The sequence below is a fragment of the Cololabis saira genome, chromosome 24, assembly GCF_033807715.1.
Source record: "Cololabis saira isolate AMF1-May2022 chromosome 24, fColSai1.1, whole genome shotgun sequence".
Taxonomy (NCBI): Eukaryota; Metazoa; Chordata; class Actinopteri; order Beloniformes; family Belonidae; genus Cololabis; species Cololabis saira.
The window spans coordinates 2337318-2409406 of record NC_084610.1 but is presented as its reverse complement, the minus strand read 5'-3'; the positions used below and the strand labels follow the sequence as shown (position 1 = coordinate 2409406).

General features: G+C 41.9%; 2 protein-coding genes across 3 annotated transcripts in view; both read left to right on the top strand.

Moving 5' to 3' along the window:
* Nucleotides 1-5946, top strand: part of LOC133424909 (plakophilin-4-like) — a 105134-nt gene extending 99188 nt beyond the window's left edge. For both annotated transcript variants that reach the window (XM_061715491.1, XM_061715489.1), the window contains exons 19-22: nt 909-1026; nt 1123-1251; nt 1354-1427; nt 3590-5946. In XM_061715491.1, coding sequence (XP_061571475.1) covers nt 909-1026; nt 1123-1251; nt 1354-1427; nt 3590-3847 — 579 coding nt within the window. In that variant the 3' untranslated portion in view covers nt 3848-5946. The remainder of the gene's footprint in view (nt 1-908; nt 1027-1122; nt 1252-1353; nt 1428-3589) is intronic.
* An 11933-nt stretch (nt 5947-17879) lies between these two features.
* Nucleotides 17880-41472, top strand: kynu (kynureninase). Its single transcript, XM_061715956.1, has 14 exons — nt 17880-18047; nt 21477-21671; nt 23118-23238; nt 24951-25033; nt 27653-27714; nt 28753-28824; nt 29468-29542; nt 30639-30785; nt 32289-32387; nt 32474-32547; nt 33048-33100; nt 34704-34789; nt 36887-37117; nt 41153-41472. The coding sequence occupies exons 2-14, from the start codon at nt 21503-21505 to the stop codon at nt 41270-41272; spliced, it is 1392 nt and encodes a 463-aa protein (XP_061571940.1). The 5' UTR covers nt 17880-18047; nt 21477-21502; the 3' UTR covers nt 41273-41472.
* The last annotated feature ends 30617 nt before the right edge of the window (nt 41473-72089 follow it).

Here is a 72089-nt window from a genome sequence, read left to right as displayed (position 1 = left end):
TACTTCCAGTACTCGAGTTGTATAAAAAAATCAGGGGGGATGGTCCATTTTATCATAGACCAAAACACCTGCAGAAATACTGCAGGAATGACATAGCAGCAGTTAAATGCAGCCTTCTGTAAGCTTTAAATATCCACTGGGCTTACATCAAATACATCAAAACACAACAATAAAAAACACTTTTCTGAACTTATCAATATGACTCTGTCCTTCACAGGATAAGTAAAATGGATCACTGCAAAAGCTCACAATCTTAACAAGAATATTTGTCTTATTTCTAGTTAAAATGTCTCATTTTAGTAAAAAAAAAATCTCATTACACTTAAAACAAGACTCATCACTGGAAAAAACAACAATTTTCACCTGTTTCAAGTAGATTTTCACTTGAAATAAGTAGAAAAATCTGCCAGTGGAACAAGATTTTTTTGTTTGTAATGAGAAGATAAATCTTGTCCCACTGGCAGATTTTTCTACTTATTTCAAGTGAAAATGTACTTGAAACAGGTGAAAATTGTCAAATAAGTTATTTTTCTGGTGTTATTTTTCTGGTGATGACTCTAAATGTTGAAATAGCAGTAAAACCACATTCATTGATGAAATGACATAAGGGATGGAAAGGAGGGATGGCAGTTTTACAGGGGGGATGATTTGGACCGTTTTTATTTCAGGGGGGATGATTTGGACCGTTTTTATTTCAGGGGGGGATGATTTGGACTGTTTTTATTTCAGGGGGGGATGATTTGGACCGTTTTTATTTCAGGGGGGATGATTTGGACCGTTTTTATTTCAGGGGGGGATGATTTGGACCGTTTTTATTTCAGGCGGGATGCCACCCCCCTCATCCCCCTCAACTCCAGTACTGTGTACTTCTAAACTGAAGTGAATCCTTCCTGTCCCCCTGTGAGCAGGACGGCTGGAACTACACCCACTTCGTCACGCCCGTGTCCACCCTGGAGCGAGACCGCTACCGCTCTCAGCCCACACTGCCCACCAGCCCGCTGCGGATGTCGCCCGTCATCCAGTCAGGTGTGAGCTCCGTCTTCTGAGGTCCCAGTGACGCTCGTGCACCTCTCAAACCCGGATTGTTTTCAGTAAAAGTGTTTTATTTGTTTTAATCCCCAGGCGGCAGCGCGACGTCCTCCCCTGCGATGCTCGGGATCAGAAGACACAGCTCCAACTATCAGAGGGCGCAGTCATCTATGCAACTTGACTCGTATTATGGAGACAGTATACACAAACGGCAATACACAGGTTTGGACTGCGGCGTCCCTCAGGGATCTATAGTTGAGCCCCCGATGATTCAGTCACAGAACTGACTCAGCATCTTCATCTGTGTTGAATTTCCCTCACCAGGGTCCGAGAGGAAAACCCCATACTTCATTGGGACTTACTCCTCCCAGTCAGGGGACGATTTGAGAAGATTACAAGTAAGAGAAATGGACTGCCTTTCATGTTCTTTAACTTTTACTGTCTTTTTCCAATTTCCCATTTTAAAGCCAACTACAAGGCCAATAAAACCATATTTCTCTTTCTCTTAAAATGACAGAATATATCTACTTTCAGCCATTCACAAAGTCTACCATTTACACAGCATCTCATGAATGCACAGGAAAAACGTTGGTACACAGACGGCACAGGCACAACCGAGCAGCACTGCACACACACACAATCACAGCCTGTCACACACACTCTTCAGCAGTACTTCAGACACACACAATCACAGCCTGTCACACACACTCTTCAAAAATTACATGTATTTTCACAAAGTCCTATTCCCTATCTTTAAATGCTCACCATCTATGTTTCTTAGGCTCATGTCAACATGGATCTTAGTATTGTATCTTCACGGCCACACCCTCACCCTTTAAGTTTCCTGGGCAATTTAAAACCTCTACTCCTAGGCTCAACACAGTGATTTTGGGGTGTCTCAATTCCCGGGCCCCTTTACCCAGCTCTATTCGTACACCCGTCGATGTCACGGTGGAGTCGCCACACTCGAGACTCTGGAATGCCTACGGTAACAGGGCCTCAAACCCTGCACCTCAAAAGGGCTTCAAACCCCGACACCCCGGGCCTCTAACCCTCTCTATGGGCCTCAAACCCACTTTCTGGGCCTCAAACCCACTTTGTGTACACTTCCTCTTAATTTATATTCCAGCCTTTGTCTTTTTTTTTGTCATTAAATTTAACAGTTGTCGTTAAATTTAGCAGTTGTTATAAAATTCAGCAATTGTTCTTAAATTTAGCAGTTATTAAATTTAGCAGTTGTCATTAAATTTAGCAATTGTTCTTAAATGTAGCAGTTATTAAATTTAGCAGTTGTCATTTCTTAAATTTAGCAGTTATTAAATTCAGCAGTTGTCATTCCTTAAATTTAGCAGTTATTAAATTCAGCAGTTGGGTATTTACTAAGACTTCTGGACACGTTTCCTTTTAGTGGTGTCCAAAACAGATGAAAGGGTCGGCTTACCCTGTTTGTGCCGCTGCCCGTGTCCTTGGTCTGTTCGTACCCAGCTGTTTTGTCCTAATTACCTCTTTTCCTCTTGCTCAATCCCGGACGAGCCCCCAAATTGTTGTGATCGAACCTGATCACCCCGGATCTGTTGATCGAGCTGGAAAAGTTAAAAAAAGGACAGAAGACTGGGACAGAATTCAATAGTCTTCTGCAGAAGGAGAAATCAGCCTGCTCCGCTGAGTTCTGAGTTCTGTGAGACTAGGTTTTATTGCTGGGGAGGATGACCCCAGGTTTTATTGCTTGGTGACCCCTCTTATCTCATGCCTGGTACAAAATGCTCCTTTCAGTGAGAAGTCAAAGTAACTCACACTAAGCTCAGCACATACACACATTCAGTTAATCAGCACATGCAGTTTACATATTCAGTGTGGTTATGAATTATTTTATTCAACACAATATAACTTATCATTTGTCTGAGTCGGGCATCTCCAGGGTGCTTCCATCTCACAGTGACTGCGTTTCCATGCATCAATAACCCTTTTAAAACCCGAATATTGGCAATAACCCGAATTTGCACGGCCATGTAAACACCAATAACCCTTTTGGATAACCAGAATTTGCTCATATTGGGGTTTTTAAAAACCTGAATATGAGCCCTGGGTTACTCCTTCTAAAACCTGAATATTGGGTCATGTAAACACCAAATGGAATATCCCCATCAAACGGAACAGGAATTAGTTTTCTGCACATGCTCTGTTCACAAGGAATCCTGGTCTTTTGAGTCCAGGAAGTTCTTATAAACACGGAGAAACAAGACCAGGAGGAGACTAATCACTTCATAAATGTAGTGAAGGATATGAACATTTCTGCATTTGTAGACGGTAGAAAGTACCGGGATAGCGAGATATAAAAGAAGGTGAGCGAAAAGTTGCATGAAGCAGCATTTGTTTTGAATTTGGATACAGGAAGAAAAAGCGGAAATGACATTCTCCGCGCGTCGCTGGTTTGATCCAGATATCCCAAATGATTAATCACCATGTAAACGGAATATTCTGAATGTTTCAGTAACCGGAATATTAGCAATGACCTGAATTTTGACTGCATGTAAACGTAGTCATTATGGTTCCTCCGCAGCCCCCGGAGCCGTTCTACGACGAGCCCGACAGGAAGAACTACAACAGCTACAGAATGTACCTGTCGTCCCCACAAGGCTACGGCGAGGAGCCTTACGAGGACGAACCGGTCCACCTGACGCCGTCCTCGCCCGACGGCTACGCCACCCAGTCCCTGCGGTTCAAAGCCAACACCAACTACGTAGACTTCTACTCCACCACGAGGAGGCCTTCAAACCGGGCCAACAAGTTCACCGGCTCCCCCGACTCCTGGGTGTAGACGCAAACCACAACCTCACTGTGTACTTCTGTGTACGTGTGTGTGTGGGGTGTGTTTGCTGAGAGAGGCTGTGGATGCATCTCCTCTGAATCTGTGCAGATCCACCGGCCTCCGTCTGCTATCATACAGAACTATTCTGTTATTTTTGAATCTGAATATCACTGACAGCAGATGACAAAAAGGTGTTTTGTTTGTTTAACGGCAGGACCTCCCACAGGATTCTTCTTGCATTCAACGATGGCTTCATTTGGCAGATCTGAAGTAAGGACGCTGTTTCTTTGGGCTCAAATGGAAGTAATTCAGTTTACAGATGATTCTTGATGAGTTTTTAGCTTTAAACTAAACACGTCCACCCTGTGACCACAGACTCCGCTCAACCCTGGTCAGTCCAAACATGGTAGCATCATAGGTTAGCATAAGCTAAGCTAAAACTTCTAGACAGTAAAAAAAAAAACAATGGACGAAGCATGAGATTACTGACCCCATGGATTTTGAAGAGCAGTTTTGAAGCATGTTTTCCTTCGTCACGTTGCTCTGGAAGCCGATGGGAACACGCCCACCGCATGTCAATCAAAGTTAGCTTTCCTCCCAGTTCCTTCAGAAGATCTGACATATCTGTAAACGGTTGCGTTTAGCGGGGTTCATACCAACGGGTTCACACGAACGGGAGGTTGCTTCCATAAGCGCGCTAGCATGACGACTATGGACGAGGAAGTGATTAAGGATAGCCATTGGCTGAGCTGACCGTCAATCATATTAACAAATATTCCTGAAAGAACTTCCACATGAGCCCCAACCAGGAAGTTCCTGTAGCACCGGGTGGTTACTGAGGGAAAGCGGGCGTGTTTCCACCCATTTGCCCATTTTTTAAGAAACCTCCAGGACAAACCAGAGTTGCTTGTAGCCATCGGTTTGTACTAACGCTAAAGTCCCTTTTTAAAATGTATAACTTTTAAAGCAACACAAAACAACCTCCAAAAGGTTTCCCTGATGATATTGTAATATACTTATATGGATTATGTTGACGAGTGTTATGAAGGCAACGCTGGTTATTGACAAGTGTGAGAACTGTCTCTATGGCAAGCCATGAGGGACATAAAGCAGTGGTTAATGTTGCAATATGGCAAGCCATGAGGGACATAAAGCAGTGGTTAATGTTGCAATATGGCAAGCCATGAGGGACATAAAGCAGTGGTTAATGTTGCTATATGGCAAGCCATGAGGGGCATAAAGCAGTGGTTAATGTTGCTATATGGCAAGCCATGAGGGACATAAAGCAGTGGTTAATGTTGCAGGTGTTGAAACAAGTTGATGATTTTACCTTTACTTCCTGTGACTTCACTTGTCTCCGTGTTGTGGTCCGGACGGAGTCACGTGACTCCAAACGCGGCGCCAGCAGGGGAAACGCACACAGTTGGAGTGGTGACACCGGGAGAAATCCCCCAATAACCGCCATGAGCGAGATTATTGTCCACGTCTGTTCCAACAGCGGGATACCTATGAAAATACATAATTAAAATGTTGTAAGTTAAGATACACTCAGCCAAAAGGTGCTTTAAAATAAGTGTTTCTTCACATGGTGTGAATTCTGCAGTAAATCCCTAAATATCTTCCACCATCCCGAATGCAAGCTGAGGATCCTGTACAGAGAACTGACCTGGGTTAGGACACTTTTAAAAGAAAAAAGAAAAGACTCTAAAGGACCCAGGTCTGGAGACGAGTGTCCTCGCTCTTCCGAACCTTTAAAGACTCAGACCTCGAGTTACAACTGTGACTCTCTGCTTCCTGTAATGTCGGCCAAAAGTGCAGTATATCATAAAGTACGTGAAATATGTGGAAAAACTAACACATGTGAATCTATTTGTACAGATACGAAGGTTCAGCTGTCCTGTAATATTGTTGTATTCAATATGTAGAACTTTATATGTGATTGTGTGAAGATTTTTCTATTATTTATTGATTGTTTTTATCATTTTACTTGTGACTTGACCAAAATACACCATCGGTCTGTTCTGTCCACAACTGATGATGATGATGATGATGTGCAATGTTACAGAGGGGAAATATATGTATAGGAATAAAAGATTATATCATGACGAGACACATGGAACGCATCCTGTACCTCGTATTTATTTTGTTTTAACCTTTAACAGTCCAAAAAAAATGTTTCCTCCTATTTTTAGCCAAGCTGCAGATTAATTGATCATAATTACTTTACCGGCTAGGGATGGGCAGTATGGACTAAAAAATTATCAGATAATTTCTGGCATTTATCCCGATAACGAGAAAAAATACCAATACAAAAACGTCCTCAACGGGAATTTATCCTTCTTTCTTTCTTTCTTTCTTTCTTTCTTTCTTTCTTTCTTTCTTTCTTTCTTTCTTTCTTTCTTTCTTTCTTTCTTTCTTTCTTTCTTTCTTTCTTTCTTTCTTTCTTTCTTTCTTTCTTTCTTTCTTTCTTTCTTTCTTTCTGGCTCATTTCCTTCCTTCCTTCCTTCCTTCCTTCCTTCCTTCCTTCCTTCCTTCCTTCCTTCCTTCCTTCCTTCCTTCCTTCCTTCCTTCCTTCCTTCCTTCCTTCCTTCACGTACGTTGTGCGTGCATTTAACACAGAACCATAAATCATTTTTACACAAAAACGTCATCAACGGGGATTTATCATTTTTACCGTGAGATGACAAATTCTTACTGTGAACGGTAAAATATCGTCCATTCCTACTACCAATCCCTTAATGCCACTTGTGTCGTACTTGATATATGAATTTCTGAGACCTGTCTACCACCCCAATAATCACATAAAATGCAATATAACTAATGTCTTTGTAATGGTACAAAAATTAAGGGGTTAAATCCTGATTTATTATGAGAACCGTATTTTGCGGAGCATTAGGCCCAATATCAATGAGCAGCTCTATTTTCATACAGAAGGAGCACCGGGTTTTAAGGCGCATGATAAAAATATAAAGCAAAACAAAACAGTCTGGTCAGTTGAATCCGTTCACAATAACTAAAGAATATCGTTCAGTTGTAACTAATTCAGAAAAATGACTCACATTTTAAATCATTCTTCTCCACGAACCCACCAATAAAAAGTGGAGGAGGGAAGAGTTGGACTAGGTTCTGTTCTCTGATTGGCTCATCGTTGCCAGCGATACCTAAAGTTAGTCTGAGGTTGGAACAACGTTGTATTCCAACATTTGATTATAACTGGATTATGACACAGACTGTGTTCATATTCAGGTTTTTAAAAACCCCAATATGAGCCCTGGGTTACTCCTTTTAAAACCTGAATATTGGGTCATGTAAACACCAAACGGAATATCCCCATCAAACGGAACAGGAATTTGTTTTCTGCACATGCTCTGTTCACAAGGAATCCTGGTCTTTTGAGTCCAGGAAGTTCTTATAAACACGGAGAAACCAAGACCAGGAGGAGACTAATCACTTCATAAATGTAATGAAGGATATGAACATTTCTGCATTTGTAGACGGTAGAAAGTACCGGGATAGAAGATTTACAAGAAGGAGAGAGAAAAGTTGCTGAAGCAGCATTTGTTTTGAATTTGGATACAGGAAGAAGAAGCAGAAATGACGGGAATTGTGTCATGATGTTCTCCGTGGGTCGCTGGTTTGATCCAGATATCCTGAATGATTAATTACCATGTAAACGGAATATTCCCAATGTTTCAGTAACCGGAATATTAGCAATAACCCGAATTTTGACTGCATGGAAACATAGTCACAGATTTGAAAATTGGGTTTACGCTAAAAACCTATTGTTGACGTCTAATTAGATTAAGGTAACGTTGACTAGATGTTGGATTATTGTCGTTGCCTGTATCCAACCCAGGACCAACTTTAACGTGTCTGAACGGTCCGACCATCAGTCAAGCGGAGCAGCTTTGTAACTTACCAAAGTCACTCATTTTGACAGATTTCTGAGCACAGGTACCACATAAAACTGGTTTTGGGTTAGTAACACAACAAGATTAGATAAGGGCCTCAGATTAGAGGGCGCACTGCAGATTCTTGAGAAAAATTAAGGATTTTAAGTGCCTTATAGTCAGTACTCGAGTTGTAATAAAAATCAGGGGGGATGGTGGATTTTATCATATGGGGACAGATAATTTGTGCTGATTACAAATAATATAATATATTACAAATAATAGCAGTGACCAAAACACCTGCAGAAATACTGCAGGAATGACATAGCAGCAGTTAAATGCAGCCTTCTGTAAGCTTTAAATATCCACTGGGCTTACATCAAATACATCAAAACACAACAATAAAAAACACTTTTCTGAACTTATCAATATGACTCTGTCCTTCACAGGATAAGTAAAATGGATCACTGCAAAAACAAAGACAAAAGAATATTTGTCTTATTTCTAGTTAAAATGTCTCATTTTAGTAAACAAAATCTCATTACACTTAAAACAAGTATCCTCACTGGAAAAACAACAATTTTCACCTGTTTCAAGTAGATTTTCACTTGAAATAAGTAGAAAAATCTGCCAGTGGAACAAGATTTTTTTGCTTGTAATGAGAAGATAAATCTTGTTCCACTGGCAGATTTTTCTACAGATTCTGCAGATTTCAAGTGAAAATTTACTTGAAACAGGTGAAAATTGTCAAATAAGTTATTTTTCTGGTGTTATTTTTCTGGTAATGACTCTAAATGTTGAAATAGCAGTAAAACCACATTCATTGATGAAATGACATAAGGGATGGAAAGGGGGGATGGCAGTTTTACAGGGGGGATGATTTGGACCGTTTTTATTTCAGGGGGGGATGATTTGGACCGTTTTTATTTCAGGGGGGGATGATTTGGACCGTTTTTATTTCAGGGGGGGATGCCATCCCCCCTCATCCCCCTCAACTCCAGTACTGGGTACAACAGATCAGGCAGTTCTCCAACCAAACCCCCTAAAACAAAAGCCAGTTCTGCTTTTCTGAAGAGTTTCCAGGTAAACGATGCAGAGATGGGAGTTTCAGTCTCATTGTGGAGGAACTGTGATGCCCCGCTCTTACGCCTTCTGAGGAACAAGTCCAGTTCAGCGGTCTGAAACAATATAAATATCTGCATTGTTTTTTTTTCCCAGCTGAAGTTCAACATTTAGAAGAAAGAAGAACAAAGGAGGATGTGACTGGTTACACCAGGGGTCTCCAACCCTGGTCCTCAAGGGCCGGTGTCCTGCATGTTTTAGAGTTTCCTCTGCTTTAACACACCTGATTCTAATTAATCATCATCACCAGCTTGTCATTGAGGTCTGCAAAATTCTCTTGACACAGTCAGGGATTGGTGACCCCTGGGTTACACGGTCAGGACAGTCAGACGTCCATTAGACTATAACCAATCATAGTCCAGCTCGTCTCTGCCTCCAAACATCCAAACTCCTGACTGATGGAGCTCTGGCTCCACCCAGTGGCAGAGTGATGCTCCTGCAGCACCTTTTTTTAATTTCTTTCTTTTTTGTTCTGTATTTTTGAATTTTGTTTGGCTGTTGGTGAAGTTGCACGTGCTGAACAAAATCTGTGGATGTGAGATTTTTGAATAAAATCTGCTTCCATACTGCCCCACCCCTCCACCAACGTTCTAGGAACCCCCACCCCCACAAATTCAGCAAAGCTTTGTCTGTCTTCAGATTGTTACCGTTGAATTAGGCCGTGCATGTGATGAGAGGAAAGATGTATTTTCTTTGTTCTTTTCACTTTTCTTTCCCTTTTCTTTCAGGAAACGTGTTCAGGTTGAATCGACCCATGAAAGTCCAGTTTTGTGTGTGTGTGTGTGTGTGTGTGTGTGTGTGTGTGTGTGTGTGTGTGTGTGTGTGTGTGTGTGTGTGTGTGTGTGTGTGTGTGTGTGTGTGTGTGTGTGTGTGTGTGTGTGTGTGTGTGTGTGTGTGTGTGTGTGTGTGTGTGTGTGTGTGTGTGTGTGTGTGTGTGTGTGTGTGTCCGCCCTGTGCAGGCGGAAGTAATCGCCCAAACAGTTACTAGTTATTTGGGATTTAGTTGTTTTAAGCGTCAAAATGTCATATGGTGTGACCGACCGACCACGATTCTTGTTTTGAAAACCTTTTTTGAAATCAATCTAAATGTATTTTAAATCAATCTTCTGCCCTATTTGGCATGATTTCCAAAGTATCTTGTAGTGTAAGATTGCAACACATTTGTATTTATATTTCCATCATAATATACAAACAAAGTTTGACTGATCATGTGGCACAACCATTAAAAAAACAACCATTTTTGTATAATACTGAAAACTTAAAACTTGAAAAAGATGTCAAGATGTTAAGGAAATTAATTTATTTTAATATGAATCACGGTTGCACCACATGACCTTTTTTAAGGTTAGAATCACTCAATTTCAAATGTTTATATGAATTTATGTGTACACAACATTCTTAATGTTTGAACTACTGCAATAGATATTCTTTTTTTTAATTATTTTAAAATTGACCTGTTGAAAATCCTTATTCATCGTTGACCCAGATGCAGAATTCACTCATACACCTGCTCTGCTGGACGAGGAGGCGGCACAGGCTTTCTAATGTCCAGAAAGTGGATTTTCACTTCCATCTGTCCCGTTGCTAAATGCTCATCACTCAAATATCATGCAGTAAAGATCTCTAAGCCCTTCACTACTTACACTTTGGTCAGATACTGCCGTCCAGGAGGGAACAGATGAGTTGATCCCTGAACTGGACATGGTTCTTCCTGATCACGGCTCTCCACTAATTGTACTGGGAGACATGAACCTTCACATGGGCAAAACACAGACAAATGAGTTTCTGGCCCTCAAACACTCATTCAATCTTACACTGCTGCAGACTCCTCCAACACACAAAGCAGAAATTATAGCTGAATATCGTCGTCAACGAACCTTTATCCCCTGAGGAAAGCGAGGCGCAACAAATAAAACGAAGAAAAAGAAAACCAGGGAACTACCGACAGCGTAGCTCAGTGTCAGAGAGGTTCCTGGGGAGTCGGAGGATACAAGTTCAATCCCTGGGAGGATCTGGCTCTGAGTGATGGAGCCACGACTTATGATGGATTCAGTTTTTAAGTCCACCGCCTGAAACCAAAGGTTAAATGCGCTACGAGAACCTGCCTCAGTGAGAAGGGGATCGGTGGTGTGGTGGGTTAGTTCACGGCTGTAAAGCACCAGGAGGACGGTGCACGCCGGTTTGAACCTGACACAGGGACCTGGAGCCTTTAAAACTGGTGTCACTGTGGTGGGGAGGATGGAGAGGGAAAGGAGAGGAGGTGAGGGGAGTCTCCTCCCTGAAATACGGGGACACAAAGGTAGGAGGTTATGGAGGAGGAAGCAGGAGCAGAGGGGGTTTTAGTGCTCAACATGAGACTATTAGAGGATAGAGTTACACAAGTAAAGCAAGGCAAATGTATTTATTTAGCACAATTCAACACAAGGTAATTCAAAGTGCTTTACATTGACATTAAAAGCGGCAAGACATAATTAGACAGTAAATAACAAATAAGATTGAAAAAATTAAGAATAAAATGATAAGAAAAGAAGTAAAATAATAAAAAGCACAAGCTGTTGAAAATAAGGGCAGTAGAGTAGGCAAGGCAAGGCAAATTTATTTATATAGCACAATTCAACACAAGGTAATTCAAAGTGCTTTACATTGACATTAAAAGTGGCAAGACATAATAACAAATAGGTAAGAATAAGAAAAGAAGTAAAATAATAAAAAGCACAAGCTGTTAAAAAAAAAAAAAATAATAATAAGGGCAGAGTAGAGCAGGTAAGTTTAATTTAAGAGTACGGTTGAGTAAACAGTAATGTTTTTAGGCCTGATTTAAAGGAGCTGACAGTTGGAGCAGACCTCAGGTCTACAGGAAGTTTGTTCCACCGGTGAGGAGCAGAATAACTGAACGCTGCCTCACCAGGATGGATATTTTTATGTATAACACATCTGGGTGCACGTTACGGTTCGGGCCGCATTAACTGCCGAAGGAATGGCAGAAATTGCGCCAAAATTACGCGATTAATTCAAAATGGCCAACTTGCTGTTCGGTTTCGGCCATGGCGCCAAGAGACTTTTCTTTAAGTTGCGACATGATACAGGTGTGTAGCGATTTTAGTGCATTTACGTCAAACCGTATTGTGGGGCTTGAGGCACAAAGTTTTCTAGGGGGCGCTGTTGAGCCATTTTGCCACACCCATTAATGCAAACCATTAAATATCAAATTTTTTGCCAGGCCTGACTTGCATGCAAAATTTGGTGACTTTTGGGGCACGTTTAGGGGGACAAAAAGGCCCTCCTTTCATTCCCGCCAGAGTTCTTCATCCAGTTGTCTTTAAGTAGAACTAAATCCACTTTTAGAGTTCAACACACAAAATGAAAAGATAAATGCACTATGAGAGATGTCTTCCCCCAAGTATACTGGTGGTGTGGAGGGTTTGCTCAGGGCTCTAAGGTGCCAATGAAAGGGTGGTGCATGCTGGTTCAAACCCGCAGTATCTGTAGAGGTAGAGGCATCAGACCTTATACCTGGACCACTTTTAAAATGACGTCCTTCTACTGACGATTGAAAACTGGCCAGGAAGCCTGGGAAAGAGACAAGAATGTGGGGCCACCTGGTAAAGAGCTGTACATTGTTAAAGAGACTGAGAGTTCAATTCCCGCCTGAGGTCTTCAGCCCGTTGACTTTAAGTAGCACAAATCCACTTTTAGAGTTCAACACACAAACTGAAAAGTTAAATGTGCTATATGAGAGATGTCTTCTGTCTGAGTGTAGTTGGTGGTGTGGAGTGTTTGCTCACGCCTTTAAGGCACCAATGAGAAGTTGGTGCATGCGGCTTCAAACCATCCTCAGTATCTGGAGGAATCAGACCTTATAATTGGACCACTTTTTAAATGATGTCCTTCAACTGAGGACTGAAAACTGGCCAGGAAGCCTGCAAAGGAGGCAAGTATGTTGTGCACCATGGACGAGTGCTGCACATTATTAAACAGACTGTGAGTTCAATTCCTGCCAGAGGTCTTCATCCAGTTGTCTTTAAGTAGAACTAAATCCACTTTTAGACTTCAACACACAAACTGAAAAGTTAAATGCGCTATGAGAGATGTCTTCCCCCCAAGGATACTGGTGGTGTGGAGGGATTGCTCAGGGCTCTATGGTGCCAATGAAATGATGGTCCATGCTGGTTCAAACCAGCAGTATCTGTAGAGGCATCAGACCTTATACCTGGATCACTTTTAAAATGACGTCCTTCTACTGACGATTGAAAACTGGCCAGGAAGCCTGGGAAAGAGGCAAGAATGTGGGGCCTCATGGTAAAGAGCTGTACATTGCTAAAGAGACTGTGAGTTCAATTCCTGCCAGAGGTCTTCAGCCCGTTGACTTTAAGTAGCACAAATCCACTTTTAGAGTTCAACGCTAAAAATGAAAAGATAAATGCACTAAGAAAGATGTCTTCCCCCCAAGGATACTGGCTATAAGGTGCCAATGAAAGGGTGGTGCATGCTGGTTCAAACCCTCCCCATCCTCAGTATCTGGAGGGGTAGAGGGATCAGGGAGGATGAGAGGTTAGGAGTGCTAGGGGAATGAGGTAGGATGAGGAGGGCTTGGTGGGGTCAGGTAGGATAAGGAGGGCTAGGGGGGTCAGGTAGGGTGAGGAGGGATTGGTGGGGTCAGGTAGGATGAGGAGGGATTGGTGGGGTCAGGTAAGAAGAGGAGGGGTCAGGTAGGATGAGGAGGGGTCAGGTAGGATGAGGAGGGGTCAGGTAGGATGAGGAGGGCTAGGGGGGTCAGGTAGGATGAGGAGGGCTAGGGGGGTCAGGTAGGATGAGGAGGGCTAGGGGGGTCAGGTAGGATGAGGAGGGCTTGGGTGGACAGGTAGGATGAGGAGGGTTCAGGTAAGATGAGGAGGGCTAGGGAGGTCAGGTAGGTTGAGGAGGGCTTGGTGGGGTCAGGTCGGATGGGATCTATACCCCATACCCCTGGCCCTTCAGCTGTCCTCTTACTCCCTAGCCCTCCTCATAGCCCTTAGCCCTCATGCCTTCTCCTCCTACCTGACCCCCCTAGCCCTCCTCATCCTACTCCTACCTGACCCCCTTAGCCCTCCTCATCCTACTCCTACCTGACCCCCTTAGCCCTCCTCATCCTACTCCTACCTGACCCCCCTAGCCCTCCTCATCCTACCTGACCCCCCCTAACCTTCTCATCCTCCCTGATCCCTCTACCCCTCCAGATACTGAAGATGGGGAGGGTTTGAACCAGCATGCACCAGCCTTTCATTGGCACCTTATAGCCACGAGCAAACCCTCCACACCACCAGTATCCTTGGGGGAAGACATCTCTCTTAGTGCATTTATCTCTTCATTTTTAGCGTTGAACTCTAAAAGTGGATTTTGTGCTACTTAAAGTCAACGGGCTGAAGACCTCTGGCAGGAATTGAACTCTCAGTCTCTTTAACAATGAGCAGCTCTTTACCATGAGGCTCCACATTCTTGCCTCTTTCCCAGGATTCCTGGCCAGTTTTCAATCGTCAGTAGAAGGACGTCATCTTAAAAGTGGTCCAGGTATAAGGTCTGATACCTCTACCTCACCAGATACTGCGGGTTTGAACCAGCATGCACCACCCTTTCGTTGGCACCTTATAGCCCTGAGCAAACCCTCCACACCACCAGTATACTTGGGGGAAGTCATCTCTCATAGTGCATTTATCTTTTCATTTTGAGTGTTGAACTCTAAAAGTGGATTTTGTTCTACTTAAAGAAAACTGGATGAAGAACTCTGGCGGGAATTGAACTCACAGTCTGTTTAACAATGTGTGGCACTCTTCCATGGTGCACAATCAGAGGTGTCAAGTAACGAAGTACAAATACTTTGTTACCTTACTTAAGTAGAAATTTTGGTTATCTATACTTCACTGGAGTAATTATTTTTCAGGCGACTTTTTACTTTTACTCCTTACATTTTCACACAATTATCTGTACTTTTTACTCCTTACATTTTAAAAACAGCCTCGTTACTCTATTTCATTTCGGCCTTTAAATAAAAACTATCCAGTTAAATTGCTCCATCCGGATAGAGTGAATTTGGTTGTGGTTGTTTCAGATGTTCTTGTCCAGTTTTGTTCTTACATCCGTTCCCTCAGATTCCTGCAACTAAACTTGGATGTACATTCCAATAAAGGTTAGGATAAATGATAACATGCCTCTGAAGTTTGACTTTTTGCACCATTACAATACTTATAGGCAACTAGTCATCATATCTCCTGCTCTCTGAAACACATGTTAATGCTCAATAGTACACATATATGGTTCTTTAATATATTTACATTATACTAAGATGCATTCATTTTCAATGGCTTTTGTCCTTAATGGCTTTTTTCCCCCTTATATTACTTTTACTTTTATACTTTAAGTAGTTTTGAAACCAGTACTTTTATACTTTTACTTGAGTAAAAAACTTCTACAGCAGTATTTTTAAACTCTAGTATCTATACTTCTACCTGAGTAATTAATGTGAATACTGAAGACACCTCTGGTCATCAACAACTTGTCATCGAGGTCTACACAACTCCATTAGTGACAGTTTACAGCCAGTGGAGGCTCAAACTGTTGAACTTGCCTTTGCTGCCAGTAAAACTATGACCACAAAATAACGTTTATGCATGTGCAATCCAAATCTATGACTCTGTTTCTGGAATTCACGCCTTTTGAAAAAAAATGTGCTTCCATACCTGTGACCCAGATGAGAATAAGTAGGTATGGATGGATACACATAAAGTTTGACATAAAGAGTCGTGGGTGGTGTGATCTGACTCGGTATTGAGTCCTTGACCTTCATTGGCTGGAATTAGCCCCGCCCCTTCTTCTGCTTCTGTACAGCAAGGGTCCATCCATCCATCCATTGTCCACCGCATTATCCGAGTCCGGGTCGTGGGGGCAGCAGTCGGAGCAGGGATCCCCAGACTTCCCTCTCCCTGGACACTTCCTCCAGCTCTTCCGGGGGGACTCCAAGGCATTCCCAGGCCAGCCGAGTGACGTAGTCACTCCAGCGTGTCCTGGGTCTTCCTCGGGGCCTCCTCCCGGTGGGACATGCCCGGAACACCTCACGAGGGAGGCGTCCAGGGGGCATCCTATACAGGTGCCCGAGCCACCTCAGCTGGCTCCTCTCGATGTGGAGGAGCAGCGGCTCTACTCCGAGCTCCTCCCGGGTGACAGAGCTCCTCACCCTATCTCTAAGGGAGCGTCCAGCCACCCTGCGGAGGAAACTCATTTCGGCCACTTGTATCCGGGATCCCGTTCTTTCGGTCATGACCCAGAGTTCATGACCATAGGTGAGGGTGGGAACGTAGATCGACCGGTAAACCGAGAGCTTTGCCTTTCGGCTCAGCTCCCCCTTCACCACGACGGACCGATACAATGACCGCATTACTGCGGCCGCCGCACCGATCCGCCTGTCGATCTCGCGCTCCGTTCTCCCCTCACTCGTGAACAAGACCCCAAGATACTTAAACTCCTCCACCTGAGGCAGGAACTCTCCCCCGACCTGGAGGGTGCAAGCCACCTTTTTCCGGTCGAGAACCATGGCCTCAGACTTAGAGGTGCTGATTCTCATCCCAGCCACTTCACACTCGGCTGCAAACCGCCCCAGTGCATGCTGAAGGTCCTGGCTCGAGGGAGCCAACAAGACCACATCATCTGCAAAAAGCAGAGATGAAATCAAGTGGCTCCCGAACCGTACCCCCTCCGGCCCCTGGCTGCGCCTAGAAATTCTGTCCATAAAAATAATGAACAGAACCGGTGACAAAGGGCAGCCCTGCCGGAGTCCAACACGCACCGGGAACAGGTCTGACTTACTGCCGGCAATGCGAACCAAGCTCCTGCTCCGGTCATACAGGGACCGTACAGCCCTCAGCAGAGGGCCTCCGACCCCATACTCTCGGAGCACCCCCCACAGGATGCCACGTGGGACATGGTCGAAAACCTTCTCCAAGTCCACAAAACACATGTGGACTGGTTGGGCAAACTCCCATGCGCCCTCGAGCACCCTGCGGAGGGTATAGAGCTGGTCCAGCGTTCCACGGCCAGAGCGAAAACCGCATTGTTCCTCTTGAATCCGAGGTTCGACTATCGGCCGAATTCTCCTCTCCAGCACCCTGGAATAGACTTTCCCCGGGAGGCTGAGGAGTGTGATTCCCCGGTAGTTGGAACACACCCTCCGGTCCCCCTTTTTGAAGAGAGGGACCACCACCCCGGTCTGCCAGTCCAGAGGCACTGTCCCCGACTGCCACGCGATGCTGCAGAGGCGTGTCAGCCACGACAGCCCCGCAACATCCAGAGACTTGAGGTACTCAGGGCGGATCTCATCCACCCCCGGTGCCTTGCCACTGAGGAGCTTCCGAACCACCTCAGTGACTTCAGCTTGGGTGATGAATGAATCAACCTCTGAATCCTCAGCCTCTGCTTCCTCAACGGAAGGCGTGTCAGCGGGATTGAGGAGATCCTCGAAGTATTCCTTCCACCGCCCGACGATACAGCAAGGGGTGTCAAACTCATTTTGCTTGGCGGGCCGGATTTGACCAATTTTTTTCTCGCGGGCCGCACGATCAAAATAACAAAAACGGTGTGAAATCTTTTTTTTCTAATTCTTTTTTTTTCTATTGTTATCTAATCCAATATCAGTTTAATTAATTTTAAAGGAAATATGCACTTTGTTTACACTCTAATTACAAAGATAAACAGAAACAAGTATGTTTTTTTTTTATATTTCGCTTTTTTATAGGGAATTTAATTAAAAGCAAAATCTTTCTTATTACATCCGAGAGTGTTTCTTTGTGATTTAGAGATTTTTCCAGTACAATTACAGTAAGTGTATTTATTTTTAAAAATATACCAGATGAAGGGTTGTTGCCATGGCAACACATCATATGCTCACTGCCTCTTTCACGCGGAACTTCACTGTATTGTTTTGATTTGCACATTCCGAACAGAAACCACAAAAATGGGGAAGTTGCTGGAGTCCTCGTGCAGGCCGACGGGCTCGGGAGTCGCTCCCGTTCACAGGGATCACACTTTGATCCGGGGCTATCAGCGGATTCATGACGACAATCATTAACCCCAGAAGCCGTCCGGAGGGGTCAAAGGTCATCTGGGAGGGCTGGCTCAGTCCGACTGCTGTCAGCGGAGAGGGAACCCGTCTGCAACCACGCTGAACCTCCGTGAGTTACTGCTCTTTATGACCTCCACCACAACTATTGCAACTGTTATGCTGCTTTTATAGCCAATGTAGAACCTTTAGACAGTAAACTTCAATATTTAACAACATAAAAGCTGTAAAAGCTACTAACCGCTTTTACATTGACCGGCAGAGTTGGGTAGTAACGAGTTACATTTACTCCATTACATTTACTTGAGTACGTTTTGGGAAACTTTTAGGAGTAGTTTTGAATCACTATACTTTTTACTTTTACTTGAGTAGATTTGTGAAGAAGAAACTGTTCCTCTTCCTCCGCTACATTAGGCTACGTTGAGCTGTTACTTTTCTTTTATCCCTTTTATCCACGTACGCGTCAATCTCATGACATCACTGGGTGATTCTTTGGGATATATGTTTGTTTTTGCATGTTTTGTCACATTTACACAGACTCAAACACACAGTTTCTATGAGTTCATGTTTGTTCTAGTTCTGCTGGTTAAAAAAGAAAAGTACAAAGGCTTGAAATTTTGTGCTACTTGTGCCTAATTAATTTTTTTATTCTGCTATTTTATTTATTTTATCATTTATTAAAGTACTTGAATTTACTTTAAGCTTATTTCAATTTAAGCTATTTTTTATTAATTTTATTTTATTTTATTATTTTATTGATTTAATTTGCCTGAAGATGATTATTTTGTACTTTTGTCTGTTTGAATGGTTGTGTTAAAAACATAAATCAGACGTTACTCAACAGTTACTCAGTACTTGAGTAGTTTTTTCACCAAGTACTTTTTTACTTTTACTCAAGTAATTATTTGGATGACTACTTTTTACTTCTACTTGAGTCAGATTATTCTGAAGTAACAGTACTTTTACTTGAGTACCATTTTTGGCTCCTCTACCCACCTTTGTTGACCAGTGGCGAATCAGACAATCTCAGCAAATCAGAAAATAGAGGTTTTGTTGCCGGGTAGGTCAGAGTTTCAGCCTCAAGCCCTTCATCCCCTTTGAAAACAGAAATATTACAAATTATTTTAGTAAAAAACGAAGGAGCCTTGAGCCAAGGAGGAGCCTTGAGCTCAGTGTGGACCTCCCTTTGGCAGGAACACTGGGGGATAAAAATGGGGAAAAAGTCGTGATAAAAATATTTAAAAAAGAAAAAAAAGGAAGGAGCGACCAGGAGAGGCAAGCAGAACAAAGGGATAGAAATGAAGAATAGAGAACAGAGAATGTAGGAGGTTCAGCTGTGGAGGCGACCACTGAGGGAGGAACAGAGCAGCAACAATGTGAGGAAGAGGACGGACAAGAAGACAGGGGTGTGAGGGATGAAGATGAGAAGGTGTCAGGTTCAGAAAAAGGGACAAATACTGGAGAGGTAGAGATGAGGATGAACAGATGACAGGAAGTCAGAGGAACAACCCTCCGGTTAGACAGCCCAAACCAATACAAGGGAATTAATCACAAATCAACAAATAAATCATCAGCAACGGTTGAACAAAAACATCTAACAACATCTAAAGAAAGAGCCACTACAGCCTCTAGTCAAAAGTGAATGAGAGAAAAAAGGCTTGAAATTGGAGGTGAACTGGAAATGTCTTTAAAATGTAAAGCCTCGTTAATTGTGTCATAACATACTTCATTTAATCCAGAAAAGCAAACGGGTTCTTGAGAGGGTGCCAGGTTGAGCCAGCTCTGAACTGCCTGCACACGCCCGCCTTAGGCCCTGTCCCAATCCCCCACTACCCCTACTTTTCAGCACTACCCCTACATTTTGCTTGTTCCCGTGAGGGTAGTGGTGTCCCAATTCCTCTTTTCACCTAGGGGGAGTGGCTTAAACGAGGGGTAGTGGCTATGAATCTGTCCCTACGGATCGAGGGTTTTCCGATGCACCCTAGGTGAACTAGGGCCAGAAAAATTTCCCAGAATGCTTTTCGTCGTCATTTGCGGACTGAATCAAAAAAAAAAAACATGGCGGACATTTCTTATTTTTTTAGTGAATAAAATCAATATTTTGAGTTAGTTTCTGCATAAAAATGCGTTTTGATTACTTTTCTAGCAAGAAATATATATTTTACTTTCATAATATTCACTCAGTGAATGTACATAATCACTCGTTTGCCCGTTGTTGCGAAGTCTTTTTCAAACCTCGCCAGAATAAAGGCTGATTTATGGTTCCTCGTTACACCAACGCAGAGCCTAAGGCGTAGGTTACGCGGCGACGCGCTCTGTACGCCGTACCCTACGCCGTAGGCTCCGTGTCGATTTAACGCGGACCCATAAATCAGCTCCCGAGCCGGCAGGCAGAAATCCCGAAATTTTCGGAGCAAATTTCTTAACAGGCGTAGCTACAACTGTTAGATTTAATCTATAAAACCAACATTTATCTTCCTAAATGATTTATTTCAGCCAGAGGTAATTCTCCACAGAGCTGCAGGTTTCTCCCCGGGACGACGGTGCAGGTTGACCCGGCCGTGAGCTGCTGCTGCTCCGAGCCGGCGGCTCTTCTCCCAAAACATCGGGTCAAATTTCTTAACAGGCGTTATTTGGATAAACTGAGCCCAGGTTGGGGATCTTCTGCTCGGGGGTTTATGTAATAATTGCTCGGGGGTTTATGTTTATGTTTATGTTCATGTTCTGGATCTCTGGAAAGCGTCTAGAGACAACATCTGTTGTATTAGACGCTATATAAATAAAATTGAATTGAATTGAATTGAATCTTAACGGTTACTTTTACACCTGAAAAAATATTAAAACTTAATAAAGGCATATTAACAGCGCTACAGTGGAAATTAAAATAGCTTTTAGCTCTGGGCTTCCTGATAATGTGTGACGTATGTGCAAACGTAACTACGCAGTCGCTTACGTACCTGAACGTAAACCACGCAGTGACGTAGCAAGTAAAACTTAGGGGTGGTGCTGAAAGTAGGAGTAGTGGGAGTATTGGGACAGGGCCCTGGGAAAATTACAAGGGCCCTAAAATCTGTGGCTTCTTTTTTAGGGCTAGTGGTAGAAAGTAGGGGGTGTATTGGGATTGGCCCTAATGTCAGTCACCGTTGGGCCGACTGAGCTCATGCTAAGCTATGAAGCTTCTGATCGGATCTGTCCAGAGTAACCAGTGCTGCCAGACCTGGAACTGGTACTGGTACCTGGTACTAGAGGTCCACTGGGATCTGTTAGGGTCTGATTAGATCAACTGCTCAGCAAATCAATAGCTTGTGAACTCTTGTTGTCGCTGTGTCACACTCCAGATGTTTCTAGGACGTGGACGGGCCTGGACTGATTATTTGCTAAAAGCAAACACCGGCCCCGGTACCAGGAACCTCCCGGGTTCAAGAGCTGCAACTAATCATTACAAACTGACGAGATAAACGTTGGAATGTTGAAAGAAGTTCAAGTCGCTGCCTAAACTGCTGCGTCATGTTTGAAACGATCTCATTTCCCCCCCCTGCAGGCCCGTAGCGCCCCAAACCCGCAGTCATGGACGCCCTGGCTGGCCTGCACCCCAGAGAGGTGGTGGAGCGGGTGGCGCTGTCGCTGGGCTGCAGCCCGACCTCCGCCCAGGTGGCCGCGCACCTCGACCAACACGACCAGCTGAGACATCTCAGGGAAAAGTTCCTGGTGCCCAAAACAGCAACTCTGCCTCCGTGTGAGTAACACGGGATGAAACTTCACGGGGACCAGACGCAGCTTCACTGCATGGAGCTAGAACAGTCACATAATTCGCAATTGCACACACCGTTTCACAAATGCACAGGACAAGTTTCACAAATGCACTGAACAATTCACACGTGCGTAGGAAAGGATATACACATTTATTTTTGATGCACACACAAATATAACCTGATTTTTTTGCTGCGCTGGATTTGCGTGTGACTTTTGAGACTCCCCTGACGTGACTCAATCCACAAATACGTTTTCTTTAACACGGAAGGATCTGCAACCAATCAGATATCTTCCTTTGTTTCAGCCAATCATAAGAGCGCACCCCACGTGGGGGATGATTTACTCGTAAACCAATCAGATTAAAGGGGCGGATACACCTGCTGTTTGAACTGCGTTAGCGCCGTTCGCTTAGAAAAGTGATTAATATTTGGAGTTGGTGGAGTAAAGAGTTCCTGCATCGGCTAATTCTCCAGTCTCCTGACGGCTCTGGTTGAACGGCCCGACAAACCATCTCCGATCCCGCTGTTTTCTTCACCGACATCACAAGAAAAGCAGAGCAGTGATCTCCTCTCCATCCCGTGTTGCTGTCTTGTTTATTTATCTTTATTCCACCAACTCCAAATATTAATTCTGCTCTGGGGGGAGAAGAAGAAGATCCATCTTTGGATACACTTTCCTACAGAGACGTGGAAAAGAAAACCCAATGTGTCGTTGAAAAAGAAAAAGATGGGGAGAAATGCGGAAAAATAAATATGTTGTAAACTCAAATTAGAGTCTTCTGTATCTGGAATGAATGTATTCTTTTTTTTTTTTTTACCCTTGTCTGCACACATATTAATGATTGATACCATGACGGTAGAAACCAAAAGCATATATATGTGCATTATTACTATATTTAATATATATACATATATATATGCATACATATGCGTACACATACATAAATATACACATACAAACCCAGTGATTTTTTTTGGGGGGGGGGTGACGACATCCACTGCCAATCCAGGAAGCAGGAACACACGGAAACACACGCACTGGAAATCTGCAACTAAAAACCACAAACAAAACACGAAACCGGCACAGAGCCAACCAAAACAACAACAGCAATCGACCCAAATCTTGAGATCTGATCGCAGTCTGGAACGACTGCGATCTTGAATGTATTCTTGAGTCTATAAGGTAACAATAATATAATAATAAGATAACCTTGTTTGAATTGTAAAATGGGTTTGGATAAATACAATCTTTGACTAAAACTAGACTAAAATGCTCAGACTTTTAGTCGACTGAAACTTGACACGACTAAAAGGAGAATGAACGTGACTAAAACTAATAAAAACTAAAATAATAGCTTGACCCAAAGACTAGACTAAAACTAAAACTGAAGCAGGCTGACAGAAACACTAATGGTGATCTCTCCCTGCAGCGGATCTCTCTCTGGTGGACGGCCAGGACGAATGCATCTACCTGGTGGGAAACTCTCTGGGGCTCCAGCCCAGGACGGCCCGCAGATACCTGGAGGAGGAGCTGGACAAGTGGGGACAAACGTGGGTGGAGTCCTCACCTTCAGTCGTCTCACCACAACCCAGTCTCACATAAAAACCTGCCTAAATTGGTCCAAAGTGCAAAAACAGAGGGGTTACAATAATAGCCCTTGAATTGTATAACTGTTACATTTTTCTGACTATTCGTTTTGCATCCAAGTCACGTGACTTTCAAGATTCTGGCCGTGACACCAAAAAACATGGCGGACATTTCTCATTTTTTTGTGAAAAAAATCAATATTTTGAGCTAGTTTTTTGCATAAAAATGCGTTTTGATTACATTTCTAGCGAGAAATATATATTTTACTTTCATAATGCATTCACTGAGTAACACTCAGTGAATGTACATAATCACTCCCTTGCTCGTTGTTGCAAAGTTTTTTCAGATCTCGCCAGAATAATGTGAAACTGCAACATTTTCAACCTGATGGATCAGGTTGGGGAATTCCCTGGGCGTCCCCTCTACGTCAAAGAGGGACGAGATCCTGATCACCTGACGAGGCCCCGACGTGGACGTGGAAGTAAACGGTTAAATATGTTGTGCTTTAGCACAGTAAATATTAAAATAAACCGTACACAGGTACATTTACAACTTATATTGAATCAATGTGAATACATCAATTCAGTTACAGGACGTTAAATAAAGTATTGTGGCGATAGATAGATAGTCGTGTAGGTTGAGCACGTGTGTCTGAATTGTGCTACTCGGCGAATCCGACATCTATGGCTAAGATGAAAACTTAGCCTTAAAAATAGAAATATCCCCACGATAAGTCATAATTATGAGATAGAAAGTCGAAATTATGAGATAGAAAGTCGAAATTATGAGATATAAAGTCATAATGATGAGATAGAAAGTCATAATTATGAGATATAAAGTCATAATGATGAGATAGAAAGTCATAATTATTAGATAGTCGAAATTATGAGATAAAAAGTCATAATGATGAGATATGAAGTCATAATGATGAGATAGAAAGTCATAGTTATGAGATAGTCGAAATTATGAGATAAAAAGTCAAAAGTATGAGATAGAAAGTGTAAATTATGAGATACAATGTTGAAATTATGAGATAAAAAGTCAAAAGTATGAGATAGAAAGTCTAAATTATGAGATAAAACGTTGAAATTATGACTTTTTATGTCATAATTATGACTTATCGTGGGGATATTTTTATTTTTAAGGCTAAGATTTCATCTTGTTTTTTTCTTTTACTGGCGGAAATGGGCTTCCATAGACATCACTGATGTCATTTGATTTGTATCTCCAGTTTGATACTTATATTTTAAAGTCTGCATTAGGCTTATAATTAGGTTTGGCATAATGACTGGTAAATCCACGGTGCTGAAACCTCATGTGATGGTTCTGACCGTGTCGTCTGCTGCTGTGGTTGTGTATCAAGGGCTGATCTGTGGCTTTTTTTTAGCGATTATGTTTTAACGGGGATGTTTAGGCCTCAAGGGCCCATCTAGAATGCTTCACCCCCCTTAGGCTGGGACCCCTGCTCCGCCCCTGGTGTCACAGCCAGAATATTGAAAGTCATGTGACTTGGACGCAAAACGAATAGTCAGAAAAATGTAACAATGTAAAAATTCAAGGGCTATTATTGTAACCCCTCTACGTTTTTGCACTTTGGACCAACGTAGGCAGGTTTTTATGTGAGACTGGGTTGCTCACAGAGAGGCTCCTGGGTGATGCTTGGTGTCTTTTCCAGGGGCGTCCACGGCCACACGGAGGGCTCCAGGCCTTGGGCGTGGGCTGAAAACAACATCGAGCACCTCATGGCAAAGGTTGTGGGTAAGAATCCGCCCGGGCTGGCGCCGGCAGCTAGCCAGCACCGATTCTAGAAGGAGACATATCTGAGCTCATCTGGACACACGGGTTGGTCGCACCTTAGGCTCCCCGCTCGTCCCTTTAAATACGGAATTGTTCCGTAATTGGGAATTAAAAGTTGCGTTCCGTATTGAACCAATACAGACACATACTATGCTCTTATTGATGTAATAATATACAGGTGAAGGTCGGAAAATTTGAATATATTGCAAAACTTCATTCGTAGTAAATTCAACTTAAGGTCAAACACATGTATCATTTCCCACTACATGCAAAGTGTGATATTTCAAGCCTTTATTTGTTATAATTTTGGTGATTATGGCTCACAGTTTATGAAAACCCCAAATAAAAAATATATATTATGAAATCAATAAACAATTCAATCATCAAAATTATAACAAATAAAGGCTTAACATATCTTGCTTTGCATGTAATGAGACTATGTAATGTATTAGTTTCACCTTTTAAGTTGAATTATTGAAATAAACTAACTTTTACACCATATTCTTCACCTGTATCTATATTATACATCTGGGCTGATGTGGACGTACATAGCATAGGAGGCTATTTCAGCTGCTGTATGGTTGGCTGTCTGTACAGTCATGCAGGTTCAATGCTATTAAAGCAGCACAATGTAACTTTCAGCTTTTGTTGAGTTTGGCGGCATCTTTTGGACAAAAGCGGTAGTGCTTTACCAGAAAGAACACTACATTTCCCATGAGCACCAGCGCGTACTGCCGGAAAACTCCTGTCCCCGTCGCGTGCATTTGTTTTGATAGTAAATGAAGACGGGACGGACTTTTCTGTTTCACCAAGTGAACAGACGGAACGCAAAAAAAAAGATGTTAAACTGCTGGAAAGGAACTGGAATTTACCGGGATACCTTAAACAAGGAAGCCAGGGAGCGGTACATGGAGAAAATAATGATTATTAACGGTTTGGATCCATATGAAATCCCTACTAGAGAGTGGAGCTCCGATGAGGATTTACTTCGCAGTTCTGCACAACCCACGTTTTACTACCTTGTTTAGGAGTGTTTGGCAGCTGCTTTGGTAAATGTTTGACTCGCCATGTGTTTCAATAAATTTGTATAATAGTACAACATACAATACATGTTTTGTATCACTCTTACTCTTACTTTTTTCTATTTTGACTGCTATATTATGCTGAAGAGGCTCCGAGGCGTGAGCAATATTTTTGTTTTCCATCCATCCATCCATCCATCCATTATCTATACCCGTTTATCCCTTGCGGGGTCACGGGGGTCTGCTGGAGCCTATCCCAGCTCATTACAGGTGGCAGGGGTTACACCCTGGACAGGTCACCAGTCCATCACAGGGCCACATATAAACACACAAACCATGCTCACAACCACACTCACTCTCACACCTACGGGCAATTTACAATCACCAATTAACCTAATATGCATGTTTTTGGACTGTGGGAGGAAACCGGAGTACCTGGAGAGAACCCACGCAAGCACGGGGAGAACATGCAAACTCCACACAGAAAAGCCCCTGCCGGGCCTGGGAGTCGAACCGGGAACTTTCTTGCTGTGAGGCAACAGTGCTAACCACTAAGCCACCGTGCTGCCGTATTTTTGTTTTCCTTGTGAGATTATTTTTTTCCTCTGCAGCTACAAATAGAGTTAATATCTTTTCCTCAACAAACTAGTTTTATCTGAAGGTTGGGGTTAATCGCACCGCAGAGAGCTGGCCAGCAACTGCATTTAGCTGGAGAAGTGGGGAATAAAACCCGTGTTTTGATCCGACCCGGTCTGTGTGAGTGTTTGTTTGTGGTTTACTGTGGAAGGTTATGTTTGGTCGTTACAGCCGCGATCCAACCGAGCCGACGACTCTTTTACTCTGTTATCTCAGATACTTGTCCTCCGTGGTTCTTCCTCCGAGCAGGAAAGTGGTGAAAAGTTAAACCATTAGGATCTCTTCCCCACGTCTGTTGTGTGGAGCTGCTGCAGCCACAACACAGCAATGGGTTACCAGCTTCTGCTGAGCTCTGCGCTCCAAGCCCCGCCCATTTTCATCTCAACTACGAATCGGGAAGGAGGGGGATGTGACGTATGCCGTAAAGTTACATAGTTACATAGTGCCAGTGAAGGTGAGTACAGCCAGTACAGACCCCTCAGACCATGACAGAGGTTCATTAAACCTGTTGGAAGTTGGTGTACCATCACAATGAGTCTGGAAACATTAGTTTAAGGTGGAAAAGTTACATAGTGCTGCTTTAAAGCACTTTAAACTTTAAATCAAAGCGTTTTCTTCATATAAAATAAATACATTTTAGAAGTTTTGGGGATGTCCCTTTTTTTGGCGCCTGTGCTGCTGAAATCGGGGCGTCCCTTATTTCTATTTCTGAAAGGTGGCAACCCTAGTCTCACCTCCAGAAACTAACTGGAGTCTTGTTTACACCTGCGGTGGGATGGGTCACCTGCTCAGGTGAACCTGCTCAGGTGAACCCCCCTCTCACCCAGCAGACCCGGGGAACCTAACGGGGGAAGCGGGTACTGATGACGGAGGACTTTGGTAGGTGAAGTGATGAGCCTGATGCATGATGTGGTTTCCACAGGAGCCAAGGCCGAGGAAGTGGCGCTGATGAACGGCCTGACGGTGAACCTGCACCTCCTCATGGTGAGATGCCGCCGTTTCCCAGCATGCACTCCCACACACCTCTCTGAAGGTCTGGATCGTCCCAAAACCTGGATGATTCTAGTATTCATCCATCCTGATGCAGAACCAGGACCTGAGAGGTCTGGATGGTTGCTATGGCAGCAACAAGTGACAAGGGACCGCAGGCCAGCACGCAGCTCCCAAAGCTCCGGCCTGCAAACATGCACAAAAGAGAAAAAAGGGGGGCCGGCATAAGAGACTACAGGAACGATGGACAAAAATGATAACTATGAGATATTTATAATAAATAAAGATGGAAATTGAGAAGAGAGGAAGGGAAGAGGAGAGGAGAAGAAGGGTGAGAGGCACCGCCCAGTGGATCATGTCGGTGCCCCCCTGCAGCATAGGCCTATAGCAGCATATCTACCACGAAGCTATATTTGAGACTAACTATTATACTCTTGTTCTATAGCTGCAACTATGACTACTGACTCTAACACACTAGCGTTTACACTAACTAGAGATTTACCAACACCAGCTAGAGGTTTACTAAACACTAACTATAGGCTTTACTAAACAGAAAGGTTTTAAGTTTAGTTTTAAAGGTGGAGGTGGTGTCAGCCTCCTTAACCCAGATTGGAAGTTGGTTCCATAGTAATGGTGCCTGATAGCAGAACGCCCGCCTTCCAAATCTACATTTAGATAGTCTAGGAACTACGAGTAAATCTGCACTCTGAGAGCGGAGAGCTCTGCCAGGAACATAAGGCACTATCAGGTCTTGCAAATAATGCAGAGCATAGTGTGAATCCACCAAGCAGCGCAATGCAGGCGTCAGGCGATTTTTGATGCTTTCAGTGTGAATCCAGCATTAGTTCTAGTGAGAACCTGGGTAGCAGTGTTCTGGACCAGACCTGCTGCAGTTTATGTTGGAGCCTTGCATGATCCAACCTCGGAGCGTGTTTGCTGGGGCATGCTGGGATACATTTGCAGCAGCAAGACCACTGCTGATCTCTTTCCTTCCTGGCACTACAGCTCATCGTCTCGTTGTTCCTCCTGCAGCTCTCCTTCTACAAACCAACGCCAACTCGACACAAAATCCTCCTGGAGAACAAGGCCTTCCCTTCGGATCACGTGAGTAACATCCGATCCTGAGTTCAAGGTCCCCGCCGACGGACAAACGGACTAACAAGCCCGCATTTCTACAAGCTGCTGGTTGAACTTTTACCTCTGTAGCTTGAGGTTGGACCAGTCTGAACATACAGGTTTCCTATGGAGCCAAATCAAGGCCAAAAGTTTTGCTAATTTGAAAATAAAATTGTAATTGAAAAACTAAGATTTGAACCAGAAAATTCAAGTTTTGATCATGAACTTATTTTTTTCCAGTTTCAATTTTTTTTTTTTTTTTCCAGTTTCAAATCTTTTTTTTCAGTTTCACATCTTTTTTTTCAGTTTCAGACTTTTGGCCCTGATCTGGCGTGAAAACTGTGAAACTGAAAAAAAAAGATCTGAAACTGAAATAAAAGATGTGAAACTGAAATAAAAAGATCTGAAACTGAAAAAAAGATCTGATACTGAAAAAAAAAATTTAAACTGTAAAAAATAAGTTCACGATCAAAACTTGAATTTTCAGCTTCAAATCTTAGTTTTTCAATTACAATTTTATTTTCAAATTAGCAAAACTTTTGGCCTTGATTTGGCTCCATAGTTTCCAACATAAAGAACCAGGATGAAAGTAGTTTCAGTCTGATGAAACTGAGTGGATCTTGTCTTTCAGTACGCCGTAGAGTCTCAGATCCGCCTGCGAGGATTCGACCCGGAGCACAGCATGCTGCTGGTGTCGCCCAGAGAGGTACGACCACAACGCTCACCGTCGTTAGACGCTCACGAGCTGCTGCTGCAGACCTGCCAGCTGTGATTTCACCTTCAGGCCCTGAACCTTCCCAGGCCAAACCGAAACCGGTCCCACCGGTCTCGTAATACTTATAACAGCACAAAAACCATATTATCTTCATAATAAGAGAGATTATAATCTGTTTATTCACAGCTCACAGGTCTGACGCCTAGCTGTTATCCATATCCAGCTGTCAATCAAAAGACTATCCCACAATTCTGCATATTTGGGGTTTTGTATGATTTTAACTGACTAGGCCAGGGGTCGGCAACCCGCGGCTCTTTAGTGCCGCCCTAGTGGTTCCTGGAGCTTTTTCAAAAATGTTTGACCCTTATTTTCCTTTTTTCTTGTTTTTTTCTTGTTTTTTCCTCTTTTTTCAGATTTTTCTCTTTTTTTCTTCCATATTCCTTTCCCTTATAATCTCGACATTTCGACTTTTTTCTCGACATTTCCACTTTTTTTTTCAACATTTCCACTTTTTTCTCAACATTTTGACTTTTTTCTCGAAATTGTACTTCAACATTAATCTCAACATTTCGACTTTTTTCTCAACATTTCAACTTTTTTCTCGAAGTGCATAATGAAAAAAAATCTTCCTCCTCTAAAATCTTATTTTGATTTTTCTCCTGCCTGGCCCTAATACTCTTCCATAGATTTGCGTAACAAAAAGAGTCACGTGGAAAGACATTCGCAGCTACATTTGCAGCCGAGTACCCAGTTCTAACTAATATAGAAACATGCAGCATGTGTTCTCTTCATTCTAAGGCTGATACAAGACTTTTGATTTTTAGCGGCTCCAGACATATTAGTTTTTTGTGTTTTTGGTCCAATATGGCTCTAAAACATGTTGGGTTGCAGACCCCTGGAGTAGGTTCTCAAAAATGCAGTTCTTGGATCTATTCAGACGACCAAACCCTTAGCTGGTGCTCGTTGCCTTTGAGTTTGGTTTCATTAGGTCACTCAGCGAGTAGTAATTGTTATTAAAACTGGGATTGGCTGAGTCTGAAATCAGGGAAAAGGGTCTGAGACGACGTTCTGCTTCCCGTCCGTTCAGGGAGAAGAGACGCTGCGGACCGAGGACATCGTGGAGGTGCTGGAGAGGGAGGGCGACTCCATCGCCGTGGTGATGTTCAGCGGCGTGCAGTACTACACGGGCCAGCTGTTTGACATGGCCGCCATCACCCAGGCCGGTCACAGGAAGGTGAGAGGTGTCAGGAACGCTCCCTTAGTCCTCACTCCATCGGGGTTTCCTGCATTTGTGGTTCCAACGTTTTCAAGTTCAAGTACAAACAACCCAACATTCTTTTACAAGACCATCCAATAATTTAAAGCCACTCGATGGAGCAGTACCACATCTGACCACACGGGGGCTTTAGAGCTGCTGAGTCGACCACAGAGACACTAGTGTTGTTTCTGTCAGCCTGTTTCAGTTTTAGTTTTAGTCTAGTCTTTCAAACCATCATTTTAGTTTTTATTAGTTTTAGTCACGTTCATTCTCCTTTTAGTCGTCTCAAGTTTCCGTCGACTAAAAGTCTGAGATTTTAGTCTAGTTTTAGTCAGAATTGTCCAGGACCATTTTAGTCTAGTTTTAGTCAAAGATTGTATTTAGCCAAACCCATTTTACAATTCAAACAAGGTTATTATCTTATTATTATATTATTGTTACCTTATAGACTCAAGAATACATTCATTCCAGATACAGAAGACTCTAAGTTGAGTTTACAACATATTTATTTTTCCTCATTTCTCCCCATCTTTTTCTTTTTCAACGACACGTTGGGTTTTCTTTTCCACGTCTATGTAGAAAGTGTATCCAAAGATGGATCTTCTTCTTCTCCCCCAGAGCAGATCCCCGTGTTTCTCTATGTAACTTTGTTTTTAATTGACGTTAACTAGAGCTCTGCGTTAACGGCATCAGCCTCTAACTCTGCAGCTGCATCTTCTGGATCTGATTCCTGCTGCAGCGACTGATGGAGGACTAACGTCACCCAGCAGAACTAAACCAGAGAAACTACTGAAAACATGGACATTAAACCAGAGAAACTACTGAAAACATGGACATTAAACCAGAGAAACTACTGAAAACATGGACATTAAACCAGAGAAACTACTGAAAACATGGACATTAAACCAGAGAAACTACTGAAAACATGGACATTAAACCAGAGAAACTACTGAAAACATGGACATTAAACCAGAGAAACTACTGAAAACATGGACATTAAACCAGAGAAACTACTGAAAACATGGACATAAAACCAGAGAAACTACTGAAAACATGGACATTAAACCAGAGAAACTACTGAAAACATGGACATTAAACCAGAGAAACTACTGAAAACATGGACATTAAGGATCTTTGGTGGAACATTTCGTCTCGTTTTGGTCAACGAAAATGACACATTTTAGCAGTTTTTATATATTGCAATCTAAATTCTAGTCTCGTTTTTATTCGTCTACGATATTGCATTATATATTTAATTATCGTTTTCGTCACATGACCAGCATTTTCGTTGCGTCTCGTCTCGTTTTCCTCAGTTGATAAAGGTTGGTTGGTATTTAGTCATAATTTTCGTTGACGAAAGCAACTTTAAGCACTAATGAGGTGGAGGTCCGGTCCTCCACACATGAATCTGCCCCCTTGTGGTTAGAAGTGGTATCGCTACACAGAATGACTCTAACACGCCCACTATTTTCCCGCCAGGGCTGCTTTGTTGGCTTCGACTGCGCCCACGCGGCAGGCAACGTGGAGCTGAAGCTGCACGACTGGGGCGTGGACTTCGCCTGCTGGTGCTCCTATAAGGTCAGCTCACAGGAAACGGAGATTAATCCCGTTTCTGAGAGACAAATTGTTCGCTTGCACATGACAACTATCTGTATTTCCTGCAGTACATCAACTCCGGCGCTGGTGGTCTCGCCGGAGCGTTTGTTCACGAGAATCATAAACACACCATCAAACCAGCGTGAGTAAAACGTCCACTAACAAACGCATGTGTCATAGTCTTGTTGACTATTACCGCTTTTTCTAAAATCTCCCACCCAGTGGCGTAGCCAGAAAAATTTTTGGGTGTGCCAGCTGTCTCTGTGGGTGGCCCCGGCCACCCCTGGCACACCCGTGGCTACGCCACTGCTCCACCTAACCTTCAAGATTAAAATGTAACACATCGTACAGATTTTTAGAAAACAAATCAGACAAAAATAATAAGAGGAAAAAGGAAGTGAGGCAATCTGGGAGGGAGCTGAGAGTTTCAAAGATTTGTGGAAAAAAAACCCATGATGCAAGTCTGGAGAAGAAAAAACTAATTTTAGGTTTCATTTCTTGAAGTTCCTTCGAGTACTCCGGAAACAGAAAGCAGGTTTTTGCTGCAGGACGGGGAAACCATATGGCAACAACTACAGAAGTCATCTCTTGCTTATTGTTTAGTATTTTCACATTTATATAAAACCTTTTTGTCTCCTTCAGGCTGTGTGGATGGTGGGGACACAACCTGAAAACTCGGTTCCAGATGGATAACGGTAAAGATCTTTTTTGTATTCCTCATTGAACCTCAGTCACTGCTTTGGGCGTAGATTTCAGCTTTGCTGCCACCTGGTGGTCAGTTTCAGTACAGCAGCTGCTGCTCCCTCTACCAAGCAACCAAACCTCCACATTGATTCATTTACCTCTAGGCAGAATGTGTGGAAAAACAAAGTTATTTCCTTCTTTCGTTCGTTCGTTTTTATTTATTTCGAACATGTATAAAAAAAAAAACAAGAAAAAAAGATAAGAGAAACAAATACAGGTGGGCATTCCACCACATAAAGAAAAAAAAAACACATAAAAAAACATATTTCAGTTACATGTTCAAAAAGGAGTGGGAAGAAGTATAAACTTATTTAATCCCACCCCCTTTCCACAAATAAACATAAATTATATGCCTGTATTTATGTTTTATACTATACACTAATTTGTATAAATAAATATATATATATATAATTTTTACAAAAATAACCTGTTTAATACCAAATGTAAGCTCTATCATAAATATAATATACAGTAACTATGATATAAATATAATATGACTATGATATAAATATAATACGTATATCTTTACAAACATACAAAGGCAACATGACAGAATAGCAGAACACACACAGCTGCTGATCTTTAAACACAGTCTTCACTTTTATACCTCAAATAAACCATTTCTTTATATTTCTTCTTAAATTGTTTTATCTTTGTACATTCTTTTAACTCCAAATTCAAATCATTCCACAGTTTAATTCCACAAACTGATACACAAAAACTTATTTTTGTTGTACGAACAAATAAATATTTGAAGTTTAGGTTTCTGCTTAAATTCTAACCCCCTTCTCTCCCAATAAATAATTTCTGAATGTTATCCGGTAGCGAATGATTTTTTGCTTTAAACATCACTTGTGCAGATTGAAATGCCACTAGATCCATGAGTTTTAGTACTTTAGACTGTAAGAATAGTGAGTTAGTGTGATCTCCATATCCAGCCGTATGAATGTATCGTATTGCTCTTTTGAAGTACGAGTAATGAATGTAATCTGGTTTTATAGTTATTGCCCCAAATTTCTGCACAGTAAGTGAAATATGGAAGAACTAGTGAACAGTAAAGAATATGAAGAGCCCTGTGATCCAAAACCTGTTTTGCTCTGTTAAAGTACTGCAATACTCTTTGAAACTTTGTTTTGTACATACTTAATATGAGATTTCCAGCTAATTTGATCGTCCATTATTACTCCAAGAAATCTGATTTCGTTTCACAGACAGCTTCACAAGCTAAAAGAAAGCTAAAATAAATAGTCTTCGGTCATAAAATATAATAAAACGAAATTATTGGGTTAAAAGGCATTACATCTTATATAAACAGATAATAACACGTCCCTCCCAGAAAATATCTTCTTTCACAGATCTACTTTTTACCGTGTTTTTTGTTATTTTTGTTACAAAAATGAAAATGTACTTTTTTCAATGTTCTTCTCAATAGTCCATTAAAAAATGTCTGTAGTACCAATGAGTCCTACGTTTTACGTGGTACCAGGGCTCTTTCTACACTGCATATAAGCTTGACTTGTGTCCCGTTTTAGATGTGTTGTGTTCTGTTTCCAGTGTTGGATCTGCAGCCTGGAGTGAGCGGCTTCAGACTCTCCAACCAGCCCATCCTGCTGGTCTGCCCCCTGCAGGCCAGTCTGGAGGTACTGCAGTGAAACATCTGACATTTGTGAAGGATTTCATCCTTGTACTTCTCTACGAGCAGTACTCCAGTTGTAAAAAAAAACAAATCAGGGGGGATGGTGGATTTTATCATATGGAGACAGATCATTTGTGCTGATTACAAATAATATAATATATTACAAATAATAGCAGTGACCAAAACACCTGCAGAAATACTGCAGGAATGACATAGCAGCAGTTAAATGCAGCCTTCTGTAAGCTTTAAATATCCACTGGGCTTACATCAAATACATCAAAACACAACAATAAAAAACACTTTTCTGAACTTATCAATATGACTCTGTCCTTCACAGGATAAATAAAATGGATCACTGCAAAAACTAAAAATCTTAACAAGAATATTTGTCTTATTTCGAGTTAAAATGTCTCATTTTAGTAAAAAAAAATCTCATTACACTTAAAACAAGACTCATCACTGGAAAAAACAACAATTTTCACCTGTTTCAAGTAGATTTTCACTTGAAATAAGTAGAAAAATCTGCCAGTGGAAGAAGATTTTTTTGCTTGTAATGAGAAGATAAATCTTGTCCCACTGGCACATTTTTCTACTTATTTCAAGTGAAAATTTACCTGAAACAGGTGAAAATTGTCAAATTTTTCTGCTGTTATTTTTCTGGTGATGACTCTAAATGTTGAAATAGCAGTAAAACCACATTCATTGATGAAATGACATAAGGGATGGAAAGGAGGGATGGCAGTTTTACAGGGGGATGATTTTGATTTTGCGTTTTTATTTCAGGGGGGATCCCATCCCCCCTCACCCCCACCTCAACTCCAGTATTGGTTACGAGGTATAGAAGAACAAGGCTAAATACATAAATAAATACAAGGTATACAACATCATGTATGTATTGAGACTACTGATGTTCTGGACAGTTTTAACGGAGCTAAAGGGCTTCTTCTTTAGGTTTTTACTTCTAAAAAGGCCTTTTACAGCTTATTTTCCTCCTAAGCACCAGCCGTCCGACTTCCAGGTTGAACCACAAGTGGAAGTCAGACTTGCAAATGGACAGAGTTCATAGTTGTCTGGGCAACGCCCGCATTATGCCATTACTTTTTATCCAGTCTGATCAAATCCATCCAAACGTCCTGATTTCAAGTGTCGGTACTGAAACAACATCTAAAACGAGTGCTGGCAGAGCAGTGTGTCTGGAGCCGCCCCCAGCTGGGGCTTAACTCTGATCCTCTATTCCAGGGGTCGGCAACCCGCGGCTCTAGAGCTCTTTAGCGCCGCCCTAGTGGCTCCTGGAGCTTTTTCAAAAATGTTTGACCTTTTTTTTCCTTTTTTAATCTCTTTTTTTTGTTCTTTTTTTAAAATTTTTTCTTAATTTTTTCCTTTTTTTCTTCCCTTTTCCTTTCCTTTTTAATCTCGACATTTCAACTTTTTTCTCGAAATTTGGACTTTTTTCTCAACATTTCGACTATTTTCTTGACATTTCGACTTTTTCTCAACATTTTGACTTTTTTCTCACAATTGTACTTCAACATTAATCTCGAAATTTTGACTTTTTTCTCGAAATTTTGACTTTTTCTCAAGATTGTATTTCAACATTAATCTTGACATTTGGACTTTTATCTCGACAATTTGACTTTTTTCTCGACATTTCGACTTTTTTCTTGACATTTCGACTTTTTCTCGACATTTTGACTTTTTTCTCAAGATTGTATTTCAACATTAATCTTGACATTTCGACTTTTTTCTCGAAATTTTGACTTTTTTCTCGAAATTTTGACTTTTTCTCAAGATTGTATTTCAACATTAATCTTGACATTTCGACTTTTTTCTCGAAGTGCATAATGAAAAAAAAACTCCCCAGTTATAACTAATATAGAAACATGCAGCATGTGTTGCTTTCATTCTAAGGCTGATACAAGACTTTTCATTTTTTGCGGCTCCAGACATATTAGTTTTTTGTGTTTTTGGTCCAATATGGATCTAAAACATTTTGGGTTGCCGACCCCTGCGCTAAGCTTTACTCGTATTTATTTACTGAGATATGAAGCAATTTGTTGGGTTTGTAACAGGATTTTTCTTCCACCATCTCCTGAATATTTAGATCTTTGACCTGACCAGCATGGCGGCGCTGCGTAGGAAGTCGGTCCTGCTGACCGGTTACCTGGAGTATCTGATCCAGCACTACTACACCCAGGACCCGGCCAACCCTCACAAACCTCACGTCAGCATCATCACGCCGGCGGACCCTGAGCAGCGAGGCTGCCAGCTGTCGCTCTGCTTCTCCGTGCCCATCAGGAAGGTCTTCCAGGAGCTGGAGAGGAGGGGAGTGGCTGTGAGTAGCTGCAGACGCGTGTGCTTGAACTAAAGCCTCCACCTGTAGGGGTTTTAAAGGTGGAAAAGGGAGGAAGCTCAGATCCCTCAGACAGGACTGCTACCAGATCCCTCATTCACCATCAGCTGATAACAACCGCATGGACAAAGGGTTACTACAGTGCTATGCGAAAGTATTTGGCCCCCTTGAACTTTGTGAACTTTTGCCACATTTCAGGCTTCAAACATAAAGATATAAAACTGTAATTTTTTGTGAAGAATCAACAACAAGTGGGACACAATCATGAAGTGGAACCAAATGTATGGGATATTTCAAACTTTTTTTAACAAATAAAAAACTGAAAAAGTGGGCGTGCAAAATAATTCACCCCCTTTACTTTCAGTGCAGCAAACTGTCCAGAAGTTCAGTGAGGATTCTGAATGATCCAGTGTTGACCTAAATGACTAATGATGATAAATGGAATCCACCTGTGTGTAATCACGTCTCCGTATAAATGCACCTGCACCGTGATCGTCTCAGAGGTCCGTTTAAAGCGCAGAGAGCATCATGAACAACAAGGAACACACCAGGCAGGTCCCAGATACTGTTGTGGAGAAGTTTAAAGCTGGATTTGGATACAAAAAGATTTCCCAAGCTTTAAACATCCCAAGGAGCACTGTGCAAGCGATAATATTGAAATGGAAGGAGTATCAGACCACTGCAAATCTACCAAGAACTGGCTGTCCCTCTACACTTTCAGCTCATACAAGGAGAAGACTGATCAGAGATGCAGCCAAGAGGCCCATGATCACTCTGGATGAACTGCAGAGGTCAGGGGTCAGGGGTCATGATCACTCTGGATCAACTGCAGAGGTCAGAGGTCATGATCACTCTGGATGAACTGCAGAGGTCAGAGGTCAGGGGTCATGATCGCTCTGGATGAACTGCAGAGCTCTACAGCTGAGGTGGGAGACTCTGTCCATACGACAACAATCAGTCGTATGCTGCACAATTCTGGCCTTTATGGAAGAGTGGCAAGAAGACAGCCATTTCTTAAAGATATCCATACAAAGTGTCGTTTAAAGTTTGCCACAAGCCACCTGGGAGACACACCAAACATGTGGAAGAAGGTGCTCTGGTCAGATGAGACCAAAATCAAACTTTTTGGCAACAATGCAAGACATTATGTTTGGCGTAAAAGCAACACAGCTCATCACCCTCAACACACCATCCCCACTGTCAAACATGGTGGTGGCAGCATCATGGTTCGGGCCTGCTTTTCTTCAGCAGGGACAGGGAAGATGGTTAAAATTGATGGGAAGATGGATGGAGCCAAATACAGGACCATTCTGGAAGAAAACCTGATGGAGTCTGCAAAAGACCTGAGACTGGGACGGAGATTTGTCTTCCAATAAGACAATGATCCAAAATATAAAGCAAAATCTACAATGGAATGGTTCACAAAAATATATCCAGGTGTTAGAATGGCCAAGTCAAAGTCCAGACCTGAATCAAATGGAGAATTTGTGGAAAGAACTGAAAACTGCTGTTCACAAACGCTCTCCATCCAACCTCACTGAGCTCCAGCTGTTTTGCAAGGAGGAATGGGCAAAAGTTCAGTCTCTCGATGTGCAGAACTGATAGAGACAAACCCCAAGAGACTTACAGCTGTAATCGCAGCAAAAGGTGGCGCTACAAAGTATTAACTTAAGGGGGTGAATAATTTTGCACGCCCAATTTTTCAGTTTTTTATTTGTTAAAAAAGTTTGAAATATCCAATACATTTCGTTCCACTTCATGATTGTGTCCAACTTCTTGTTGATTCTTCAAAAAAAAATTACAGTTTTATATCTTTATGTTTGAAGCCTGAAATGTGGCAAAAGGTCACAAAGTTTAAGGGGGCCAAATACTTTGGCAAGGTACTGTAGTTTCAAGCTTTTTTGATGAGTTTTTCATCTCTAGAGAGTTTTGGTCAGGTTTTAGGGGCAGTGAGGGTACTGAAACTGGCTTTTTAAGTATCTTATTTGCTGTTCTAGTGATTCTTTTATCCCGTCTTGTTTGGTGTGCGGGATCCTGGGAGCACGCTCAGTTGGGACCAGGACTACGACTGTAGGAGTTGAGTTCTCACGTGACTAAAAGCAGCTTGCACCCTCAGATGTACGTTTTGACCCTTTGCACTGCAAAGACGGTTAAATTCACAGAAGTCCAGCCTTTTGTTGCCACTTCATTGCTTTAGAAGACACACATAATCAAAAAGGTCCCAAATGGGGTTCAGTTCAGTTTCCACTAGGAAAAATTCTTTTTTTCCAAATAACATTAGAGATTTGTTAATAATTAATTTGTCCATCTGTCTGTTCAGTCAGTTGTTAGCAGTGCGTGTGATTTGGTGTTTTTAAGGCCATAAACACTTTAGGACCACCCAAATCCCAGGACCGGCCCTTTTTAGTACCGTTACAAATAAAAACACTTCAAATTGTTGCTCCATTTAAATCTGTTCACAAAACCGGGTTCTCTCACTTTTACGCTGAGATTTTCCAGAAACATCCATGCAGTTTTCAACAAGACAATTCAAAACCTCTTCATTGAGGACTCATTGTAAGATAATTAAATAAACTTTGATACACACTACAGTACTTTGAAACCGCCATCTGTAGTCTTACCACGTCTGACCACAAGGGGGAGCACATCAGGTGGAAATTCATGGGAGACAAAAAGCTGCATCAGTGGTGGGAGATTGTGGCATTAGAGTTCATTAACACTGTATATACGCCCCCATGTGGTCAGACGTGGTACTGCTTCATGATGACGTGTCCAGTATTTGTAGATAGGAAAGAAAGATGATACTCACATAAACCCTTGTTGTTAAACTAATAGTCCATGTTCCAGACCAGATATCAGCACCACTCAAGGTGACAAAACCTGCTTATCATTTTTGAAAATATCTATGTCTGTAGATGATATTTTTATGTGATAACCAGTACTGGAGTTGAGGGGGATGAGGGGGGACGGCATCCCCCCCTGAAATAAAAACAGTCCAAATCATCCCCCCCTGAAATAAAAACGGTCCAAATCATCCCCCCCTGAAATAAAAACGGTCCAAATCATCCCCCCCTGAAATAAAAACGGTCCAAATCATCCCCCCCTGAAATAAAAACGGTCCAAATCATCCCCCCAGAAATAAAAACTGTCCAAATCATCCCCCCAGAAATAAAAACGGTCCAAATCATCCCCCCTGTAAAACTGACATCCCTCCTTTCCATCCCTTATGTCATTTCATCAATGAATGTGGTTTTACTGCTATTTCAACATTTAGAGTCATCACCAGAAAAATAACACCAGAAAAAATAACTTATTTGACAATTTTCACCTGTTTCAAGTAAATTTTCACTTGAAATAAGTAGAAAAATCTGCGAGTGGAACAAGATTTATCTTCTCATTACAAGCAAAAAAATCTTGTTCCACTGGCAGATTTTTCTACTTATTTCAAGTGAAAATCTACTTGAAACAGGTGAAAATGGTTGTTTTTTCCAGTGATGAGTCTTGTTTTAAGTGTAATGAGATTTTTTTTACTAAAATGAGACATTTTAACTAAAAATAGGACAAATATTCTTGTTAAGATTGTGAGTTTTTGCAGTGATCCATTTTACTTATCCTGTGAAGGACAGAGTCATATTGATAAGTTCAGAAAAGTGTTTTTTATTGTTGTGTTTTGATGTATTTGATGTAAGCCCAGTGGATATTTAAAGCTTACAGAAGGCTGCATTTAACTGCTGCTATGTCATTCCTGCAGTATTTCTGCAGCTGTTTTGGTCACTGCTATTATTTGTAATATATTATATTATTTGTAATCAGCACAAATTATCTGTGTCCATATGATAAAATACACCACCCCCCCCTTCAGATTTTTTTTACAACTCGAGTAATGGTTATCATACCAAAATATAGACATACTGTAGATATCATAGAAAGCAAGTTTAGTCACCTTGAAGTGACAAGTGAAACTTTGGGCTCTGGCCCGTGGACTATAAGTGATTATTTCCGTTTCCTGTTTCTCAGTGTGACATGAGGGAACCGAGCGTCCTCCGGGTGGCCCCGGTGCCGCTCTACAACTCCTTCAGAGACGTCCATCGCTTCGTGGAGACACTGACAGCTGCTCTCAGGTCCACCAGCCAGTAGGACGGGTCTGCAGGAACCCCCAGGTGTGAGGGGGGGCGTCTGCTGACCGATACTTCAGTCCTGCCGGCGGTCAGAAAGATGTCTGGAAAAGCTCATGCAACCTCAAAAACCACACAATCTCTCTGGACCTCCTCCGTTGTTTTTGTTTGTTGCTGAGGTTTCACGTTAATCGGCTGAAATAAACTTTTTTCAGAAGCCAACTGTTCCTTCGTCTTGGTTTGAGTGCTTATTACGTTTCTACAACATTCAATTATTGCTGAGCTTCAGAAATGACACTCAGTTCAACAGTCCTGAAACTTTTAATCCGGGGGGGAATCAGATGTTTTGCAGATGTTTTGACAGTTTTAAAAAAATAATCTGGAAAAGGTTATCAAACCATTTCCAAATCATTCAGAGATCAATGTTCTACCATGGAAAGATTATTCACCAGTGAACAACATTTGTCCCCCAAAAATATCTATCATCTAACCCAGGGGTCGGCAACCCGCAGCTCTAGAGCCGCATGCGGCTCTAGAGCCGCCCTAGTGGCTCCTGGAGATTTTTCAAAAATGTTTGACCTTTTTTCTTCTTTTTTTCTTTTTTTATCCTTTTTTCCTTTTTTTTCTTCCTTTTTCCTTTCCTTTTTAATCTCGACATTTCAACTTTTTTCTCTTCCTTTTTCCTTTCCTTTTTAATCCCGACATTTCGACTTTTTTCTTGAAATTTCGACTTTTTTCTCGACTTTTTTCTCGACATTTCGACTTTTTTCTCAAAATTGTACTTCAACATTAATCTCAACATTTTGATTTTTTTCTCGAAATTTTGACTTTTTTCTCGTCATTTCGACTTTTCTCTCGACATATCGACTTTTTTCTTGACATTTTGACTTTTCTCTCGACATTTCGCCTTTCGCCATTTGCCTTCATTAAGGCTGATACAAGACTTTGCATTCTTTGCGGCTCCAGACATATTTGTTTTTTGTGTTTTTGGTCCAATATAGCTCTAAAACATTTTGGGTTGCCGACCCCTGGTCTAACCCATCTAAAGGTTTTCTCCTCTCGCAGCGAGAAGGATGATGCTGATGTTCAAATATCCTCTTCAACTGTGGAAGGTTACATTTCTACTTCCACTCAACACCCAAGTAGACTTCAGCGAGGACGTGATGCCCCGTCATCTGTCATTTCTATGTGGAGCAGGTGGAGCGAACCTCAGAAGGACTTAGATGATCTCTGATGGGGAATAACTCCTCCTCCTGGTCTGCTACATCATTCCCAGGAAGCAATTTCCAACAGAAAAACAAATTTGACTCATTCGGATACATCATGTGACCAGGAAACGCAAATAAGCTGTTTTTTTTTTTCTTTTAATTTGGAAACCCACCTCATGCAAGAGTTAAAGCTCTTTAGCAGTCAGTTAGATTTTTTTGCACAATTGGTTGCAATTTTACAATTCAAACAAGGTTATATTATTATTATTATTATTATTATTATTATTATTATTATTATTATTATTATTATTATTATTATTATTATTATTATTATTATATTATTGTTACCTTATAGACTCAAGAATACATTAATTGCAGATACATATACAGGACTGTCTCAGAAAATTAGAATATTGTGATAAAGTTCTTTACTTTCTGTAATGCAATTAAAAAAACTAAAATGTCATACATTCTGGATTCATTACAAATCAACTGAAATATTGCAAGCCTTTTATTATTTTAATATTGCTGATCATGGTTTACAGTTTAAGATTAAGATTCCCAGAATATTCAAATTTTTTTAGATAGGATATTTGAGTTTTCTTAAACTGTAAGCCATGATCAGCAATATTAAAATAATAAAAGGCTTGCAATATTTCAGTTGATTTGTAATGAATCCAGAATGTATGACATTTTTGTTTTTGTAATTGCATTACAGAAAATCACAATATTCTACTTTTCTGAGACAGTCCTGTGTACGTATATAAAGGATCTTTATTATAACATTTCATCTCGTAAATGAAGACACATTTTAGCAGAGTTTTTATTTTGTAATCTACATTTTAGTCTGGTTTTTATTCCTCTACGATATTGCATTATATATTTAATTATCGTTATCGTCACATGACTATTATTTTTGTTGCGTCTCGTCTCGTTTTCCTCAGGTGATAAAGGTTCATTGACGACGATATTTAGTCATAAATTTCGTTGACCAAAACCAACTTTACCTCTGTGTGTGCAGAAAAACAACAGGAAGAGATAAAAACATCCACATCATGAGTTCTGTGTTGAAACACATGGTGAACAAAGCTGCAGTTCTGAAATCAGTGCGTCTCTTCCTCCTCAGACGAGCGTTTGGGCGCTAACGCCCCCCGAGCTCACAGCGTGGGCTTCACAAATGACACGGATCTGGGGAGGGGGGGGCAGGAATCTGACCCCCCCCGGCCCCCGGCCCGGCACTGCACACACCAGTTATCCCACAGCCCTCCCCTCGCCAATTAACACCTACTTTATTATAACGTCGACTTCCCTCTAATGTTCCTGCATGTGTTTATGCACTATTACCTTGACGGATGCCCGTTCCACGATGAGGCATAATTGGCATATCAATATGCAGAACTTAAATGGATTAACCTTCTTTAAAACTAATGAGCACTTGGACGCCCAGCTGGGGAATGGACCCGAATTAGCATTTGTCATCTTTTTGGGCTGATGTGAGAATAAATAATTGAGGAAATACTGGTATTGTCTTTCCTGAGGCTACTCCGGCTCGTAAAGACTGTACTGTAAAAAGGAAGAAAAAAAGAAAGAAGAATATGCAGATTTACCGGCTTGATAATGACTCTGGACTGAGTGATTTTACACGAGCTTTTGTCTGGAGATCAAATCACACAGAGGCAAAGGAGGGAAGTGGACAGTTTGGATCAAAAGGGAGGATAGTTACGGTGTAAAAGCCATCGAATGTGACACAATCTGGTGACTTTTAGTAAATAAATGAGGCTGGATGCTGAAATAAGAGGTAGAGACACGATATGCGAGGACGTCCTGTTATTTTAAGGTCTGTTTGTCTTTTTCTGACTGTTTCTGCCTTTCTGATTCATTTGCCGTTTAATACATGTAATGAATCTGGTTCCTCTGAATTTCACTTTGATTTCCAGCGAACAGAAACAAACGGGCGCAGAAAAACTCCCTCCACACGCTTCTGGACAGATGTAGCACCAATCACGTGACATCAGCTGAAGACGACCACAATAACTGAAACCTCGTTGATCCGAGTAGGGTCGCCACCTTTAAGAAATAGAAATAAGGGACGCCCCATTTCAGCAGCACAGGCACCAAAAAAGGGACTTGCCCAAAACTTCTAAAATACATAGAAATGTATTTATTTTATATCAAAAAATAAAATTATTTGATTTAAAGTTTAAAGTGCTTTAATAGCATTGAACTTGCATGACTGTACAGACAGACAACCATACTAGCAACTGAAATAGCCTCCTATGCTTGTTTGTCCACATCAGCCCACATGTATAATATAGCCTACAGGTGAAGAATATGGTGTAAAAGTTAATGTATTTCAATAATTCAACTTAAAAGGTGAAACTAATACATGTATATTACATAGTCTCATTACAGGCAAAGAAAAATATGTTAAGCCTTTATTTGTTATAATTTTGATGATTGAGTTGTTTATTGATTTCATAATATATTCTAATTTTTGAGATTTTTTATTTGGGGTTTTCATAAACTGTGAGCCATAATCATCAAAATTGTAACAAATAAAGGCTTGAAATATCTCAGTTTGCATGTAGTGGGAAATAATATATTTGTTTCACCTTAAGTTGAATTTACTACAAATGAGGTTTTGCAATATATTCACATTTTCCAACCTTATATGTATATTATTACATCAATAAATAAGAGCATAATATGTGTCTGTATTGGTTCAATATGGAACGCAACTTTTAATTCCCAATTACGGAACAATTCCGTATTTCAAGGGACGGGTGGCGACCCTAGATCCGAGTCGTCATTAGCCACCCCGCAGCCGTATTAGTGTTTAGTTTAACAACCCACTCAATACTGTCCCCTCGTGACTTCCGGTGGAATAGAGGGTATGCATTGACTTCCCCTCTGGACCAGCCCCCTTACTCGCACTGAGTGTCAAAACATCAGCAAAAACAGCTGCAACTAGTAGAGGAAACTGTGGAAAAGACGGGATAACAGCTGATTATGGGCTTAAATTAAAAGGCAGTTGGACTTGACAGTGACCCGTACAGTTACCAAGAACCAGTGGTCCATGGATATTAATATTTGGTACAGTTATCAAGAACCCGTGGTCCATGGACATTAATATTTGGTACAGTTACCAAGAACCAGTGGTCCATGGACATTAATATTTGGTACAGTTACCCCAAGAACCAGTGGTCCATGGACATTAATATTTGGTACAGTTACCAAGAACCAGTGGTCCATGGACATTAATATTTGGTACAGTTATCAAGAACCAGTGGTCCATGGACATTAATATTTGGTACAGTTACCAAGAACCAGTGGTCCATGGACATTAATATTTGGTACAGTTACCAAGAACCAGTGGTCCATGGACGTTAATATTTGGTATAGTTACCCCAATGGTCCATGGACATTAATATTTGGTACAGTTACCCCAAGAACCAGTGGTCCATGGACATTAATATTTGGTACAGTTACCAAGAACCAGTGGTCCATGGACATTCATATTTGGTACAGTTACCAAGAACCAGTGGTCCATGGACATTAATATTTGGTACAGTTATCAAGAACCAGTGGTCCATGGACATTAATATTTGGTACAGTTACCAAGAACCAGTGGTCCATGGACATTAATATTTGGTACAGTTACCAAGAACCAGTGGTCCATGGACATTAATATTTGGTACAGTTACCAAGAACCAGTGGTCCATGGACATTAATATTTGGTACAGTTACCAAGAACCAGTGGTCCATGGACATTAATATTTGGTACAGTTACCAAGAACCAGTGGTCCATGGACATTAATATTTGATACAGTTACCAAGAACCAGTGGTCCATGGACATTAATATTTGACCATGAATCCAGTTTCCTGATATTTATATGTACTTAATTTCTACGCCGGGGAAATACACGAAGCAAAGCTTGAAGGCATACAAAAGTCTTGACTCTTGGTCCGACTTTAAGCCAGGATTTGTTGGTGAAATTAAAGTGATGAGGACACCGAACTTTATGATTTGACCGTTTAACGTTAGCTACCCAAAAATCCAACATTACCTGATACAAAATGGGAACCACAAATCCACGTTTCGGTGTCTGGAATCCAGTTGTTTTTGTGAATTGCAGCGATCCATTTGTCTCTCTTAAGCTTATTTTTCATCAGTCTGTAAAACGATAACTGTGATTTCTTGCTAAATCTATGAGTACAGTCGATCGCACAACAGCTCTTTCCCATTTTAGATGTTTTCCAGTTGCATTTTGGCCGTTCGTTTACACGAAAACGAAGCTCAAAGTCTCCAAAAACGATCATTTCTGAAAACTCCGGCCAAAGTGGAGATTTTCAAAAACTTCGTTTTCACGTTTGCTTGTAAACAGAGGGAAACGAACATTTAGGCTTCAGAACGTCACATTATGAGACAGAAACGTCACCAGCGTCATGAGTGACACCTGTGTTTACAATTTGTTTGGCCACCGTCAATATTTTCTTGTATTTTACGTGTTTTATATTCTAAAGTCACACTTAAAAGTAACTCCACTTCTCTGTCACTCCAAACCAAAGACTCTCGTTCATCTTGAAAGTAAAGCCTGAATTATGGTTCCGCGTTAAATCGACGCAGACCTACGGGTAGGGTACGCTGTGACGTGCGCCATACGGTGCGTGTCGCCGCGTACCCTACACCGTAGGTCTGCGTTGGTGTAACGCGTAACCATAAATCAGCCTTAACTGGAAGTTACACGTGTCATTTGTTGATGTTTTTTTCCAGGATTCTGATTGGCTAGCATGACTTTATCTTCTCGTTACACTGCCCCCTGCAGGTTTGGCTGCTCATAGCACCTTAACAGCGTATTTATGCGGGTTCGTGTAAATGAAGAGATTTTGAAAATGATCTTGTGTAAATGATGGAATTTTTCAAAACGTAGAGGGGGAAATATCCTTTTTTGTAAATACCCGGCTATGTGTAAACGTGGCTTCAGTCTTTCTGCCACTCAGTTGAAGTCGCATCTGTGACGTCATGTGCATTCCCTCTATTGCTCGGTCAATTTTTCTGTTAAAAAGACGGGCGAAATCCACGTCGGATACGAAGGGAAGGCCTCGTCCAAATCCACCTCCTTCTGACGGCTGCAGCGTGTTCTGACCTCTTTACCACACAACATAAAACAGGCTCAGCTGTGACAGTAAGATGATGCCGAGCAAGAACTCCCAACCCAAACTTATTTCTGACAGACTGTTAAAACCTGAAGTGACTGGGGACACGTCTGGGGACGTGTACAGCCGTCAGCACCGTGGGCAGTCGATGGTGACACCAGTTAACAGGTAATAGGGATTGAGAGCCGCATGAATCAGAACTAATTACCTCAAATAGCCACAGCCTCGGGCTTATTTTTCCAGTTCACGTCTTTCCGATTTGACAGCTGCTGAAGGTACAGTAGCTGCAGAGGCGAGCCGCTGCGTGGGACGCTTCATCCTGTTAATTAATTGTAGGGGAACTAAAGCGTAAAAAGCTACAGAGAGGAACTTTAGTGACCGCTTTCTTGGCAGGTCCGCTGTGACAGCCACCGAGGGGATGCTGGCGTTAATAAAGTCAGGTGCAGAGTGGGGACTGGATTAGTTTTTGGCTGGTTTGGCTCCATTTGAGGCTGAGCTGAACTTGAAACCATCAAAAGGAGTTCCATCAAATAGAGTCTAAAGTGTTTGAAAGCAGCTTGTTTTTGAGCCAGGAAAATGGATTTGTTTGAAGAGCAAGGCTTCATGAATAAGAGAAGCAATCGCAAAACAGGGGTAGAAAAAGACAAAAAGGAAAAATAATACCCAAAGAGGAAAAGAAAGAGAGGACCTCAGATGATTTGGAATCAGATACTACAACCTAGTTATCATCACAAGCTTATTTCCATATTAACGACCCCTTCAGAACCTTCAAAGTAATGAATAATTGACAACAAATGAAATGTTTTGATTGTCGTCAGCGCCCGGCGTGTTTAATGTTTCATATGTTGCTTTCCAGCTAATTATGGAGATGGCACGTTTGACAGAAAAGCGTCTCCCTCACAACCCCGGTACATGCCTCCCACCGTCCTCTCAGATGCCCCGTGATTCCGGGCCGGAGGGGGTGGAGAGGCAGGGGTGCAGACATCCACCACCCCTGCTGTAATTAGCAGGCAGGAGGAGCAGCGTGACCTGGGGGGGGGGGCGGTGCTGCAGACATCGCCGGACCAGATAGTTCACATGCTTTCTGATGTCGGTTTCTTCACAAGGAGACAGGGAGGAAGTGGTCCACGTCCTGTGCTCCTCCGTACATATTAAACTGCTCCACCAAAATGTGTTTTCTAACCCGCTAAATGCTGACTGGATTTAAATTAAACAAAAATTAGCCCCGCCCCTTCTTCTCATTGGTCGATATTTCATGGTTCCTATTTTCGGCCATAACTTTTGAATGGTTTGACATAAAGAGTAATGGGTGGTGTCATCGGACTTAGTTTTGAATCCCTTGACCATAATTGGTGTGAATTAGCCCCGCCCCTTCTTCTGATTAGTCGATATTTGATAGTTCCTATTTTCTGCCATAACTTTTCAATGGTTTGACATAAAGAGTAATGGGTGGTGTCATCGGACTTAGTTTTGAGTCCTTGACCTTAATTGGTGCAAATTGCACGCGCGAAGGCCCGTTCATTATCATTATCATTATTATTATTATACATTAATTATGTAAATATCCATCTGTAAATATCCGTCTTTTATTTTATATACCAGTATTTTTTATTATTTATTTTTTATTTTCATTATTATTGTATATACCCTATTGTTGCTTCTTGTTTTGCACTATCCCCTTTGCTGCTGTACACTGCAAATTTCCCCGCTGTGGGGCTAATATAGGAATATCTTATCTTATCTTATTATTATTATTATTATTATTATATTATTGTTACCTTATAGACTCAAGAATACATTCATTGCAGATACATATACGTATATAAAGGATCTTTGTTATAACATAAAATAATAAACTTGTCTAGTTTTGGTCAACGAAAATGAAGACACATTTTAGCAGTTTTTATTTTGTAATCTACATTTTAGTCTGGTTTTTATTCGTATATTTTATTCGGAGCATATTAAACTGCTCCACCAAAATGTGTTTTGTAACCCGCTAAATGCTGACTGGATTTAAATTAAACAAAAATGTGTTGGTTTTCTTCAAAGGAGCTTGAGGCAGGATTTATGAAAAAAATCCGTATACGTTTTAAGTTTTCTAGTAATAATGTCAGATGAAGCGTTCCAAACCAAAAAGAATGATTCCTCTAGTGTATCTCTCCGTTGCCTTGAACAGGCTGTGTGCTGCTAAATGGGCTGCAATTCCGGACCAGAATTTCCCGCGCTGTCCTGCAGATGTGACGTCACATGACGCTGCATGCACGTTCTCCCCGTTCTCCCGTGCCGGCTTCACTGTTGGCTGCAGTACCCCCAACGGCCGTCGTGGTGAAGGGTGGCACTAGAGAGTCTCATTTCTTAAAAGTAGCCTCATGCTCCTTTAAATTTACACCTGATTGAATGGATTGGAGCCATTGCGGGAATTAAAATAAACTGCAGTCCATCAGTTGACCACCAGGGTCTAGATCCAACAGTGAGTCCAACTTTACAGCCGGAATGAACCCAGTCTGGTACAGAAAGCAGTTTCGGTCTCTGCACATCTACAACACCTGTACGAGGCATCAGTGTTCAGGTAAAACCATCTAAAGCACTACAATTATGTAGAATTAGAGTTTTTGATTGGCAGCTGTGTAGATATCATCACTTCTTCATCAGTTAGCTTTTGCTAACCATGGTCATTTCTGATTTTGTTGCCAAAACTACGGTGGCCAAGACCCGCCATCGCTGAAAATTAAAGAAACGCCTCAAATAAAAAGAAACACCGCTGCAAATAAAATAAACGCTTTGCAAATAAAATAAACGCTGCAAATAAAAACAAACGCCGCTGCAAATAAAAAAAAAAAAACGACGCAAACAAAAAAGCCACAACGAAAGTGAATTACCGGGGACTATTTTTGCTGATGCACCGTTTTTTTACATGAGAAGAGAAGAAGAAGACGAAGAGGTCGTAAGTGAAAAGGTAGGAATAAGAAGAGCGAGGAATAAGAAGAACAACGAACGAGAAAATAAGTGAAAAGGTTAGTGTTCAACGTCGCTACGTGTCATTTTTAATGTGCAACACCGGTGCATCGGCAAAAACAGTCCCCGGTAATTCACTTCCGTTGTGGCTTTTTTATTTGCGTCGTTTTTTTATTTTATCTGCAGCGGGGTTTATTTTATTTGCAGCGTCGTTTGTTTCTGTTTGCAGCGTTACTTTTATTTTCAGCAATGGCGGGTCTCGGCCACCGTACAAAACAACATTTGAGATGTGCTGCAAACATACATCAGGAACACCAAACCTCCTCTGATGTGGATCGGTTTAAGGAGCTGGTAGCCATGGCGATCTGTGATTGACATGTCATCTGTGGTATCACGGGTTTAGCACCTCCTACCTCTCTGATCGCCATCATCTCCGTCAACAACTCTAAATCCAACGGTGTCCCTCAGGGCTCAGTGCTCGGCCCCCTCCCTCTTTATCTTCTACATTCTTCCTCTCGGTCACATCACACACCGCCACGGACTTCAATCTCGCTGTTACGCCGACGACACACAACTATATCTCGACAAAATCACCCCAGTCACGTTCTCCACCATCACAACTGTCTGGCTGACATCAAAACTTGGATGGACAATAACCTTCTGTAACTCAACAGCAACAAAACAGAACTTTTTTATACTTTATTACACTGACTTTGGCTCGTGTAACATGACTGCACAGAGGCAAGCAGAAGGAGTTTGGGTTTAAAGCAGCACCACAGGAGCTCCACCACTCGTGAATAAAATCCATAAATTGAGTCGTACCCACAGATGCCGGCACATGTGGATGCGTTTGCCAGATGAAGCCCTGCAAAACCAGCAAACACTTCCAAATCAAAGAGGCAACAGGTGGTCAAATCTCCACTTCCAACACAGCAGCGTAGATAAGTGTAATATACCAGACGTGCTGTGGTACATGTATGTATGTGTGTAGAAGTACTGCATGCAACTCATAATAGCATCGTGAGACAGTGAAGACAGTTTAGATCAGGGGTCAGCAATCCAAAATGTTTTAGAGCCGTATTGGACCAAAAACACAAAAAACTAATATGTCTGAAGCCGCAAAAAATTAAGTCTTTTATAAGCCTTAGAATGAAGGCAACACATGCTGCATGTTTCTATATTAGTTATAACTGGGGGAAGATTTTTTTTTTTCATTATGCACTTCGAGAAAAAAGTCGAAATGTCAAGAAAAAAGTTGAAATGTCAAGATTAATGTTGAAGTACAATCTTGAGAAAAAAGTCAAAATTTCGAGAAAAAAGTCAAAATTTCGAGAAAAAAGTTGAAATGTCAAGAAAAAAGTCAAAATGTCGAGAAAAAAAGTCAAAATGTCGAGAAAAAAGTCGAAATGTCGAGATAAGTACAATCTCGAAAAAATAGTCGAAATGTCGAGAAAAAAGTCAAAATTTCGAGAAAAAAGTTGAAATGTCGAGATTAAAAAGGAAATGAAAAGGGAAGAAAAAAGAGGAAAAAAAGGAAAAAATTAAGAAAAAATTAAAAGAAGAAAAAAAAGAGAAAAAAATAAGAAGAAGAGGAAAAAAAAAAAAGGGAAAAAAAGGTCAAACATTTTTGAAAAAGCTCCAGGAGCCACTAGGGCGGTGCTAAAGAGCCGCGGGTTGCCGACCCCTGGTTTAGATAAACATAACACACTTGGACATCAGTCTGGTCCAACTGGAGTGCATTGTGTCTAAAAGATGTCCATCTTACATAAACATGCTTCTTTTAAAAATAATATGACTTGTCGTGCTGTTAAATGGACAAACAGGCCGAGCAGCTGTGGGTTCACCTGGAAGGTTCCCAGCTGTTCCAGCTTCCCTGAATCCTGTTTCCAGCCCAAAGTCTGTTGTCTGAGCTGACACTGATCTGTTTGTGGAGCAGTTTTCAGCTTTCATCACTAACGTGCTTCGTTGCGATGAACTTTCGGGCAGACACCTCGTCTCTCTGATGCACCTTGACAAGACGACAGACAAAGCGGAGCTGACAGAGAGCCAGCGTGTCAGACGGAGAGACAGCTGCCGAGTGTGCGCCGTCTTTGGACCTCCAGTGTTTGTTTGTGTACATCTGTGCGAGCACGAGTGTTTATCTAAGCACATCCGAGTGTGCGCGACGGTCCAGTCAGGTCAGAATATCCCGAAGACACTGTCAGGCAGGATTGATTTCCTTTTTCCCGATCCGTGGAAGCGTTCCTGTTACACAGCTGACCCCCCGAGTTGCGTTACCTTGTCATTTTGCGACACGGATCAGAGCGAAGACGAGCTGGAAATAGCCGCACGGCGACCTTGGATGTTGTGACGAAGACGACGAGAGTGACAGGACACACACATGCAGCGTACAGGTTGAGATGCAGATTTAAGCAGCACATTACCCTGATTTAAAAAGATATTTGTCCAATTTACCCCCCCCTTCCCCCGAAAAATTATTATAAAGAGTAATTGTTAAAGTAGAAAAATACTCAAGTATCCTCATTAAAGCCACTCTATGTAGTAATGCCACTTCTGACCACATGGGGGCAACAAACTTCTGGGAGAAGAAAGTGGACTAAAGCGATGTGGGACGGGGTTGTAGGTCAACAGAGCACGTCTGTACGCCCTCCTGTTGTCAGAGGGGCTAGATCGGGGGTCGGCAACCTGCAGCTCTAGAGCCGCATGTTTGACCTTTTTTTTTTTTTCCTTTTTTTTTCTTCTTTTTTTCCTTTTTTCTCTTCTTTTTTTCCCTTTTTTCTCTTTTTTTCTTCTTTTTTCCTTTTTTTCTTCCTTTTTCCTTTCCTTTTTAATCTCGACATTTCAACTTTTATCTCGATATTTTGACTTTTTTCTTGACATTTCGACTTTTTTCTCGAAATTTTGACTTTTTTCTTGACATTTCGACTTTTTTCTCGACATTTCGACTTTTTTTCTCGAAATTTTGACTTGTTTCTCAACATTTCGACTTTTTTCTCAACATTTCAACTTTTTTCCCGACATTTTGACTTTTTTCTCAAGATTGTACTTCAACATTAATCTTGACATTTCGACTTTTTTCTCAAAATTTTGACTTTTTTCTTGACATTTCAACTTTTTTCTCGAAGTGCATTCCCGCAGTTCTAACCAATATAGATACATGCAGCATGTTCTTCGTTCTAAGTCTTAAGGCTGATTTATGGTTCCGCGTTACACCAACGCAGAGCCTACAGCGTACCCTACGGCGTAGGCTCTGTGTCGATTTAACGCAGACCATAATTCAGGCTTTATACAAGACTTTTCACTTTTTTGTGGCTCCAGACATATTAGTTTTTTGTGTTTTTGGTCCAATATGGCTCTTTCAACATTGTGGGTTGCCGACCCCTGGACTAGCAGCTTATCAAACCGTTTCCGTTGCAGTAGAGTCAGATGTTTCACTCAACGACAGCCAACGTAACTGCCAACGGGAAGAAGCACCGCTACTCTGTCTTTCATGCCGTGAAATCATAGATAATGACCTCCCAGAAATCCACTCACAAGGGCTTGCCATGTGACAATTCATTGTAGAAATAATAATGAAGCTGATGATGAGGAGCAGCAGAGGATTTGGGGAACATGAACCCCGTCCAGAGGACTGAGCTCCTTCACCGGATGTCAAAGCAGGACGGAGGAACTCTTTATGCGGTTCCTTCCACCTATTTGCAGCATGAAATGTTGCATTACGGGGAAAAAGTGGCTTCAAAAGCTCTCTACAGGAACCCATGGGTGATCCCAGGGGGCTGGTCCAGTCCTGGTGCTATGTGGAATCAGTCGGGGGTCTTGGGTGGTGGAGGTTTCAACACTCAGCATTCACTACACCCAGTTGTTCAAACATCTTCTAAGCAACATAAGATTAATGCTTCTACAACTATTTCTTTCAATCAAAATTCACTGTTTACTATATTATTAGAATCAGAGATGGTAGTAACGAGTTACATTTACTCCGTTACATTTACTTGAATAAGTTTTGGGAAATGTTGTACTTTTAGGAGTAGTTTTGAATCACTATACTTTTTACTTTTACTTGAGTAGATTTGTGAAGAAGAAACTGTTCCTCTTACTCCGCTACATTAGGCTACGTTGAGCTGTTACTTTTCTTTTATCCCTTTTATCCACGTACGCGTCAATCTCATGACATCACTGAGTGATTCTTTGGGAAAAATGTTTGTTTTTGCATGTTTTGTCACATTTACACAGACTCAAACACACACAGAGTTTCTATGAGTTCATGTTTGTTCTAGTTCTGCTGGTTAAAAAAGAAAAGTACAAAGGCTGGAAATTTTGGGCTACTTGTGGTTCATTTATTTTTGTATTCTGTTATTATTTTATTTATTTTATTATTTATTAAAGTACTTGAATTTACTTTAAGATTATATTCATTTTAACAATGTTTTTATTAATTTTACTTATTTTATTGATTTAATTTGCCTGAAGATGATTATTTTGTACTGTTTGAATGGTTGTGTTAAAAAAATAAATCAGACGTTACTCAACAGTTACTCAGTACTTGAGTAGTTTTTTCACCAAGTACTTTTTTACTTTTACTCAAGTAATTATTTGGATGACTACTTTTTACTTCTACTTGAGTAATATTATTCTGAAGTAACAGTACTTTTACTTGAGTACAATCTTTGGCTACTCTACCCAGCTCTGATTAGAATTAAAATAGCTCTAACTACTTTTTTCATCACTGTTCTCCAAACAAACAGCTGTCAGAGTAGACTGGTGACATAAAGCTGAAACTGTTTTCACATTATTTTTCCCATCTTTTCAGAGAGATTTAAAAAGAGCAGGATATCAACAAAATGCTCTAAAACCAAATGCATTAACACACATGTTCAAAATGTCATAAAAGCAGATTAAAGAACAGGTAAAAACCCTTTTGAGAAAGAGTTTTAAAGCAGCACGGCTGCCGCAGTTCCAGCGGTCAGCCACTAGAGGGCAGACCGACACCAGGAAACGGTAGGTAGCCACCAGGTAGCCAGCAGCAGCAGCAGCAGCAGCAGCAGCGGCAGAGCTGGTAGAGGAGCCAAACATTGTACTCAAGTAAAAGTACTGTTACTTCAGAATAATATGACTCAAGTAGAAGTAAAAAGTAGTCATCCAAATAATTACTTGAGTAAAAGTAAAAAAGTACTTGGTGAAAAAACTACTCAAGTACTGAGTAACTGTTGAGTAACGTCTGATTTATTTTTTTAACACAACCATTCAAACAGACAAAAGTACAAAATAATCATCTTCAGGCAAATTAAATCAATAAAATAAATTAAAATTAATAAAAAATAGCTTAGGTTAAAATGATTTTAATGATTTTAAGTAAATTCATGTACTTTAATAAATAAATAAAATAATAACGGAATAAAAAAAATAAATTAAGCACAAGTAGCACAAAATTTCCAGCCTTTGTACTTTTCTTTTTTAACCAGGCAGAACTAGAACAAACATGAACTCATAGAAACTCTGTGTGTGTTTGAGTCTGTGTAAATGTGACAAAACATGCAAAAACAAACATTTATACCAAAGAATCACCCAGTGATGTCATGAGATTGACGCGTACGTGGATAAAAGGGATAAAAGAAAAGTAACAGCTCAACGTAGCCTAATGTAGCGGAGTAAGAGGAACAGTTTCTTCTTCACAAATCTACTCAAGTAAAAGTAAAAAGTATAGTGATTCAAAACTACTCCTAAAAGTACAACATTTCCCAAAACTTACTCAAGTAAATGTAACGGAGTAAATGTAACTCTGGTAAGCATCCACCACTTCACCAGCATCCACCACTTCACCATCCCTTCATTCACCACTTCACCAGCATCCCGTCCGTTGAAATACGTAATTGTTCCGTAATCGGGAATTAAAAGTTGCGTTCCGTATTGAACCAATACGGACATATATAATCCTCTTATTTATTGATGTCATAATCTACAGGTGAAGGTCGGAAAATTTGAATATATTGCAAAACTTCATTTGTAGTAAATTCAACTTTAAGGTGAAACAAATATATTATTTCCCACTACATTCAAAGTGAGATATTTCAATACTTTATTTGTTATAATTTTGATGATTATGGCTCACAGTTTATCCATCCATCCCTCCATCCATCATCTATACCCGCTTTATCCTTTGCAGGGTGACGGGGGTCTGCTGGAGCCTATCCCAGCTAATTTCAGGTGAGAGGCAGGGGTTACACCCTGGACAGGTCACCAGTCCATCACAGAGCCACATATAAACACACAAACCATGCTCTCAACCACACTCACACTCACACCTACGGGCAATTTAGAATCACCAATTAACCTACTATGCATGTTTTTGGACTGTGGGAGGAAGCCGGAGTGCTCACAGTTTATGAAAACCCCAAATAAAAAATCTCAGAAAAATTTGAATATTTTATGAAATCAATAAAAAATTCAATCATCAAAATTAAAAAAAATAAAGGCATAACATATTTAGCTTTGCCTGTAATGAGACTACAGTGGGGAGAACAAGTATTTGATACACTGCCGATTTTGCAGGTTTTCCCACTTGAAAAGCATGTAGAAGTCTGTAATTTTTATCATAGGTACTCTTCAACTGTGAGTGATGGAATCTAAAAAAAAATCCAGAAAATCACATTGTATGATTTTTAAGTAATTCATTTGCATTTTATTGCATGACATAAGTATTTGATACATCAGAAAAACAGAACTTAATATTTGGTACAGAAACCTTTGTTTGCAATTACAGAGATCAGACGTTTCCTGTAGTTCTTGACCAGGTTTGCACACACTGCAGGGATTTTGGCCCACTCCTCCATACAGATCTTCTCCAGATCCTTCAGGTTTCGGGGCTGTCGCTGGGCAATATGGACTTTCAGCTCCCTCCAAAGATTTTCTATTGGGTTCAGGTCTGGAGACTGGCTAGGCCACTCCAGGACCTTGAAATGCTTCTTACGGAGCCACTCCTTAGTTGCCCTGGCTGTGTGTTTCGGGTCGTTGTCATGCTGGAAGACCCAGTCACGACCCATCTTCAATGCTCTTACTGAGGGAAGGAGGTTGTTGGCCAAGATCTCGCGATACATGGCCCCATCCATCCTCCCTTCAATACGGTGCAGTCGTCCTGTCCCCTTTGCAGAAAAGCATCCCCAAAGAATGATGTTTCCACCTCCATGCTTCACGGTTGGGATGGTGTTCTTGGGGTTGTACTCATCCTTCTTCTTCCTCCAAACACGGCGAATGGAGTTTAGACCAAAAAGCTCTATTTTAGTCTCATCAGACCACATGACCTTCTCCCATTCCTCCTCTGGATCATCCAGATGGTCATTGGCAAACTTCAGACGGGCCTTGACCTCCACTGGCTTGAGCAGGGGGACCTTGCGTGCGCTGCAGGATTTTAATCCAAGACGGCGTAGTGTGTTACTAATGGTTTTCTTTGAGACTGTGGTCCCAGCTCTCTTCAGGTCATTGACCAGGTCCTGCCGTGTAGTTCTGGGCTGATCCCTCTCCTTCCTCATGATCATTGATGCCCCACGAGGTGAGATTTTGCATGGAGCCCCAGACCGAGGGAGATTGACCGTCATCTTGAACTTCTTCCATTTTCTAATAATTGTGCCAACAGTTGTTGCCTTAAGCTGCTTGCCTATTGTCCTGTAGCCCATCCCAGCCTTGTGCAGGTCTACAATTTTATCCCTGATGTCCTTACACAGCTCTCTGGTCTTGGCCATTGTGGAGAGGTTGGAGTTTGTTTGATTGAGTGTGTGGACAGGTGTCTTTTATACAGGTAACGAGTTCAAACAGGTGCAGTTAATACAGGTAATGAGTGGAGAACAGGAGGGCTTCTTAAAGAAGAACTAACAGGTCTGTGAGAGCCGGAAGTCTTACTGGTTGACAGGTGATCAAATACTTATGTCATGCAATAAAATGCAAATTAATTACTTAAAAATCATACAATGTGATTTTCTGGATTTTTTTTATAGATTCCATCACTCACAGTTGAAGAGTACCTATGATAAAAATTACAGACTTCTACATGCTTTGCAAGTGGGAAAACCTGCAAAATCGGCAGTGTATCAAATACTTGTTCTCCCCACTGTATGTAATATACATGTATTAGTTTCACCTTTTAAGTTGAATTATTGACTTTTACACCATATTCTTCACCTGTAGCTATATTCTACATCTGTCTGTACAGTCCTGCAAGTTCAATGCTATTAAGGCACTTTAAACTTTAAATCAAAGCATTTTGTTTTTTCATATAAAGTAAATACATTTCTATGCAGTTTAGAAGTTTTGGGGATGTCCCTTTTTTTTTAGCGCCTGTGCTGCTGAAATCGGGGTGTCCCTTATTTCTATTTCTGAAAGGTGGCAGCCCTATTCATCACTTCACCCGCAGCTCAGAGCGACTGCAAACCCGAGCAGATAAACCTAAAAAAAAAATGTTAAAAGTGTCAGCTAAGATCTCAGACACGTGATATGAGATCACTTTTCCTCCAACCTGAGACACTAAAGTGAGCAGAATTAAATTTTGGATGCTTTCTTCCTCAAGAGTACCGTTTCCTGAGAGATTGTTACAAAAACTAAAACATTTAGATCAAATATCTGAACTTGATGTGTGAAACTCCATAAAATCCAAATCAAGGTTTCTTCAACTGTGTAATCCAGATTCAATAAACGTAACCAGATGTGTTGCGTTCAAGTTCAAGTGACACGAGAAGTATTTCTATGTAAAAATGTCAGTTTGACTTTAACTCGATAGAAATGTGAATATTGTTGGGAAGGTTCCAGCTCTCGTGGTCTCCCATCACGACCAGCTCTCAAAGTAACTTTAGAGTCTTGTTATTGTCTTTTGAAACAGCTTTTTATGTCTTTATAGTATTATTTCACACATAAAGCTGCGGGAGGTGGTGGTGGAGGCAGCGGAGAGACTCAGGACAGTAATGAAGGAGGAGAAACGACGTGGCCGAGCGTCGGAGCGAGAGGAAAGCTTGGCATCGTAAAAGCAGGCTAACCTCCGCTGAACCTCCGCTGAACCTCCGCCTCCACCTCAGGCTCCACAAATGGCACAAGTCGGGGGATCCTGACTCTAAAGTGTTGCAAATTTAATGTTTAACACTTATCGATAGATGAAAGCGACACATCTGGATACTTTGTCTTTAAAGGTTGTTCCCGCCCATTTTGGGGCGAGAACAAGCCAATGAATTTGACCGGTGGTCAATACGACTTATGCTTCGTTGCCCAAATCATGTTTAGCTTCCAGGGGCCGGATTCACAAAACATTCTTAAGGAAAAAAATCTTCTTAAGTGTCATTTTTTTCTTAAGTTCAGTCTTAAAAAGAAAAAAGAGAAGAAGTCATATTCTCCAAAAAAGTTCTTAAGTATTTTCTCAACTTTCTTCATAAGTTTCTTCTTAAAGGAGCCGTCTGTAAGAAATGTCCAAAACTGGTACTGCAGTCACTTTCAAAATATTGTTGATCGGCGTGTACCCTCCCCCTCCTCCCCCCGACCAGAGGTTGCCAGGTAGGCTGCAGAATGCAGCAGGAACGTAGGCTGCCATGGCTGCCATAATTAGAGCCGAGCCGGCAACCCGGATGCCGAAACAATACTGACTTGGTGATTGGGAGATAGGTGGAGGGTGGAGCTTCAGAAACAATACTGACTTGGTGATTGGGAGATAGGTGGAGGGTGGAGCTTCAGAAACAATACTGACTTGGTGATTGGGAGATAGGTGGAGGGTGGAGCTTCAGAAACAATACTGACTTGGTGATTGGGAGATAGGTGGAGGGTGGAGCTTCAGAAACAATACTGACTTGGTGATTGGGAGATAGGTGGAGGGTGGAGCTTCAGAAACAATACTGACTTGGTGATTGGGAGATAGGTGGAGGGTGGAGCTTCAGAAACAATACTGACTTGGTGATTGGGAGATAGGTGGAGGGTGGAGCTTCAGAAACAATACTGACTTGGTGATTGGGAGATAGGTGGAGGGTGGAGCTTCAGAAACAATACTGACTTGGTGATTGGGAGATAGGTGGAGGGTGGAGCTTCAGAAACAATACTGACTTGGTGATTGGGAGATAGGTGGAGGGTGGAGCTTCAGAAACAATACTGACTTGGTGATTGGGAGATAGGTGGAGGGTGGAGCTTCAGAAACAATACTGACTTGGTGATTGGGAGATAGGTGGAGGGTGGAGCTTCAGAAACAATACTGACTTGGTGATTGGGAGATAGGTGGAGGGTGGAGCTTCAGAAACAATACTGACTTGGTGATTGGGAGATAGGTGGAGGGTGGAGCTTCAGAAACAATACTGACTTGGTGATTGGGAGATAGGTGGAGGGTGGAGCTTCAGAAACAATACTGACTTGGTGATTGGGAGATAGGTGGAGGGTGGAGCTTCAGAAACAATACTGACTTGGTGATTGGGAGATAGGTGGAGGGTGGAGCTTCAGAAACAATACTGACTTGGTGATTGGGAGATAGGTGGAGGGTGGAGCTTCAGAAACAATACTGACTTGGTGATTGGGAGATAGGTGGAGGGTGGAGCTTCAGAAACAATACTGACTTGGTGATTGGGAGATAGGTGGAGGGTGGAGCTTCAGGCCAAAACAAAAAATGACAACATAAACATCAGTTGAGGGCTGCAACTCCTCTTTTTAAACTGGAATATCCTGGCTTGAGTGCTGTTGTCAATGACATAAGTATTTGAAATGAACATGATTTTTAAATGTCTGTTGACATATCGGGGTCATTTTATGATTCGTTTTATTATTGCTCTTACATACAGCTCCTTTAAGAAAAAACTTAAGAATAAATGGTATTCTTGAAATAAAAGTTCTCAAATTTGTTCTTGACTTTTTTCTTAAATTTAAGACAACATTGACCTGTCTTAAAATGTCTTCTGTGAAAAGGTAAGACTCTAATATCACCTTTTTCAACACATTTTAGACAAGTTTAGACTAGTAGGTCATAGTTTGAGACAAAGAGCCTGTTAACTGTTTGTTAGCATGTTAGTTAGCGTGGTAGTTAATTATTATTAATTTTCCCCAATAGTATTTTTTTTCACACATTAATCTCATCCACCATAACCTTGAAAAGTTCCTGCATCTCTTTTTCTCCTTCTCCATGTTTAGTGAGTGACTGACGGTTAAGACCAAACTACCTGTATAAATGTTGTTTGTTGGCGCGTGCAATGCAATGACATATTTTAAGAAGTTCTTAAAGGAGCTTGAGGCAGGATTGAGGCAGGATTTATGAAAAAAAAATCGTATACGTTTTAAGTTTTCTAGTAATAATGTCAGATGAAGCGTTCCAAACCCAAAAGAATGATTCCTCTAGTGTATCTCTCCTTTGCCTTGAACAGGCTGTGTGCTGCAAAATGTGCTGCAATTCGGGGTCCGAATTTCCCGCGTTGTCCTGTGGATGTGACGTCACATGACGCTGCATGCACGTTCTCCCCGTTCTCCCGTGCCGGCTTCACTGTTGGCTGCAGTACCCCCAACGGCCGTCGTGGTGAAGGGTGGCGCTAGAGAGTCTCATTTCTTAAAAGGAGCCTCATGCTCCTTTAAGTAGGAAAAATAAGAAATTCGTAAGAAATGACAGTTCTTAAGACGGTTCTTAAGAAAATATTGAGGAATTGCACTTAAGAACTTTCTTATGAACTTCTTAAGTTTAGATCTTAAGACATTTCTTAAGATCGTTCTTAAGAACATATTGGTGAATCCGGCCCCTGGTAAACAGTTTTATGGTGATCGCCAACGTTAATGTGGAACAACTTTCAGTTATCAGAACAGTTATCCTTCATAGTGGACCAACGCTGCCACCAAGTGGCCGGAGGTTTTCACTCACGACATCTTTAATCCACTTATTGGATCTCCAGGTGATGCATTCAAGCATCACGTGTCTGAAGTTACAGATTTCAAAATAATTTGTTTTTAAAAATCATATGCTGAACACAACACAAACTGAAGTTTTTGAGAGTTTATTTTCTCTAAAAAAAGGGGGAGGGGTCATCCCAAGGAGAGGGGCGTGGCCTTGAGTGGTTACTCTACGTCAGGGGTGTCAGGCCCGCGGGATAATTTAAAAGTGAAAAAATGCATAAAAGACATGGAATTCAAATTTTTAATAAGATGCAATTCATGTATTGTCCGCTAGGGGGCGCACTGTTTTGATCAGAGTAGAAGACAACAGCGGTATCAATGCGCCATCTGCTTCTTTATAAATCTCATTTAATCTTAAAGTGCATTACTATATTTTTCAATACCAATTAATTAATTTGCACAATCAGTGGGATCAGTTGCAATGCATATGTGTGAAAGATAAAAGTAAATTGCACATTTGTCTAAGGAAATATGAGGTGTTCCATGAAATGTTTTGTAAAAGGAATGTTCATTGAATTTCAACATTTTCCTAATGTTCTTGCGCTTTTTTACACCAAAACAAAGGAAAGACATGATATTTTGAGTGCGACTTCCATACATGCTTGTATGGTATAATTTTAATGGTCCGGCCCACGTGACATCTACCGAGGCCGTATGTGGCCCACGATATGAAATGAGTTTGACACCCCTGGTCTACGGAAACTTGTGCAAGGCTTGATTTCATTTTATCAGTTTCTGTCGAATGATGAGCAACTCAGCACCCGTCCTCCTTTCAAAATAAGAGTCCAGGGTGAGCATGGGTTTGTATTCAGACGTACTGAAGCTTTGACGACCTCTCTGCGGTTCAGGCCTTCAGAGACGGCTCCACAGACCCACACCAGAACTCTCGCACAGTCTCCAACCCGCAAAAAAATACGAGTCAAAACAGAAAAGAAGAGATGACAAACTGTCTTTGCACGTTTGTTGTTTGCAAAGTCTAGTCAGCTCTGATGGAGTGGAGCGGCCGGCAGAAGAACAGATCCTGCTGGAGATCTGTGGACGAGCTGGAGCTGCAGTCTGAAGAAGAAACCCGTCAAAGCCAGAGGAGTGGAGGAGTTAGTGTCACTGAGAGGAAGTTATTATTCCTCATTACTTTTGTCAGCTTCCAGTCATTTCAGAGACACTAGTGTTGTTTTTTTCCGCCTGTTTCAATTTTAGTTTTAGTCTAGTCTTTGGGTCAAGCTATCATTTTAGTTTTTATTAGTTTTATTCACATTCATTCTCCTCTTAGTCGTGTCAAGTTTCAGTGGACTAAAAATCTGCGCATTTTAATCTTATTTTAGTCAGAATTGTCCAGGACCATTTTAGTCTAGTTTTAGTCAAAGATTATATTTATCCAAACCCATTTTACAATTCAAACAAGGTTATCTTATTATTATATTATTGTTACCTTATAGACTCAAGAATACATTCATTTCAGATACAGAAGACTCTAATTTGAGTTTACAACTTAATTATTTTTCCGCATTTCTCCCCATCTTTTTCTTTTTCAATGACACATTCAATTTTCTTTTCCACATCGACTAAACCAGAGGAAACTACTTCCAAAAAATGGAGATTAAGGATCTTTGTTAGAACATTTTGTTTCGTTTTGATCAACGAAAATGAAGACACATTTTTAGCAGAGTTTTTATTTTGTAATCTTCATTTTAGTCTTGTTTTTATTCCTCTACAATATTGCATTATATATTTAATTATCGTTATCGTCACATGACCAGCATTTTGGTTGCATCTCGTTTTCATCAGGTGATAAAGGTTCGTTGACAACGATATTTAGTCATAATTTTCGTGGACGAAAGCAACTTTACGTGGTGGGCCATCCGTTCCTCCTTTAGTGGAAACGGCACCAACACACTAGTCCACATGTGCAGCAGAGTCAACGATAAGCTGGGACACAAACGCACGACTGTGATAATTATTTCTTGCGTTAAACAGCAGCTGACCTGAAAGCAGAGCCCTCGTCCAGAGCAAACACACAGCAGAGACTCGGCAGATTAGCTGATCCACCTCCATTCATTCAGCCTGCTGGGATCACTCGTGTCATCTGCTCCTCCATCCTCCATCCTCCTCCTCCGCTCCACACACACACTAACACACTCCGGCAGAGAGTGCAGAGGCCCAGCTGGGCCAGCTATTTGGTGGGTTACGGGCCCCTGAGGGACGCCGCTGCCTCCTGTGAGCGGCGGATCCATGCCAGGCCCTCAGCCAGGCCCCGTGTGCGAGCGTGGAGGCATATCTGGCTGGCAACACCTCAAACGCACACCACAAGACGACCTAACGGTAGGCATGTGCAGCTGAACAACGGGACTCTGAAAACCCCCAACGTTAAACTCTGCAGAGCTCCAGAGCTGCGAGCAAACTACCGGATCCTGTTCTGAGAGATGCATGGACACATCAGGCTTCACGGCTGGTTTCTACAAACGTTTGGAGTTTACAGGCCAGGAGAGGTTTCACACTGACGGCACAACGTCTCCTCTCACAGTTTAAACATAACTGGGAGGGAATTCATGAAAATCCTGCACTTGGTGACAAGTTTTTGATATTTGGCATGGTGTTAGTTATGGACATAAGGTTTTCAAAAACCACTGCAAACAAATTGGGACCGCCCCCTAGTGGCCGGTTTGCAGACAATTCAAAATTAATCAATAAGCGAGGCGCTAGAGGCGGCATTGTTGGTGTTAAGTGAGTTTAAATATGCACAGCTGATGTTTTTTGTGTGTGTTATTTTAATAAAATCCTATTCTTTCACTGTGACTTAGTTCTGAGGTTCTGTTCATCTTAAGCCTGAATGAAGCCACTGTTCTCACCCAATGAGATTATTGACACTACAGTGATAGTGACCTGTCCAATAAACAGAAAACTGCATTCCTTGGGGGTGAAAATAGGAGTCTAGAGCCAAATATAATCTTTCTCTGTGACTTAATTCTAGAGATATGGAGTTTTTTGGGCAATAAATGACCTTGAAAATTAAATTTGACCTTCAACATGACCTTGGAATAGGAAATTGAAGAATTGAAGAAATTGAAGAACAGAATTGAATTCCTAGCACCAAAAAAGTAGAGAAAGTGACAATATACAACAATTTAGGACTAAGAGAAGCTGAGATTTGACCTTTGGTCTTTTCGGCGGGAGCCATTTTGAATTTTCTGCAAACCGGCCACTAGGGGCCGTCCAGATTTGTTTGCGGTGGTTTTTGAAAACCTTATGTCCATAACTAACACCATGCCAAATATCAAAAACTTGTCACCAAGTGCACAATCTTTATAATTTTTGACATATTCCCTCCCAGCTAACACTAGGACAAATGTCTTAAACTGAGCATGACCAACAGAGAACATGTGTAGGTCCTGGTGGAGGCTGGAACCAGGGCGCTCACAAGATTTACAAGTCACACTTATTACTGCTACTTGGATCTCTCTGAGAATGCTGGGGGATTTACATACCGGGTCATTATTTATCTGACAAAAAACTCAAACTAAATAAAAACACAGCTTTAAACAACACCAAGTATCTCCTAACCACTTCCACAGGAGTTAAGACCAGTTGTAGCCGGACGCTGCTCATCGTCAACCCTAATGAATCCATCTCCAGCAGTTTTGCGTGTGCGCTAACATAGTGCCAAGAGGGAAAGGCATAAGAAATGGTCTTAGAGGAGCAACTATTAATGCACATTTATCCAGACAAGGCGTCGTCGTACCAGCCTCGTCCAGACGCCCCCAAACACAGATTAGCCAATAGCGGTTGAGCGTCAGCTGCTTAAGGACCAGAACTTCAGCAGTCTTCAGCTCCACAAATTATTGGCTTTTAACTGTTTGCAGGCAGCAGGAACCCAATATATTTCATGTTTTCATTTCTTTCTTTGGATTGTCAGAACAGGAGTTTCCAGATGCCTCCGAGTCCAGGGACGTCCTTACAAGGTTAACCTAAGACCTCATTTTCTGTTGATACAGTTAACTTATTTCATATCGCTAACAGGAAGCGTTCATGGTCCCGGTACTAGGAGAAGGAAGGGTTGGACTATTTCATGTTTTGTTCATCCAGAAACCACTTACCCTACCTTTAAATTGTTTTTGATTTACTTCCAAAGAAACAGCTTTTATAACAGTGGGCTATGAGAAAAACCACACAACCTCACACCCTGAATAGGTTCAAATAGTAGCAGTAGTGTAGGCTGTATTTTCCACAGACGTAGCACAGCTTTTTATATATATATCACATTGAGAGGAGTCAGCTGAGGTGGCTTGGGCATCTGTACCGGATCCTCCTGGATCCTCCCTAGGGAGGTGTTCCAGGCATGTCCCTCCTCCCTAGGGAGGAGTTCCAGGCATGTCCCTCCTCCCTAGGGAGGAGTTCCAGGCATGTCCCTCCTCCCTAGGGAGGAGTTCCAGGCATGTCCCTCCTCTCTAGGGAGGTGTTCCAGGCATGTCCCTCCTCCTTAGGGAGATGTTCCAGGCATGTCCCTCCTCCCTAGGGAGGAGTTCCAGGCATGTCCCTTCTCCCTAGGGAGGAGTTCCAGGCATGTCCCTCCTCCCTAGGGAGGAGTTCCAGGCATGTCCCTCCTCCCTAGGGAGGAGTTCCAGGCATGTCCCTCCTCCCTAGGGAGGAGTTCCAGGCATGTCCCTCCTCCCTAGGGAGGAGTTCCAGGCATGTCCCTCCTCTCTAGGGAGGTGTTCCAGGCATGTCCCTCCTCCTTAGGGAGGTGTTCCAGGCATGTCCCTCCTCCCTAGGGAGGAGTTCCAGGCATGTCCCTTCTCCCTAGGGAGGAGTTCCAGGCATGTCCCTCCTCCCTAGGGAGGAGTTCCAGGCATGTCCCTCCTCCCTAGGGAGGAGTTCCAGGCATGTCCCTCCTCCCTAGGGAGGAGTTCCAGGCATGTCCCTCCTCCCTAGGGAGGTGTTCCAGGCATGTCCCTCCTCCCTAGGGAGGTGTTCCAGGCATGTCCCTCCTCCCTAGGGAGGAGTTCCAGGCATGTCCCTCCTCCCTAGGGAGGTGTTCCAGGCATGTCCCTCCTCCCTAGGGAGGTGTTCCAGGCATGTCCCTCCTCCCTAGGTAGGTGTTCCAGGCATGTCCCACCGGGAGGAGACCCCGAGGAAGACCCAGGACACGCTGGAGAGACTATGTCTATCGGCTGGCCTGGGAACGCCTCGGACTCCCCTCGGAAGAGCTGGAGGAAGAGCTGGAGGAAGAGATGGAGGAAGAGATGGAGGAATAGCTGGAGGAAGAGCTGGAGGAAGAGCTGGAGGAAGTGTCTGGGGTGAAGGAAGTCTGGGCATCTCTGCTGACACTGCTGCCCCTGCGACCCTGGAACGGATAAGCGGCGGAAAATGGATGGATGGATGGATGGATGGATGGATGTATTTGTATTTGTCTGGTGTGAAGGTCTTTCATGAGGTCCCTCCTCATCTCTAAGGGGTTACATCTGGAGTCGGACCGGACCACTCCAGAAGTTGGTTTTTCCTTGACTGAAACCAGTCTGGAGTGGATTTACCCCCATGTTAGATGTCTTCACGTCTTTAGCTCGTCGTTCGCAGCATCTCTGGATACAAAAGCTCAACAGTTTGGGATGACTCTGCATCCCTTCCCAGTTTTATGCAACTAAACCAGATCTTCAGAGATCTCCAAGATTCCAAGCATCACTAGCTGGGATTTAAATGGATCTGAAAAGTGGAGCCCAATATGGGTCCCATGTTGGCTCAATATGAACTTCTCGCCCAAAATGTGTCTAAGCTGGGATAAGCTGGATAAGTGGACCCAAATTGGCCAAAATGGGACCACCTACAAATATTTCACAGGACGTTTTTAGTGAAATTAAGGAAATGTCAAATGTTTGATCACATTTATCAATAAAAGTGGCTCTACACCCCCTCTAAACTTCATTAAACAGACTTCAGGTGTGAATGTTTAACAGGTTTGTTTGATAAAGACCCAACATTTCATAACTGTTTATAACTGTAACAAGTTTGAGAACTTTGTTGGTCAACTGTTGTGACTTGAGATTACATTTTATGACAAATTAATGAAGAAAAACATTGAATTCCAGAGGGTTCACATACCTTTATGCATACACCTGCATATCTAGTGTTTTTAACAGCAATATTTTGATAACAAAAGGTAATTTAAGCGTTTTAAAGCCTTTAAATCCCATCAGTTTGGGTGGTTTGTAGAGTTTCTGTTGACCCAGTTGAGGCTCTTCTGTCGAGTGTTTTATTTCGTCTATTGCACGCTTAACTTGTCGTTATAATAACCACCTCATGAATACTTTTCCTACTTTCATCTCCTTCATTTAGCTTATGGAATAGTAATTTCAGACGGCAGCTGTTTTTCACTTCTCCTGAAACGTGGACATGTTTGCGGCGACGGGAGTCTGCAGACGTCGACCCCGTGTGACCTCTCCACGTTCCTCCTGAACCAACCTGACGGAGACGGATGCTAATGCTGTTGTTCATCCTCGTCTTAATTGCGTTTCGATCATGCAGCTTTGGCTTTCTGCATATGTAATAAAACTGCTTTTCTACCCCCCCCCTACCCCCCACCAGCCCCTGAGCTCTAAATTTCCAGCTCTTAGTTTCAGTTTCTGACTCTCTTTTTCTGGCTCCAACAACTTTGTTCCATTTCTCATTCTCTGGCATAATTACAGCTTTATAGCATTCTCCACTACTCGCGCATGCTGCAGATACCCCCCCTTCCTTGTCTTTTTTTTTGTCTTTTTTGGTTTGGCTCTCATTAATAATTCACAGAAAGAGACTGGGAAATTTGAGTGCAATTTGCAGCTGCTGAATCCCAGTTATTGTTTTGCGGGGTGTTGCACAGAGAGAGAAAACCTCGGACGAAGGCTTTGTAGTCCTGAATGTAATTTGGCTGCGTTTCTCTGACAGGCCACACATCATTAAAGGGGGAGGGGGGCGGTGAAGGAGATATGTGCGTGTTGGGGGGGGGGAACGGCTCCGTCCAGCCAGTCAAACACACTGTCCTCATGTGTCGCTCCCCAGCCCAGACGCTCTGTTTCTTTAATGCTTTTGGATGCTGTTTGTTCATATTTATGCCTGATAACTATCTATGTTTTATTCCGTTTGTTTGCATTTGAGCAGACAGCTGCTGAATTATTCAGAGGCGGCCAAGCGCCTTCGCAAAGATGACAAAGACAACAGGAAACTTTGGGCCCTTTTACTTTTTTCAATGCAAGAGCAGACTCTCCGTCATAGAGAAGTGATGGACAAAGCGCTGGCGTCTGTGGACCAACCAGACCTGGACCAACCAGACCTGGACCAACCTGGACCAACCAGACCTGGACCAACCAGACCTGGACCAACCTGGACCAACCAGACCTGGACCAACCAGACCTGGACCAACCAGACCTGGACCAACCAGACCTGGACCAACCAGACCTGGACCAACCAGACCTGGACCAACCAGACCAATCAATGTTAGCCATGACTCATCTTGTGCTAATCAGAATCAGAATCATTTACAGGGAATTTGACTCATTTATTTTCACTCACTGTACAGTAAATAATAATAACCTGATGATGCTAATTATTATCATTTTTTTATGTTCTCTGAATCACTCTTTCACATTTTGAGGGCCAGAATTCACCTTGTGGGCTCAGAATGATCCTCCTCGACCAACCGGAGAAACCCAACACTATTGTACCACCACAGACTTGTACGAGGCTAAATGTGTGTGCCGCTTCATCCACCATTTTTCTTACCTTAGCTTTCTGTACCTTCCCCCCGGTCAGGAACACCTAGTCTCCTCAGACGGCGTCCCAATGACCATCCTAGACTTCTTCACTGGAATCCGTCTGAAAGTTTACAACCCAGTTTTAGTAGCTTCATAAAAATCTCCCAAATAGTTTTCCTTGTTTGATGAGAACCAATAATTTTTCTGAAACGATAAAACCTTTTCTACAAAGTTAAAGTCAAATAACTTTTAACCCGAGGGTCTCAGAAGAAATGTCAACCGTGTACCAGGAGAGGTTGTAAAAGTCTTATTTAACACCACTTACTGTTTTTATATCTATGCTAGCAGAAAGGACCAGACATGGTGAGAAATACATGTTTTTAAATGAGCGGGATTCTCCAAAGCACTGGTAATCTGACAAATCCAGCCGGGGGGCGTTGCTGGACAGCGCTACCGGCCGGATCCAGTACAACCTGATCTCACAAAAATCCGTGAAATGTCCACGACCTCTCACCAGTATTTTCCGTGGCACCAACACGGAAATGGTATAATTCCGTGTGAGCACCACGGATATTGAACCTATGCGAAGTCAATGGGATCCGTTGTCGTAAAAATGATATTTTGTGGCTGGACGACGCTCTGGTTTAGGTCTGGTTAGGTTAAGGCACCACTTATGATTGGTTAGAAGTAGGAAACGCTTGTGGTTTTTGCTAAAAATAATAATTTCACATCACTTACGCCACCTCCGTCCTCATGGCAACATGGCAACATGGTTAAATACTCAAATTTACGTTAAATACTAGAAAACACGGTTAAATACTTGCCGTCAAAATACTGTTAAAAATCATCAAAACACCATTAAAACACTGTTAAAACAGCGTTAAAAACATGCTTTTACAAACTGACAGTAACAAACAGTAACTTGCGCGTCAAAAACTCATAACTTAGCCACTATAATAAAGAATAATATATACATAATAATAATGTAATAATCTGTGTATATATCACGACAATGGAGCCCATACACTTCGCATAGTACAATATCCGTGGTGCTCACACGGAATTATACCACTTTCCGGAAAATAGTGGTGAGAGGTCGTGGGCATTTGACGGATTTTTGTGAGATCAGGTTGATCCAGTAGGACCAGGTGAGTCTCGCTTTATATGAAATAAAACTGGAGCAAAGCTGCACTGTGCTGCATCCAAGCTTGGTGGGAGGTGGAGGTGAAAACACCCTGAATTTACTCACATCTGCAGGTTTTGGGGTTCATTTTTATTAAAACTCAGAACTGAAGAATTATGCTCTGCAGTTTCACAAGAAAATAAAGTTTTTCAGCTCCATGTCAGTTGCTTCTTTTTGAATCTGAATGAGTATGATTTGTTTGCCAGGGTGTTCAGCTTTAGCGTGAAGACACCAACCGCCGAGCGAGAGACAAAGAGTCCGGAGGCAGAACTCAGAGGAAAAGACAAGATAGGAATCAAAAGCTCTCAGTTTCTTCTGATTTCTGACCTATTTTACGCAGAGTATCTCATAACTGGAGAGTTTAGGGCTGTTTAATTCTAGGTGACACAGCAGTGTCCTGCAGTCTTTTCTTTCTTAATCCCTGGCATCTTCAGTAAAAGATCTCTCAGAAGAAACGGCGCTCGTTTCTGGCATCCAGCTGCCGGAGGGAAGAGGAGATTGTCAGGGCGCATTTCTTCTCTGCTCGCCAGCCATTCCTCAGGAGGATGTTTGTGTGTTTGTGTGTGCTGCTAATTCTCCCCCCCTCCCTGCCTTTTTTTTTTTTTCTGTTTTGGCATAGTTAGGTAAACTGAGGAAAGGAAGAAAAAGAGGTGGCAGCCCCCCCCCCGTACCGTTCCACCTTAAGCTCTTTTTGGAAATTGCAAGAATGTTTTTCTTGTATTGCTCTTGTCACC

Excerpts from the sequence above, each read along its gene's own strand:
- kynu (XM_061715956.1), top strand. The coding sequence starts at position 21,503 with ATGGACGCCCTGGCTGGCCTGCACCCCAGAGAGGTGGTGGAGCGGGTG. Across the intron at positions 29,543-30,638 it reads TGCTGGTGTCGCCCAGAGAG|GGAGAAGAGACGCTGCGGAC; the intron begins GTACGACCACAA and ends CCGTCCGTTCAG. Across the intron at positions 34,790-36,886 it reads CCCTGCAGGCCAGTCTGGAG|ATCTTTGACCTGACCAGCAT; the intron begins GTACTGCAGTGA and ends CTGAATATTTAG.